This window comes from Lithobates pipiens, unplaced genomic scaffold, assembly GCF_037356315.1.
Source record: "Lithobates pipiens isolate NorthernLeopardFrog02 unplaced genomic scaffold, aLitPip1_a1.2 Scaffold_52, whole genome shotgun sequence".
NCBI lineage: Eukaryota > Metazoa > Chordata > Amphibia > Anura > Ranidae > Lithobates > Lithobates pipiens.
Window position 1 is genome coordinate 4,583,127 of NW_027507875.1, and position 65,252 is coordinate 4,648,378.

The window sequence follows — 65,252 nt, forward strand, 5'->3', positions numbered from 1 at the left end:
AAGCCTCATCCCAGGACCGAATGGCCAGGCTGCTCTTACCTCAGACACACAGGGGGACCCACCGCTGCCACCAGCACCGGCATTATTGGGGGACAAGGCCATCCTAGCTTTACTCCAAAACCTTCCCACTAAAGCAGACTTTAGCTGTATGGCAGCCAGGATTGAAACGACCCTGCGACATGAAATCGCAGGGGTCAAACGTGACGTGTCGGCTACGAACGAGCGGGTGACCACCCTGGCATCGGATGTGACCTCCCTGACCACTGATGTTTCTGGCCTGCAAGCCGCACATGATACCCTTGCTGAAAGAGTCACACAGTTGCAACTCCTAGTGGATGACCTTGAGAATCGCAACCGCAGACGCAACATCAGGATCAGAGACTTGCCCGAAGCCGCTGGCCAGGCAGACCTCAAAGCCACAGTTACAGCTATATTTAACGCCTGTCTGGACCGCGCTGCTGACACAGTAATAGCCATTGATAGAGTCCACAGGACCCTGGGCCCCAGGAGCCCCACAGAGAACCGGCCACGTGACGTTTTATGCGGTCTGCCAGATGTATCCCGCAAGACCCTCCAGATGAGACGCTGTCTGCGACCCCTTCTGGAACACCTAACTGAACGGAGGATTCCATACAAGTGGGGCCATCCGTTTCACCTTATAGTGCGCAAAAATGGGAGGCCCCTTGCGCTACGACACCCTTCGGAGGTCCCGTCCTTTCTGGAGGCTTTGGGCCTGCCCTCGGTTCAGGTCCCCGACTGGTTGGCTCCTGTTGTCCCCCAGGGAGCAGTGGCCCCGACGAACAACCCCTCAACCAGGCAACAGAGAGTGAGACGCCACCGTCGATCCCAACATCAGAGATCGCAGGCCCCTCAAGATCGTGAACCCTGAGAGAGTACAGTAATTTTCCGTTATTCCTGTGTTATACCCTTTTTTTTTTGTTTTCTTTTTCTCTACCAACATAGACGGCTGGAGTATCCAGCTTTGTGTTGTTTACCATGCCACGGGCCATTGTTCCCAGCGCCCCAGCTAGGGGAGAGGAAGGACATTGGAAGAACAGAGTTGGACACTGCGCTTCCTGGACGAAGCCCTGAGTTATTGGCGGTACTGTTCACCATTCTCGTTACTGTTTATCTACAGGTGCCCTAGTCTCGGCGCTCTTTGTGTTTTTGGACTGCCTGGTGGTGCCCCCGGGTGCCCCTGGGCAGCGTTCCTGCTCCCTCCCCCTCTCCTCCTCCCCCCCCCCTTTTTTTCCTTTTTTTTTTTTTCTGGGGGGGGGGGGAGGGGTGGGTGCCTGGGTGGTATAAAGTTATCTATACTCTGTGTTGAAAAGTTTAATATGTTGGTCTAATTATGCACTGTTCTACTGTTGTTAACTGCCCGATACCTGCTGCAGTGATGTTCTATAATGCGTTTGATGTCGTAGTTAAGATGCCAAAGAAGCTCCGTGCACGCCCGATTGCGACTGCATGGACCATGGGATGCTGGAGGGGTACTGCACCGACGAGTTCCTCCCTCTGCAGTGCCTTACCTCTTCCCCCACTAGGCCCCTCTGCCCTAACCGGCAGGTTCTCTCCGATAGGAGCTTTAGCAATTCCCCGATCTATCCCCACCCCTCCTACCCTCCTCCTCCCTACTAACTCCGGACCTTCTCCGCTTCGTTACTGCTTTTCCTTTTTCTCCTCCTCTTCCTCTGTGCTTGAACTCTATATCTACTACTGACTCTGGTGGGGACCGCCGGCCGGGTACCACTGCCGTCATGGCCCTGAAGCTGGTTTCCTGTAATGTGAAAGGGCTGAATGTACCTGAAAAAAGGTCCAGCTGCCTAACAGAATTGTGGCGGATGAAGCCCCAAATAGTTTTCCTCCAGGAGACCCATTTCAGGACAGACCAAATACCACGGCTTTATAGTAAGCACTTCCCCCTGGCCCACCACAGCACGTCCCCTACTTCCAAATCGAGAGGAGTGTGTGTTCTTCTTGCTAAAAACTTGCCGTGGCGCCTGTTAGCTGTCCAAGCCGATAGTGAAGGGAGATATCTCTTCATTAAGGGAACTCTCCACTCGCAAACTTTTACTCTTGCCAACCTATACATGCCGAATGTGGACCAGCTGCCGGCCTTAGAAGCATCCTTGGATGCCCTGGCTGCATTCTCGGAGGGTACTTTGATCATTGGGGGGGACTTTAACCTCACCTTGGACCCCCGCAGAGACTCATCATCGGGCACCTTTGCGATTTCTGCGAGAACGCGTTCACACATAAGAGACCTGCTACACTCCCACCGACTGATCGATGTGTGGCGTACGCTTCACCCACAGGATAGGGACTATACGTTCTTTTCCACCGCTCGTGGTTCTTACTCACGTATAGATATGTTTTTAGTCGCCCACAATGCTATCCCGGCGGTCACAGACGCTCAGATAGGCCACATAGCCCTGTCTGACCATGCCCCGATTTCTTTGATGCTGAAGCTACAACAGGAGTCGCGTGGTCAGTCCTGGTGGAGACTGAACGAGTCTCTCCTGAAGGACCCTGAGACCCACGCAGACCTGCTTAGGGAATTAGAAAGTTACTTTGATCATAACCGTGATTCTGTTTCCAACCCCCTCATGTTATGGGCGGCTCATAAATGCTACATTAGGGGCATTCTTATTAAACATGGTCATAGACTCAAAGTGGCCAAAACTGAGGCTCTCTCCAAACTTATTGCCAAGTTGCATGCGTGTGAACAACGACACAAATCCCAGCCGACTGCTGCGCTGGAGGTGGAGGTGAGAGATCTTAGAGAACAAATCAGAGATTTCTCTCTCTTTCAGGCTAGAACCAGACTCATGTGGGTCCGCAGGACGTATTATGAATATGGAGTCAAGTGTAGTAGGTCCCTAGCGAACTCCCTGCGTGCCCAACGCAACGCGTCCTTCATTCCAACCATAACCTCCCCTTCGGGTGCCAAGCTTCATGATTCACGGGAGATAGCGGAGTGTTTCCGATCTTTCTATGAAGCCCTTTATAACTTGCACCCCCGGGACCCAGGAGACGCCCTCCAGGCCGGCACAGCGGCCATTGACGAGTACCTAGCTTCGGCAAACCTCCCGTCGCTGGTTCCCCCGGACCCACATCTGATTTTCCAATTGAATTTCCAGCCGCTTCTAAAAAATTTTGCCGTAGATCTAGAGAGGTGGTCAAAGTTGGCGACCTCTTGGTTTGGGAGATGCAATGTGCTCAAAATGTATGTAATGCCCAGACTCTTGTATCTATTACAAGCCTTACCGATAAAAATCCCCCAATCATTTTTTAAAGCCATGCGCTCCATCTTTATTCGATACGTATGGCAGGGCAGGCCTCCAAGACTCAGCCGAACATTACTGCTCAGACCAAAAGACAAGGGAGGGATTGGCCTCCCAGATCCGGCATGGTAATATACGGCGGTGCACATGAACAGAGTAGTTGACTGGTGCAGACACCTGAAGGATAAGCTGTGGGTTCGTCTGGAGCGTGAATCCGTACCATTTCCACTTGAGGGTTTGCCCTGGAGTGGACCGGGCTGGTCGGGAGCGACGTGGGCACACCCACTCATTGAGCCAACGTTACAAGAGCTAGACAGATATTTTACCCTGACGGGCGTGCCCAGTTTCCCTTCGCCCATGACTCCTATTATTGGACACCCACGCTTTGAACCCGGCATGACGGAAAAGTCTTTCCGCCTCGACCCTGACCGGGACCTTGTGCGGGCCTCTTCTTTTCTTGGCCCTAGGACGTGGACAGCGGTCTCCACTATGTACGAGGCGTTAGCAACCACGGCCCTGGGACAGTGGAAGCTTGCCCAACTCTCCCACTTCTTGAAATCTTTGCCAAACAGTGGCGAATTCCGCAGACCCCTAACATCGTTTGAGGAGGTATGCTCAGGAGAGGAACCGACCCGAGGGTCTCTTTCCCTGTCATATCGCATCCTACTGGACCAACTCTCCCAGGGTAACCTGGTGTTCGTGGAAAAATGGGAGCGAGACCTGCATGTCCGGCTCTCGCCAGACCAGAAGAACCGCGTGCTTCTTTTTGCGCACAAGTCATCCCTATGTAGTAAATACCAGGAAATAGCTTATAAAATTTTGACCCGATGGTACAGGACCCCCACTGTCCTGGCGGCTATGTTTCCCGGTCACAGCCCTTTGTGCTGGAGATGCGGTGAACAAGCCGGCACGTTACTACATATCTTCTGGGAATGCCCTCAACTGGCCCATTTCTGGAGACAGGTTCTCAATATCATTTTTGACCTCACGGCTATTGATCTCCAGAACAACGCAGCTGCGATCTTCCTCAATCTGACCCCACTCTCGAGCAATAAGTACCATAAATCTCTCTTAAAACATCTTCTGAGTGGGGCCAGGGCATGTATACCTAGCATGTGGAAACAGCAGGCCGCTCCACTGGTGTCTCACTGGTTTGCAAGAGTTTGCGACATCTACCGTATGGAACAGCTCACATCAGCGTTAGGCGACAGGGAGGAAGAGCACACTGCTCGTTGGTTGCCTTGGAGCCTGTTCAGGTTTTCCGACGCATACAGATCCTATCTGTAGGCTCTGGCACGTGTATAGAGGGAAGGGTCCGGTCGTGGGAACCCATCGGAGTCCTCTTTCTTTCTCTCCCTTCTCGTATACCACCCTGGTTCACTCTCTCCCCTGTCTGCCTCGTAGCACTGTTAGCCCCCTATAACTTTCATTCTTTCTACCCCCATACCCTTCTCCTGCCCATTTGCTCCCCCCTCTTTCCCTACCCCCTAACTCCCAAGTATAATTAAAATACATGGTGATTGCAAGGATCTTTTCGTTTTGTTCCCTCGATTTCCCAGCCAGGGGTTGGCGGCCCTCGGGGTGGTCCCGGCTGAGCTCTTTGACCAGTAGAATGAAGGTGACCGATGTTAGAGGCCCCTCAGTTTGGGCCTTGAGGAGGATCGCCCCGGGGACTGCCCTGGTTTATAAGTAGACACTGGGGTGCCAGATGATTAGAGTGGGATAATGTGGTGGCCTAGCCACGGCTGGGGCTGCTGCTGACATAGGTTGTTAGGTTTCCCCCGGTCCCCCACAAAGTATTAACTATGTATTTTTGTTAACCTGGAAAACTGAGGGATCTATGTCTTTTACAGTTTGTCTCTGTATTACCTGCAATCCGTAAATAAAGAATTAAAAAAAAAAAAAGTCACTAACCAGACCAGATCCTTCTATGGCACCTGGTCTTCCCAGGGAGTCTCCCATCCAGGTACTAACCAGGCCTGACGCTGCTTAGCCTCTGAAATCAGACGACATCGGGTGCTTTCAGGTTGATGTGGCCGTAAGCGTTCTCTTCAAGACACGCCCAACCCTCTTGACAAACGCCAAGATGGTCGCCTTGAGAAACAAGCAAAAAAAACAGGTCAAAGCCAACAACATAAAAAGAAGCCTATGGGCTTACAGCGGACCTTAAAAGATGGGACCCACTAGCTCTGTCATGGTTCGGACGCTGTAATGTGTTGAAGATGAACACGATGCCACGACTTCTGTATCTACTACAAGCCTTACCTATCAAAATACCCCAGACTTTCTTTCATGCGGTTCGCTCAATCTTTATCAAGTTCCTCTGGCGCGGAAAACATATGCGTATTGGTAGGGCAATGCTATTGCGACCGAAATTGCGGGGAGGTATTGGCTTCCCGGACCCTGCTCTATATTACACAGCGACGCACATGACACCGGTGGTTGACTGGTGCCGGTGTTCTGCCATATACTGTCCGGCCATGATATAGTGTCCGCGCCGTACTGCGCATGCACAGTACGGAGCAGACGAAGCTTCGGAAAATCTCCAAAGCTGAACGGCGCCTGCGCGGTGAGTGGAGGTGGTAGCCCCACCATCCAAGCGGACATAGGGTTGTGAATATTAGAGGGTCCCTTGCAGGCGAGCTTCACTCGCCACTCTTCGGGCTTTGCCTCGCTGCGCTCGGCTCTTTTATATTCTTACTCTATGTCCACTTGGATAGTGGGGATAGAACCTGGACTCAGTGCGCAGGCGCCGTTCATGCTCGGCAATTTTCGGAATGCGCAGTACACAGCGGACACTATCCGATGGGGGACCATATGTGATAAGACACCGGCATGGGGAACTGAAGCTATGGGTCAAGCTAGAGCAGGAGATGGCGCGGGTTCCACTGGCTGGTCTGCCTTGGGCGGGGAGGCCATTGGAGCCCTGTGTGACTACTCACCCGTTAATTGGCCCCTCGCTCGCCGAGATGGATAGTTTTTTTCACCTTTCCCACCTGACTAACTTCCCTTCTCCTATGACCCCAATTATTGGACATCCTAGATTCCCTCTGGGCCTGTCTGACCAGGCCTTTACCAGGCAAGCCCCGAAAGGGCTTCTGAGAGCAGCCCTATTTCTTGGACCCACGGGCTTGATTCCCATGGGGACCATACTGCTAGAGCAAGTACCTGTTGCATTGGATAGCTGGAGAGCTAGACAGCTAATCCATTTCCTCGGATCACTACCTAACCATTCGTTCTTCTCTAGACAATTCCACCCCTTCGAGGAACTTTGCCTGGATGATGGCCCAGTTCGTGGTTCCCTCTCTAGGTCCTACCAAATCCTGACAGACGCACAATCCTCCACGGATCCACCCTTCCTAGCTAAATGGAAAAGGGACTTACAAACTACATTCTCCAAACCACAGAAGGACAGAATACTCTTTTTCGCCCATAAGTCGTCACTCTGCAGTAAATGTCAGGAGATCTCATATAAGCTGATCACACGCTGGTATCGTACACCGGTGGTGTTGGCCAAAATATTCCCCGGTCAATCTGACCGCTGCTGTCGCTGTGGACCAAATATGGCACCATTCTCCACATTTTCTGGGAAAGCCCTAAATTACAAACATTCTGGCAGCCTGTCCTGAGACTCATCCACAAGTTCACAGACATTTCCTTAGCCAATGATCCCGCAGCAGTTCTTCTCAATCTAACTCCTATGTCGAGAAAGCGTTATCATAAGTCCTTACTTAAACATCTCCTCAATGCAGCTAGGGCCTGCATCCCAAGTCAGTGGAAAGAGCAATCTGCTCCAATGGTGACCCAGTGGTTCACAAGGGTAAATGATATTGAACGAATGGAAGACCTGACTGCCACAATGAGGGATAAAACGGAGGAGCATGGGAACAGATGGTTCTACTGGACCCAGTTTCGCTTTTCGGAAGAATACCTCCGCGAGACATAGTAAGCTCATGGTGATCGTTGGAGATCGCTGTTCCAAACGTTGGACAGCTGATGAGCTGGTGAGCCGAGGGCGTCTCTTGCTCCCTGGGAGGGGACCCCACCCTATCCACTCTACCCACGACACCCCCTTACCCCTTCTTTTCCTTTTCTGCCATTTCTTTCCCCAATCTTCTCTTTCCCCTTCTCCCTCCTTTCAGTTCTACTATTTCCCTTCTTAACTCAAAAAAGGGAAAAGAAAATGGTATGTTCCGACCCCATTTGACTACTACACAATACTCTTCCCCTATCTATGGATATCTAAACTCTTCGAGGGTAGCAGGGCTAGTATCAATAATATTTTAAGTGGTAGAGGATCCCAACGAGATGGAGCTTTAATCTCATATTGATATGACCGCAAAGCTGTACACGTGCTATTCTCCTCAGACGTCTTACCATTGGCTCTGATATCCATGCAATATGATCATTTGTTTGTAACTATTTGTATCACACATTCTGTGAAGTTGCCTTTGCATTGTATGTCGCATACTACTAAATAAAAAAACAAAAAAAACAGAAGCCTATGGCACCTGGTATTCCCAGGCGGTCTCCCATCCAGGTACTAACCAGGCCCGACACTGTTTAGCATCCGAGATCAGACGAGATTGGGCTCTTTCAGGGTGATGCTGCTGTAAGCGATCTCTTTGGGCACTCTCAACCCTCTTGACAAATGCCAAGATGGTCACCTTGGGAAACAAGCAAAAAAAAGAAAACGAATCAACGCCAACAACATAAAAAGAAGCCTACAATAACTGGTAATCCCAGGTGGTCTCCCATCCAGGTACTAACCAGGCCCGACTCTTCTTAGCCTCCAAGATCAGATGAGATTGGGTGCTTTCAGAGTGATGTGGCCATAGGCAATCTCTTCAGGCACTCTCAACCCTCTTGACAAACACCAAGATGGTCACTTGGGGAAATAAGCGAAAAAAAAACAGGTCAACGCCAACAACATAAAAAGAAGTCTACGACACCTGGTATTCCCAGGCGGTCTCCCATCCAGGTACTAACAAGGCCCGACTCTATTAGCCTCCAACATCAAACGAGATCGGGTGCTTTCAGGGTGATGTGCCCGTAGGCAATCTCTTCAGGCACTTTCAACCCTCTTGACAAACGCCAAGATGGTCACCTTGGCACTTTATGCAGGCCACCCTGGAACATATAGGTCTTGGCCCCAACATGATGAGCTGGGTAATGTCGCTTTACTCCACGCCATCGGCAGCGGTACGGGTGACCGAGTGGTGCTCGGACTCTTTCCCCATCACTAATGGGACGAGGCAGGGGTGGTCTCTGTCTCCCCTAATTTTAATTCTGACACTGGAACCACTTATGTGTCACGTTTGGAATGACCCGAATATTACTGGCATATCCAAACCCTCGGCACACCACAAAATTGCGGCGTACGCTGACGATCTAATTTTTTCCGTCTCCAATCCACACATTTTGCTTCCCAAAATACTTGCGTCTCTACAGCGACACGGCAGCCTATCAAACTATAAAAACAATTGCGCCAAGTCGGCTGTATTGAATATATCGGTCCCGGATGGTGAGGCCAAGAGGCTCCGCACCTCTTTTCCATTCTACTGGGCTGAAAAATCTATACGTTAACATCGCAGCGGATTTAGCGCAATTGTACCTGCTTAATTTTGTCCCTCTCCTGGATAGACTGAAATCTGATTTGGGAAACTGGCATGCTTTAACACTGACCTGGTTCGGGCGCTGTAATGCATTCAAAATGATGGCCCTCCCTTGGATCTTATACATGTTCCAGACATTACCGATCCGGTTACCCCCAATTTTTTTCAGACAACTGCAGGTGCTGCTCCGGGACTTTATTTGGGCGCGCAAACTGCCCAAAGCCCGTTTGCAATTGCTTGCCAGACCAAAGGACAAGGGGGGTCTGGGTCTCCCAGATCTCAGACAATACTACAGAGTGACTCTGCTAGAGAGAGTCGTTGATTGGCATTGTAATGGCCCACACAAGCAGTGGGTGGAGATGGAGATTGAGGATGGATCCATTCCCCTATTGACCTCCCCGTGGCTCCTGTCCTCCCAAACAAAAGACCTCAGAGGTCACCCCGTAGTGGGAGCTAGGTTGGCTGTTGTGCGGAGGTTGTTCCGCTGCACACACATTGCTCCCCTGCCATCACCAATGACTCCGGTTATAGGTAATCCAGACTTCCCACCGGGATTTACCAACAAGAAACTGCGACAGTTGACAGTGGTGGGGAAACAGCATCTGGGAGAGGTGTGGCCCACGGGAGGGCTCCCGACCACGCAAACTGTCGCCGAGCTTTCTGACCCTCCGCTTGACTTGTTTAGTGCTTATAAACTTTGTCACTTTCTTCTGGCCATACAAAGGGCCCCCTACACTCCTAGAGACCTGACACCCTATGAATCCATCTGTCACAAAAGGGAACCTGTGCGACACACCCTCTCCCTCCTGTACAACCTATTGAGTAGTCAGGAGGAGGAGTCGACCCCCACCATTTATCCACAAATGGGAGAGGGACTTAGGCATCACATTTACCCCACAACAGATAGGGAAGATCCTGACCTTAGTACATAAAGCTTCCATCGCAAACCAATATCAAGATACAAGATAGTCTCACGCTGGTATAGAGTCCCATACCTTCTGAATAAAATGGATAGATCGATCCCGGATGTTTGTTGGAGGTGAAATTCAGATATGGGGACCATGGGACACCTTTTCTGGGCATGCCCGACCTTGAGGAACTTTTGGGTTCCCAGTAGCGTGCCTTCTACACTTGACCGAACAGCCTGTTCGAAAATACAAAAAAACCCTCACAATGCAACTCCTGAATGCCGCCCGGGCCTGCATTCCCGCACTTTGGAGGCAGCCTCAGCCCCCATCCAAGGTGCTGTGGTATTCCAAAGTCAATCATATTCTCCGGATGGAAGAATTGACCGCCACCCTTCACAACACTGAAGAGGCATTTAGTGTTACATGGAGGTATTTCACTGGTACTCGAGACTACATTCGGGAGGTGAGCAGTGCCTCCGTCCCAGAAAACGACTGAACATCTAACGTTTACCTACGTAGGCCATGTCTGCCCTGGGTGGCATTCCCCCCCCTCCCTTTTTGTCTTTATTTTTCTTTTTTTCCCCGTCGCCATCCCCCCACCTCCTCTCTCTCCGTCTTTGCACTCTCTTCTTCCCCCGTCCTCCCTTTTGACTATGCCTTGTCTCCTTACTAGCCTTCGGGACCCAGAAGAACCCCAGGGTTCTGGACATGACCGGCTCATATTTTACTCTAGTTCACGTAGGTCATGATAAGCTGGCTCGCTGTGGTCCCAGTTGTTCTCCATGATTACATTTGTCCGAACGGAGCTGCACTAGTTATACTGTACTACATGTCGGAGGTGGGGTTTCTCTATTTTCTGCATGAAACTGTAGGACTCCCCTCTGAGAACCCAGAAATATTTGGCTGCCTATTTTCTGTTAGCATGTAATTGTGACCCTGGGTCATGCTGTATGGTTGACTGTTATATTTATGTTGTTCTACTTAATAAAAGAATAATAAAAATAAAAAAATAAGTCAATGCCAACAACTTAAAACTAAAGCCTATGGCATCGAGAAATCCCAGGCGGTCTCCCATCCAGGTACTAACCATGTCCCAACCCTGCTTAGCCTCTGAGATCAAATGCACGCTCAACCCTCTTGACAAACGCCAAGATGGCCACTTTGGGAAACAAACAAAAAAAACAAGTCAACGCCAACAACATAAAAAGAAGCCTGCGGCATCTGGAAAACTCAGGAGGTCTCTCATCCAGGTACAAACCAGGCCCAACCCTGCTTAGCCTCTGAAACCAAACGAGATTGGGCGCTTTCAGGGTGTTGTGCCCGTAGGCAATTTCTTTGTGCACTCTCAACCCTCTTGACAAATGCCAAGATGGTCACCTTGGGAAACAAGGGAAAAAAAACAGGTCAAAGCCAACAACATAAAAAGAATCCTACGGCATCCGGAATTCCCAGGCGATCTCCCAATCAAGACACTAACCAGGCCAGATCCTTCTATGTCACCTGGTCTTCCCAGGCAGTCTCCCGTCCAGGTACTAACCAGGCCTGATGCTGCTAAGCCTCTGAAATCAGACAAGATCGGGTGCTTTTAGGGTGATGTGGCCGTAAGCATTCTCTTCAAGACACGCCCAACCCTCTTGACAAACGCCAAGATGGTCGCCTTGAGAAACAAGCGAAAAAAACAGTTCAAAGCCAACAACAAAAAAAGAAGCCTATGGCACCTGGTATTTCCAGGCAGTCTCCCATCCAGGTACTAACCAGGCCCGACACTGTTTAGCCTCTGAGATCAGAGGAGATTGGGCGCTTTCAGGGTGATGGGGCCGTAGATGATCTCTTTGGGCACTCTCAACCCTCTTGTTGGGCACCTGGTATTCACAGATGGTCTCCCATACAGGTATTAACCAGGCCGTACACTGCTAGGCCTCCGAGATCAGATGAGATTGTGCGCTTTCAGGGTGATGTGGCCATAGGTGTTCTATTTAGACACTCTCAACCCTCTTGACAAATACCAAGATGGTTATCTTGGGAAACAAGTGAAAAAAAAAAGGTCAACGCCAACAACATAGACCCTGGCGGTCTCCCATCTGACCCAGACCCTGCTTAGCCTCTGAGATCGGGCGCTTTCAGGGTGATGTGACCTCAGGCGAATGCTTTGGGACATACTCAAACCTCTTGACTGATGCTAAAATGGTCACCTTGGGAAACAAGCGAAAGAAAAACAGGTCAAAGCCAACAATATAAAAAGATTCCTACGGCACCTTTAATACTATCTAGGCCGGACCCTGCTTAGCCTCTGAGATCAGATGAGATCGGGCGCTTTCAGGGGGATGTGGCCGTAGGAGATTTCTTTGGGCTCTCTCAGCCCTCTTGACAAATGCCAAGATGATCACCTTGGGAAACAAGCGGAAAAAAAAACCCATGTCAACGCCAACAACATAAAAAGAATCCTACGGCACCTGGTATTCCCAGTTGGTCTCCCATCCAGTTACTAATCAGGCCCGACAATGCTTAGCCTCCGAGATCAGACAAGATCAGGCACTTTCAAGGTGATGGGGCCATAGGCGATCTCTTCGGGCACTCTCAACCATCTTGACAAACGCCAACATGGTCATCTTGGGAAACAAGCGAAAAAAAACAAGTCATTGCCAACATTGGAGGCTAAGCAGGGTTGGGCAATCAGTTTCCTTGCCTGAAATAGGCATCTCAGAACTGCCATCTGGCTACTTCCCGAGTTTCCAACTCCTTCAACTAATCCCAGGAGACAATACTTCGCCCCCATCCTGGTGGAGGTTCCAACCACCCGATCAATGGTTCCTGTCACCTCTGTCCAGTAGCGGATCAACTTCGGGCATCTCCAAAACATGTGCATCATGTCTCCCCCCATGTTCCCGCACCGGGGGCAACTTGCGTCCGGCCGTTCGGCCAAACTGAAAAAGTTTACGAGGAGCATAATAGGTTCTATATAATAAGAACAGATGTGACATCCTGTGTGAGGAGAGCCACAATTCACCACAGGCAGGATTCCTGTGGCCAATTATAGCTCAGGGGGGTTTAGTACACACCCCACACTATATAAGGCCGCCAGCACGGCGGCCTTGTATAGTGTGTTGCGGTGGTCAGGGAAAGAGGACGATAGGCAGGGACAGTGTCTTTACTGCTTGGGAACCTAGCACTGTTACAGTGGGTGTTATGTGCCTCCTGCACAGTACACACCTGAAGCTACCCTTTATTACTGGTGTTCAATTTCTGCAATACGTGCATCTGCAGTGCAGAAGTTAGAGTCGGTGTTGTGTGCCTCCTGCACAGTATACACCTTATTGCTGGTGTTCTGTTTCTGTAATACAGGAACCTAGCACTGTTACAGTGCTAGGGTGTACAGAGAAGCTGGTATATATAGAAGACTACAGCATACAGAAGAAAGGCTAGTGAATACAGAATACAGGTTTCGTGTATGTAGATAGGCTTGAGTATACAGAGATGCTAGAGTAAACAGTGAGGCTGGGGTACACAGAGAGGCTAGTTTAAAGACAAATACAAAGATGTTAGTGTATATAGAGAGGTTAGTGTATAGAGAGAGTCGAGTGTATACAGAAAGGACAGTGCATATAGAGAAGCTAGTGTATACAGAAAGGGTATACATGAAAGCTGACATTCTATACAGAAGACTGGGTAGTGTATACAGAGAGTCTAGTGGGTACAGAAGACAGGCTGGTGTATTCTAGCTAGTTTTTACAGTCTAGTGTATACAGAAGACAGGCTGTGGTATACAGAGAGTTTAGTGTATTCAGAGAGTCTAGTGTATACAGTCGGCGAGTGTATACATAAGACTGGCTAGTTTACACAGTGTTTACAGAGATGCAAGGGTGTACAGAGAAGCTGGTATATATAGAAGACTACAGCATACAGAAGAAAGGCTAGTTAATACACAATACAGAAGACTCATGTATGTAGATAGGCTTGAGTATACAGAGATGCTAGAGTAAACAGTGAGGCTGGGGTACACAGAGAGGCTAATTTAAAGAGAGGCTAGTATATACAAAGATGTTAGTGTATATAGAGAGGTTAATGTATAGAGAGGGTCGAGAGTATACAGAAAGGACAGTGCATATAGAGAAACTAGTGTATACAGAAGACAGGCTTGGGTATACATCAAAGCTGACAGTGTATACAGAAGACTGGGTAGTGCATACAGAGAGTCTATTGGGTAAAGAAGACAGGCTGGTGTATTCTAGCTAGTTTTTACAGTCTAATGTATACAGAAGACAGGCTGTGGTATACTGAGGGTTTAGTGTATTCAGAGAGTCTAGTGTACAGAAATGCAAGGGTGTACAGAGAAGCGAGAAGCTAGTATATATAAGGCTAGTGAATACAGGCTAGTGAATACAGAATACAGACTCGTGTATGCAGATAGGCTTGAGTATACAGAGATGCTAGAGTAAACAATGAGGCTGGGGTACACAGAGAGGCTAATTTACAGAGAGGCTAGTATATACAAAGATGTTAGTGTATATAGAGAGGTTAGTGTATAGAGAGAGTCGCGTGTATACAGATAGGACAGTGCATATAGAGAGACTAGTGTATACAGAAGACAGGCTTGGGTATACATCCAAGCTGACAGTGTATACAGAAGACTGGGTAGTGTATACAGAGATTCTAGTGGGTACAGAAGACAGGCTGGTGTATTCTAGCTAGTGTTTACAGTCTAGTGTATACAGAAGACAGGCTGTGAGGCTGTGGTATACAGAGGGTTTAGTGTATTACAGAGATGCAAGGGTGTACAGAGAAGCTAGTATATATAGAAGACTACAGCATACAGAAGAAAGGCTAGTGAATACAGAATAAAGGCTGGCTTCTACGGAGAGGCTACCACTACGGAGATGCAGAACACTATCTAGGGTATATAGAGAGGCTAGATTATACAGAGAGGCTAGTGCATAGAGTGAAGCTATTGTATATAGAAGCCTGGTTAGTGTATACAGAGAAGCTAGTGTGTACAGAAGAAAGGCTAGACAGGCTATAAAGAGAGACAAGTTTTTACAGAAGACAGTTTGGGGTATACAGAGATGCTAGTTTATACAGAGAGACTAATGTATACAGAAGACAGGCTAGGGCATACAGAAGACAGAAGACGGGCTAGTGTATTCAGAACATAGGCTAGTGTATATCGAAGACAGGCTATTGTATGCAGAAGACCGGCTAGTGTAAACATGCTGGTGTATATAGAGAGGCTAGTGAATTTAGAGGGTAGGCTAAGTGATAACAGAAGACAATCTGGGCTATACAGAGACATTTCATCATTTCATCTAGCTCACATCTCTAATGGATTTTGTCTCATTGCCATGTTATGCCTTTTCATTCTTATGCTAAATATAGATCACTACACGATTTTAATCATCCACATCAAGCATGCAATAAAACTATCATACATCAAAATAAACCATGTACTCTTTTGCTCTATTTTGCATATTTGTACCGGGACTGTGAGTATGTGACATAGAGTAAGAATATAAAAGAATATAAAAGAGCCGAGCGCAGCGAGGCCAAGCCCGAAGCTCGCCTGCGAGGGGCCCTCTAATATTCACAACCCTATGTCCACTTGGATGGTGGGGCTACCACCTCCACTCACCGCGCATGAAAATCTCCGAAGCTTCGTCTGCTCCGTACTGCGCATGCGCAGTACGGCGCAGACACTATATCATGGCCGGACAGTATATGGCAGAACACCGGCACCAGTCAACCACCGGTGTCATGTGCGTCGCTGTGTAATATAGAGCAGGGTCCGGGAAGCCAATACCTCCCCGCAATTTCGGTCGCAATAGCATTGCCCTACCAATACGCATATGTTTTCCGCGCCAGAGGAACTTGATAAAGATTGAGCGAACCGCATGAAAGAAAGTCTGGGGTATTTTGATAGGTAAGGCTTGTAGTAGATACAGAAGTCGTGGCATTGCGTTCATCTTCAACACATTACAGCGTCCGAACCATGACAGAGCTAGTGGGTCCCATCTTTTAGGGTCCGCTGTAAGCCCATAGGCTTCTTTTTATGTTGTTGGCTTTGACCTGTTTTTTTTGCTTGTTTCTCAAGGCGACCATCTTGGCGTTTGTCAAGAGGGTTGGGCGTGTCTTGAAGAGAAAGCTTACGGCCACATCAACCTGAAAGCACCCGATCTCGTCTGATTTCAGAGGCTAAGCAGCGTCAGGCCTGGTTAGTACCTGGATGGGAGACTGCCTGGGAAGACCAGGTGCCACAGAAGGATCTGGTCTGGTTAGTGTCTTAATTGGGAGATCGCCTGGGAATACTGGATGCCGTAGGCTTCTTTTATGTTGTTGGCTTTGACCTGTTTTTTTTAGCTTGTTTCCCAAGGTGACCATCTTGGCCTTTGTCAAGAGGCTTCAGAGTGCCCAAAGAGAGTGCCTACGGCCAAATCACCCTGAAAGATCCCAATCTCATCTGATCTCGAAGGCTAAGCAGCGATGGGCCTGGTTAGTTCCTGGATGGGAGACAGCTTGGGAATACCAGGTGCCGTAGGCTTCTCATTATGTTGTCGGCGTTGACCTGTTTTATTTTCCCTTGTTTCCCAAGGTGACCATCTTGGCATGTGTCAAGAGGGTTGAGAGTGCACAAAGAAATTGCCTATGAGCACAACACCCTGAAAGCGCCCAATCTCGCTTGGTCTCAGAGGCTAAGCAGGGTTGGGCCTGGTTTGTACCTGGATGGGAGACCGCCTGGGTTTTCCAGATGCCGCAGGCTTCTTTTTATGTTGTTGGTGTTGACCTGTTTTTTTCGCTTGTTTCCCAAAGTGATCATCTTGGCATTTCTCAAGAGGGTTGAGAGTGCCTAAAGAGATCGCTTACAGCCACATCACCCTGAAAGCACCATATCTCTTCTGATCTCAGAGGCTAAGAAGGGTTGGGCCTAGTTAGTACTTGAATGGGAGACGGCCTTGGAATACCAGGTGCCGTATTCTTCTTTTTATGTTGTTGGCGTTGACCTGTTTTTTTTCGCTTGTTTCCCAGGGTGACTATATTGGCATTTTTCAAGAGGGATGAGAGTGCCCAAAGAGATTGCCTATGGGCACATCACCCTGAAAGCGCCCAATCTCCGCTGATCTCAGAGGCTAGAAAGGGCCGCGTCTTGTTAATACCTGGATGGGAGACCGCCTGGAAATACTAGGTGCGGTAGGCTTCTTTTTATGTTGTTGGTGTTGACTTGTTTTTTTTGTTTGTTTCCTAAGGTGACCATCTTGGCATTTGTCAAGAGGGTTGAGCGTGCCTGAAAAAATCTACTATGGCTGCATCACCCTGAAAGAGCCAAATCTCATTTGATCTCAGAGGCTAAGCAGGGTTGGGACCTGGTTAGTACCGGGATGGGAGACCGCCTGGGATTTCTCGATGCCATGGCTTTTTTTTTAAGTTGTTGGCATTGACTTATTTTTTTTTTTTGTTTTATTCTTTTATTAAGTATAAGTAGAACAACATAAATATAACAGTCAACCATACAGCATAACCCAGGGTCACAATTACATGGTAACAAAAAATAGGCAGCCAAATAACTCTGGGTTCTCAGAGGGGAGTCCTAGAGTTTCATGCAGAAAAGAGAGAAACCCCACCTCCGACATGTAGTACAGTATAACTAATGCAGCTCCGTTCGGACAAATGTAATCATGGAGAACAACTGGGACCACAGCGAGCCAGCTTATCATGACCTATGTGAACCAGAGTAAAATATGAGCCGGTCGTGTCCAGAACCCTGGGGTTCTTCTGGGTCCCAAAGGCTAGTAAGGAGACAAGGCATAGTGAAAAGGGAGGACGGGGGAAGAAGAGAGTGCAAAGACGGAGAGAGAAGAGGGGGGCGGGATGGCGGCGGGGAAAAAAAGAAAAATAAAGACAAAAAGGGAGGGGGGGAATGCCACCCAGGGCAGACTTGGCCTACGTAGGTAAACGTTAGATGTTCAGTCGTTTTCTGGGACAGGGGCGCTGCTCACCTCCCAAATGTAGTCTCAGGTACCAGTAAAATACCTCCAGGGCCTCCATGTAACACTAAATGCCTCTTCAGTGTTGTGAAGGGTGGCGGTCAATTCTTCCATCCGGAGAATATGATTGACTTTGGAATACCACAGCACCTTGGATGGGGGCTGAGGCTGCCTCCACAGTGTGGGAATGCAGGCCCGGGCGGCGTTCAGGAATTGCATCGTGAGGGTTTTTTTGTATTTTTGAACAGGCTGTTCGGTCAAGTGTAGAAGGCACGCTGCTGGGTTGTCTGCGATATCTACATTTCTGAGAGTTTTTATCGTCCCGGTCACCTCCACCCAAAAGTTCCTCAAGGCCGGGCATGCCCAGAAAATGTGTCCCATGGTCCCCGTATCTGAATTACACCTCCAACAAACATCCGGAATCGATCTATTCATTTTATTCAGAAGGTATGGGACTCTATACCAGCGTGAGACTATCTTGCATCCTGATTCTTGATATTGGTTTGCGATGGAAGCTTTATGTACTAATGTCAGGATCTTCCCTATCTGTTGTGGGGTAAATGTGATGCCAAATGCAATCTCCCATTTGTGGATAAATGGTGGGGTCGACTCCTCCTCCTGACTACTTAATAGGTTGTACAGGAGGGAGAGGGTGTGTTGCACAGGTTCCTTTTTGTGACAGATGGATTCATAGGGCGTCAGGTCTCTAGGAGTGTAGGGGGCCCTTTGTATGGCCAGAAGAAAGTGACGAAGTTGATAAGCATTAAACAAGTCAAGCGGAGGGTCAGAAAGCTCGGCGACGGTTTGCGTGGTCGGGAGCCCTCCCGAGGACCACACCTCTCCCAGACGCTGTTTCCCTACCACTGTCAACTGTCGCAGTTTCTTGTTGGTAAATCCCGGTGGGAAGTCTGGATTACCTATAACCGGAGTCATTGGTGACGGCAGGGGAGCAATGTGTGTGCAGCGGAACAACCTCCGCACAACAGCCAACGTAGCTCCCACTACGGGGTGATCTCTGAGGTCTTTTGGTAGGGAGGACAGGAGCCACGGGGAGGTCAATAGGGGAATGGATCCATCCTCAATCTCCATCTCCACCCACTGCTTGTGTGGGCCATTACAATGCCAATCAACGACTCTCGCTAGCAGAGTCGCTCTGTTGTATTGTCTCAGATCTGGGAGACCCAGACCCCCCTTGTCCTTTGGTCTGGCAAGCAATTGCAAACAGGCTCTGGGCAGTTTGCGCGCCCAAATAAAGTCCCGGAGCAGCACCTGCAGATGTCTGAAAAAGATTGGGGGTAACCGGATCGGTAATGTCTGGAACAAGTATAAGATCCGCGGGAGGGCCGTCATTTTGAATGCATTACAGCGCCTGAACCAGGTCAGTGTTAAAGCATGCCAGTTTCCCAAATCAGATTTCAGTCTATTCAGGAGAGGGACAAAATTAAGCGGATACAATTGCGCCAAATCCGCTGCGATGTCAACGCCCAGGTAACGTATAGATTTTTCAGCTCAGTAGAATGGAAAAGCGGAGCGTAGCCTCTTGGCCTCACCATCCGGGACCGATATATTCAATACAGCCAAAGGTGCAATTGATTTTATAGTTTGATAGGCTGCCGTATCGCCGGAGAGTCGCGAGTATATTGGGAAGCGAAATGTGTGGATTGGAGACGAAAGAAATTAGATCGTCAGCGTACGCCGCAATTTTGTGGTGTGCCGAGGGTTTGGATATGCCAGTAATATTCGGGTCATTCCGAACGTGACAAATAAGTGGTTCCAGTGTCAGAATAAAAATTAGGGGAGACAGAGGGCACCCCTGCCTCGTCCCATTAGTGATGGGGAAAGAGTCCGAGCACTCTGAAAGCACCCAATCTCATCTGATCTTGGAGGCTAAGAAGAGTCAGGCCTGGTTAGTACCTGGATGGGAGACCACCTGGGAATACCAGTTATTGTAGGCTTCTTTTTATGTTGTTGGCCTTGATTCGTTTTTTTTTTTTTCACTTGTTTCCCAAGGTGACCATCTTGGCATTTGTCAAGAGGGTTGAGAGTGCCCAAAGAGTTCGCTTACAGCCACATCACCCTGAAAGAGCCCTATCTCTTCTCATCTCTGAGGCTAAGAAGGGTTGGGCCTAGTTAGTCCCTGGATGGGAGATGGCTTTGGAATACCAGGTGCCGTAGTCTTCTTTTTATGTTGTTGACATTGACCTGTTTTTTTTTCGCTTGTTTCCCAAGGTGACTATCTTGGCATTTGTCAAGAGGGTTGAGAGTGCCCAAAGAGATTGCCTATGGGCACATAAGCCTGAAAGCGCCCGATCTCCTCTGATCTCAGAGGCTAAACAGGGTCGGGCCTTGCTAGTACCTGGATTGGAGACCACCTGGGAATACTAGGTGCTGAAGGCTTATTTTTATGTTCTTGGCGTTGACTTGTTTTTTTTTTTTGTTTGTTTACCAAGGTGACCATCTTGGTGTTTGTCAAGAGGGTTGAGAGTGCTTGAAGAGCTCGCCTATGGCCACATAACCCTGAAAGCACCAGATCTCGTCTGATCTCAGAGACTAAACAGTGTCGGGCCTTGTTAATACCTGGATGGGAGACCACCTGGGAATACTAGGTGCTGCAGACTTCTTCTCATGTTGTTGGCGTTGACTTGATTTTTTTGTTTGTTTCCCAAGGTGACCATATTGGCGTTAGTCAAGGTTGAGAGTGCCTGAAGAAATCTCCTACGGCCACACCACCCTGAAAGAGCCCAATCTCATCTGATCTCAGAGGCTAAGCAGGGTTGGGACCAGTTTAGTACCTGGATGGGAGACCGCCTGGGATTTCCAGATGCCGTAGGCTTCTTTTTATGTTGTTGCCGTTGACCTATTTTTTTCCGCTTGTTTCCAAGGTGACCATCTTGGTGTTTGTCAAGAGAGTTGAGAGTGCCTGAAGATATTGGCTACGGCCACATCACCCTGAATCTGTTCCATCTTGTCTGATCTTGGAGGCTAAGCAGGGTCGGGCCTGGTTAATGCCTGGATGGGAGACCGCCTGGGAATACCAGGTGTCGTAGGCTTCTTTTTTTTTTCAAATATAATTTTTTCTCCAAATAGGGGAAGACGGTCCCCCGAGTACATAATGCAACAGAGAAATACAGAGCAAAAAGCAGCTGAACAATACTTGATACAGGTATATTCGCAACTGTGAGTCTGCCTTCCATCAATCACAATGATTCGAGGCACGGATAAAGTACTGTACCAAGATCCAGGGTCACACAAACCCCAGGTCCCTCCGGCATAATCCATCCAGAGGGGGGTGTGGGGTCGTCATTCCCAATTTTCCACTCTTTCCAAAAGAGAGAGGGGGTGGAGGGGGTGAGAGATAGGGGAGGAAGGCAGAAAAGAGAAGGGTTGAAAGATCAGAAAAGGAGAAGGGGGGACGAGACACGATGGCAGCCACTGTCCAAGGGGCCAGTCAAGGAAAGCTCAGAGCACTAAGGCGATAGCAGGCGACATCCTTCCAGCGAGAATATAAAGGTATTCCAGATGTCTCAGGTTTGTTTAAAAAATTCTTGTTTACCTTGTGATGTGAGGATCAAGTCCTCCATTTTCTTAAGCCAGTGAGTAATGAAAGGGGGGGAACATTTTTTCCAATAGAGAGGGATGCAGGATTTCGCCGCATTTATCACATGCCGTAAAATTGATTTTTTTGTACTTCTTAATGGGAATCTGTGAATGGTGCAAGAGAAAGAATGCAGCCTCTTCCTGGATGGAGAAGTCTGTGAATTTTTGTGTTATGCATCGGAGCTCTGTCCAGAAGTCCACCAAGCTGAGGCAGGACCAAAATTTGTGCAGCAACGTGCCCTCTTCTTCTCCACACCTCCAGCATATGTTCGAGGAAGAGGGGAAACATTTCTGCAGCTTTGATGGTGTCAAATACCACCTGGTGAGAAGTTTAAAATTCGTCTCCTGTATCTTCGTGCACAGCGACATTTTGAGAGCCAAAGTGATAATGTGTTGTCTCTGTGCTGGGGAAAATTAGCAATTAAGGTCCTTTTCCCAGTTGGACAGACAGGTTAAGTGTGGGTAATCTGTTTGAGAGAGAATGTGGGCCAAAGGGCCTTCGCTCCTGCATAGAGTCTCAAACTCCGTCTGAGGGGGGGCGAACGTTTGAGGATTGGGGATGGAATGGAGAAAATGATGTCGTTGCGCAGCTCCCCAAAAAGGCAGTTGGAAAAGCCCTGTCGGATCTGTTAGGGTTGAGAAAGAAGGCCATTTTCCATCAATGATGAATTTAGACGCATTGTCTAGGTTGGAATTTCTAAGTGGGTCCCCAGTTCAAAGGTTGGATGGCCACGTATAGGGAATAGGGGGGAAGTCAAAGACGTGAGTGTGTTTTGGGTAGCGATCAGGTGACTGACTTTCAACTAAGCCCCTATAGTGGGATGTGACATAAATTCTGTGGGTAAATACTTATAGCACCACATGGTGCTTCTTATCGGAATTTGGGAGTGAGCTTAGAAAGTTTGTTTCGATTCCAGTCCAATACACGCCCCAGATGGGAGGCCAGGTAGTAGCGTTGCAAGTTAGGGAGAACCAACACTCCCTGTTGTTTAGACAATGTCAGCTGTGACCGCTTAAGTCTGGGATTTTTGTGAGCCCAGTTAAATTGAGTGAGCAAGGATGGAACTTGCTTAAAAAACAGGACTGGAATCTGGATCAGGAGAGCTTGGAAAAGATAAGTAAATTTAGGGAGTATGTTCATTTTAATGAGATTGCATCTGCTGAACCAGGAATGGAGGCCAGAATGCCACCGTGAAGCAAACTGCGGATCTTAGTGACAAGGGGTGGGGGGAAGTTCAACATAAACGTACGCGCGATGTCCGGTGGAATGTAAGTACGTGAGTATATTTTACTTATCCATGCCAGCATCCGTTCACTCAGACCTATATGGCGAAGGACCGAGAACATTAATGTCCATTTGACCCGATCAAAAGCCTTCTCGGCATCAGTACTCATGAAAAGACAAGGGGTCCCAGATGACTTTGCTTTACGGATCAGGGTAAGCACCTTAGTGGTGTTGTCCCTATTTTCCCTGGTGGGAATAAAACCTAACTGGTCAATATGTATAAGGGACTACAAGTGATGTGCCAATCACGTGGCGAGGAGTTAGAGAATAGTTTTAGGACCGAATTTTGGAGGGAAATGGGTCTGTAGCTCCCACATAGGCCCGGGTCTTTGCCCTCCTTAGGTATCAACGAGATGTGGGCTCTAAGAGTATCCTCAGGAAAATCCCCATTCGAGCTCAGAGTATTAAATAAATTCACCAAGCGCGGGCCGAGAATAGGGAGGAAGGTCTTAAAGTATTGTGCGGTATATCCGTCAGGGCCCGGAGCCTTACCCACCTTCGGAGGTCCCACAGCCGTCTGGACTTCTTCCAGTGTGATCGGGTCCTCCAAGTACTCCCGTGATTCCGATGAGAGGGTTGGTAGACCAGAACCGGTTACATATATGTCTATATTGTCCTGTCCAGACCCTGAATCGGGCAGGTTGTAGAAAACAGAGTAACATTTTTCAAAGACTTCGACTATTTGGGTTGGGGTAGAGCCCTCTGGCCATTCTCATCTATCAACTGTGGTATGTAAGAGCCAGATTTCAACTCCTTTACCGACCTGGCTAAGATTTTTCTGCATTTGTCCTCTGACTCCTACGCCAGTTTACGACAAAACTGGAGTGCCGCTTTCGCTTTATAATGGAGTAGGACAGGAATATGGGTATGGAGTGTCCCCAATTCAATCTCTAAGGTCCGTAAGGGGGTATGTTTATGTTTCGCTTCCACAGAGGCAAGTTCACGAAACAGATTAGCAAGCTGTTCCTTCCGTGTTCGTTTGATGCGCGCCCCGTGCCTGATAAGTACCCTGCGGAGTACTGACTTGTGAGCCTCCCAAATTATCCCCGGGTCACAGTCCTGCTTTAGTTTTCTTGGAAATAAAGGTCCAATTCCCTGGTCACATCTGCTAAAACTTCCGGTATCTGGAGGAGGCTCTCATTAAGGTGCCAGAATAGAGACCTAGGTGAGGGGTAGGGAGCGAGGAGCAAGAGGCAGAAGTATCAACCGATGGCGAAAGGGGACATTAAAGTCCCCACCTAATATCAATTGGCCCTCCCGAAAGTCACATAATCTGTGCAGGGTAGTTCTGAGGAACGTGTCTTGGTGATCATTGGGAGCGTACACAGTGGCAAATGTAAAAAGGCGCTCTCCAATGTGGCCCCTAAGAAAAAGATATTGGCCCCCAGGGTCCACCAGAGAATCCTGGAGAACCCAGGGGAGCCTGCTAGAGATCAGAATGGAGAGGAGGGGTTAGTAGAGTGGTAGACCTTAGGGAAGGATCTCGACCATAGAAAGGGGAGGCTAGTATTTTTAAAATGTGTTTCTTGTATAAAGGCCACATCAGTACAGGATGTGTTCAGTTCTCACAGGAGGATCCACCATTTTTCAGGGGAGTTCAGTCCCTTAACGTTTAGAGAGGTGACCTTGACTGAGTCTCCCATCGCTCCTCGGGGAAGGGGAGGGGGACGTCAGAGAAAAGCAAAGAAAGTTGAACCAAGGTAGGTTTTGGGTAGGTAATGCATGGCGGGAACTAAGGGGGAGAAAGGAAGGGCAAATGGAAGGAAAGGTAAAGGGAAAAAGAGGCCGGGCACCTCAACCCCAGGGGGAGAGGGAAATTAAGGGTTGTCCGCACTCAACAGTACAGGAAGGGTATACTAAAACAGCACAATTATGCTATAGCGCTTACCGGATGTACACTGGGTTTAAAGCGCTGTCCTACTTGGGTTATTGGGTAGACAGGTCGGAGAGGGAGCCCCCGAATCCTAGTCCCCCCAGTCCCGGCAGTGGTAAATGTCACGTCTGATACCGGTATGCAAATAAAAGACAATCAGTAACATCAAAGAAACAAAAAACAGTAGTATAACCAAAACAGAGGTAGAGCATATAACTGTCAGCACTGAGGGGTCTCCTCGGCTCACCCTAAACATAGGCATGCACGAGGGAGCCCCGTCACAACAGAAAAGGCATCACAGAATGGGATCCACCACCCCCGTCCCATACCCCTAAAGTACATGCAGTCCCCGAACAAATGCATTTCTCCCTTTGGCAGATTGTCCTCTCCTTACCCCCTCTCCCCCGTCCACGCCCCGGGGGGAAAAGGGGCAGGGAAGGGGGGAAAGGGGGAGTGGAAGGGGGAAAGGGGGAGTGTAAGGGGGAAAGGGGGAGGGAAGGGAAGGGTGGTAAGGGAGGGAAGGGAGGGGGAAACAGAGGAGAGGGGACAAACATGCAGAAATGTCAAGTCCTTTAGCGCACTCCCACCAGCAAACACCCGGACCCCATAAATTTCAACTCCTCCCCTCCATGGTCACCACATCAAGATGAAAGAGGAGCAGCCCTGGTCGGTGCATGGAAAATCCGGCAGGCAAGGGGCTAGGGCCACCATCCCTCCATCCAATGGGAGACTTCACCCGAGCAGCAGTCCTGGGGCCCGCCAATTAGTGTCTCTCCTGCATCGCCATCGGGGGCTGTGTAGAGCATCCAGAGGGAGGCTGGGACCGCCCAAACAGTAAGGGGTAAATCCTCCAGGGGGGTCCAGAGTCACCCTGGAGGGAAGCAGTGTCTCGTACCAATAGGCTCAATAAATAAGTCATCCAGGGTCCCCGAAAGCTGCAGAAGGCAATGTCGGCAAAGAGTAGGTGGGAGCCAGAGGGGGGGACAAGGGGCGCATCCAGGGGGAGGGGACACATATGCGGGAATGTCAAGCCCTTCCAGTACAGCGCATTAGGTATCACTCAGACCCCCCAAAGTGCAACTCCCCCATCTAAGGTGAAGACTCCAGAAGGGAAGATGAGCCGCCCTGGTCTGTACATGAAAGAACCTGCTGCCAAGGGGTTGGGGCCATCATCCCTTCCTCCAATGGGAGATGCCACCGGAATGACAGCCCCGTGTCCTGTCAAGTGGTGCCCCTCTGACAATGTCGTTGTGGTATATGTGGAGCATCCAGGGAGAGGCAGGGACCACCCACACAGTGAGGGGTAAAGCCTCCAAGGAGGACCGGTGTCAGACAGGAGGATAGCGGTGTCTTGTACAAGTTGGTTAATTAGACAAGTCATCCAGTGTGTTCCTGTGAGCAGCGGAAAGAAAGGTCAGTAAGGATTATGAAAGGGTGGGGGCCAGGGAGTGCATAAAACTGCCACCAGATGACCGGGGCAGAGAGGGCAAGGGGATGAAACTCAGATCTGGTAGGTGGGGGCGGGGGTGAGGAGTGTCCCTCATATTACTCACGTTGGCCATACCTTGAAGCTGAGCGCTCTGCATACCCAGGACGTTCTTCTGTATAATCTAGCCTATCTGTATACATTAGCCTGTCTTTTGTACACATTAGTCGGTACTCTGTATACACTAGTCTGTCTGTATACACTAGTGTATACAGATAAGCTAGATTATACAGAAGAACGTCCTGGGTATGCAGAGATGGAGGCTAGGGTATACAGAGAGAGAGGCTAGAGTATGCATACTTGCTAGTGTATACAGACGGACTAGTGTATACAGTAGACCGGCTAGTTTATATAGGGAGGCTAATGTGTGCAAAAGACAGGCTAGTGTATACAAATAGGCTAGATTTTAGAGAAGAACATCTTGGGTATGCAGAGAGAGAGGCTGGGTTACACAGAGAGGCTGGTGTATGCAGACTTGCTAGTGTATACAGACGGACTAGTGTATAGAGAGGCTTGGGTATACAGAGAGCTAATGTATAAAGAGCAGCTAGTGTATACAAAAGACATCCAAGGGTATACAGAGAGACTCGTGTATGCAGAAGACCGGCTAGTTTATACAGAGAGGCTAAAGTGTACAAAACACAGGCTAGATTATACAGAAGAACGTCCTGGGTATGCAGAGATGGAGGCTAGGGTATACAGAGAGAGAGACTGCGTTACACAGAGAGGCAGGAGTATGCAGACTTGCTAGTGTATACATATGGACTAGTGTATACAGTAGACCGGCTAGTTTATACAGAGAGGCTAATGTGTACAAAAGACAGGCTAGTGTATACAGATAGGCTAGATTATACATAAGAAGGTCCTGGTTATGCAAGAGATGGAGGCTAGGGTATGCAGAGAGAGAGGCTTGGTTACACAGACTTGCTAATGTATACAGACGGACTAGTGTATACAGAGGACCGGCTAGTTTATATAGAGAGGCTAATGTGTACAAAAGACAGGCTAGTTTATACAGATAGGCTAGATTATACAAAAGAACGTCCTGGGTATGCAGAGATGGAGGCTAGGGTATACAGAGAGAGAGTGAGGCTGGGTTACACAGAGCGGCAGTAGTATGCAGACTTGCTAGGGTATACAGAGAGAGAGGCTAGAGTATGCATACTTGCTAGTGTATACAGGCGGACTAGTGTATACAGAAGACCGGTTAGTTTATACAGAGAGGCAAATGTGTACAAAAGACAGGCTAGTGTATACAAATAGGCTAGATTATAGAGAAGAACGTCCTGGGTATGCAGAGATGGATGGCTAGTGTATACAGATAGGATAGATTATACAGATAGGCTAGATTATACAGAAGAACGTCCTGGGTATGCAGAGATGGAGGCTAAGGTATACAGAGAGAGAGGCTAGAGTACGCATACTTGCTAGTGTATACAGATGGACTAGTGTATACAGAGGACCGGCTAGTTTATACAGAGAGGCTAATGTGTACAAAAGACAGGCTAGTGTATAAAAATAGGCTAGATTATAGAGAAGAACGTCCTGGGTATGCAGAGAGAGAAGTTGGGTTACAAAGAGAGGCTAGTGTATGCAGACTTGCTAGTGTATACCGGTGGACTAGTGTATACAGAGAGGCTTGGGTATACAGAGAGCTAATGTATAAAGAGATGCTAGTGTATACCGACGGACTAGTGTATACAGAGGACCGGCTAATTTATACAGAAAGGTTAATGTGTACAAAAGACAGGCTACTTTATACAGATAGGCTAGATTATACAGAAGAACGTCCTGGGTATGCAGAGATGGAGGCTAGGGTATACAGAGAGAGAGAGCGAGGCTGGGTTACACAGAGAGGCAGGAGTATGCAGACTTGCTAGTGTATACAGATGGACTAGTGTATACAGTAGACCGGCTAGTTTACACAGAGAGGCTAATGTGTACAAAAGACAGGCTAGTGTATACAGATAGGCTAGATTATACAGAAGAACGTCCTGGGTATGCAGAGATGGAGGCTAGGGTATACAGACAAATAGGCTAGATTATAGAGAAGAACGTCCTGGGTATGCAGAGATGGAGGCTGGGTTACACAGAGAGGCTAGTGTATGCAAGCTTGCTAGTGTATACAGACGGACTAGTGTATACAGTAGACCAGCTAGTTTATACAGGGAGGCTAATGTCTACAGAAGACCGGCTAGTGTATACACATAGGCTAGATTATAGAGAAGAACGTCCTGGGTATGCAGAGATGGAGGCTAAGGTATACAGAGAGAGAAGTTGAGTTGCAAAGAGAGGCTAGTGTATGCAGACTTGCTAGTGTATACCGGTGGACTAGTGTATACAGAGAGGCTTGGGTATACAGAGAGCTAATGTATAAAGAGATGCTAGTGTATACAAAAGACAACCAAGAGTAGACAGTGAGGCTCGTGTATACAGAAGACCGGCTACAGAGAAGCTAATTTGTACAAAAGACAGGCTAGTGTATACAGATAGGCTAGATTATACAGATAGGCTAGATTATACAGAAGAACGTCCTGGGTATGCAGAGATGGAGGCTAAGGTATACAGAGAGAGAGGCTAGAGTACGCATACTTGCTAGTGTATACAGATGGACTAGTGTATACAGAGGACCGGCTAGTTTATACAGAGAGGCTAATGTGTACAAAAGACAGGCTAGTGTATACAAATAGGCTAGATTATAGAGAAGAACGTCCTGGGTATGCAGAGATGGAGGCTGGGTTACACAGAGAGGCTAGTGTATGCAAGCTTGCTAGTGTATACAGACGGACTAGTGTATACAGTAGACCAGCTAGTTTATACAGGGAGGCTAATGTCTACAGAAGACCGGCTAGTGTATACACATAGGCTAGATTATAGAGAAGAACGTCCTGGGTATGCAGAGATGGAGGCTAAGGTATACAGAGAGAGAAGTTGAGTTGCAAAGAGAGGCTAGTGTATGCAGACTTGCTAGTGTATACCGGTGGACTAGTGTATACAGAGAGGCTTGGGTATACAGAGAGCTAATGTATAAAGAGATGCTAGTGTATACAAAAGACAACCAAGAGTAGACAGTGAGGCTCGTGTATACAGAAGACCGGCTACAGAGAAGCTAATTTGTACAAAAGACAGGCTAGTGTATACAGATAGGCTAGATTATACAGAGGAAGGTCCTGGGTATGCAGAGATGTAGGCTAGGGAATCCAGAGACTGTGTTACACAGAGAGGCTAGAGTATGCAGAAGACCGGCTATTTTTTTTTACAAATAGGCTTGTGTATACAGAAGACAGTCTGGGGAATTCAGTGAGGCTAGTGTATGCAGAGAGGCTGGGACACCGAGACTATTGTAAAAAGAAGGCAGGCTAGTGTATATAGATTACGGGCACCTGTATACAGAAGACAGAGAGGCTAGTCTATATTGAGTGGCTGGTGTACACAGAGAGATTAATGTATACAGAAAAGCTAGCGTGTAAAGAAGACAGGACTTTATTTTTTGCTAATGCAACTACTTTTGAAACATATAAAGTGCTTTTTTCATATTTTGGTGCTGTTAAAAAGTGGTGTGTTGTCAGTGGTGATATCAATGTGACAGTTAATGTGGAGAACTACAACTATTCAAAATAGAGCAAAAGAGTGCTAAGTTTATTTTGTTAAGTCATTGACTGATAGACGTTAAGTAATTGGCCGTTATTGGTTTGGCAGTACATGGTTTATTTTGATGTAAGATAGTTTTATTCTCTACTTATAGCCGTGTTTTAGACGACTTTATTATTAGCATTATTCGCATTATTCATATATATTATGCAGAGTGTAAGTATTGCAGTGAGACGATATTGCTTTTAAAAGATTTGTATTATTATACATAGCATTGTTAGCAGACCAATAGGACAATTTACATGGCTTAATATTGCAGAGCGTAATTTATCAGGAAAGAGATCCAAAGCGTTAGTTGCAGTAGCTTCATAAAACTGAGAAATCGTTGCATTACTCTAAATTTAAAATATGTTCCGGTTGCACTGAAAAGACGATATTAGATGAGTGATCTACACATTTCGTTTACTATTTCACTATACCGGCTAAATGTTAATATGTTAATATGTGCTGCGTGTAAGGTAGAAATTAGATGGTTTAGTGTGAGCTGGTTTACCAGGATTTAGAGATAGTAATCTGTTTATACTAGTATATAAATATAGCAAAATAACTATAACGGGTTTAAGTGGAAATACACGAAATAACAGCAACAACGTGTGTAGGTTTTTATCAATCAAGTTCATTACGTGTCTTTAATCATGTAGTGATATTGGAGCACAAGGATGAGCAAGCATAATAACTAACAGATGACATGGCAAAAAGACAAACTGCATTAGAAATGTGAATATGAATTAGAGTTGAAATGCCAATCTCCAGGGCTTCGTACAGCAAAGTGTGAGCTAAGCAGCTAAATATTCTGCAATAGCAGAGATTAAGTATTGCAGTCGAAATGAGATCGGAAGCGTTAGTTGCAGTAGCTCCAAAATGACTGAGAAATCATTTCATTACTCTAAATGTAAAAGTTATCCCGGTAGCACTGAGTGGACTGATATTAGATGAGTGATCGTTCTAGTACAAATTCAGTTTCCTATAGCAGAGAGATACCAGCTAAATGTGAGACGAGCAATTAAACTGTTCACGGTAGCTTTGCATTACTCTTAATATGTGCAGCGTGTAAAGAAGCAATAAGATGGTTTTGTATTATCCTAAAATTAGCAGTATACGTAATAAAGGTGAGTAGGTAACCTGGATTTAGACATAGCAAACTCTATAATCTAATTTAGCAAAATTAGAAAGGATAATATTGAGACAGTATATAGGTCGAGTTTAACTGGAAATACACAAAATATCTAGCTTACCTTTACATTGTTCAATAGAGCGTTGCAAAAGTAATACCAAGGCAGAATGTCGGAATAGCAATTAGATGAGATGATTGCTGTAATCATGAAATATCAGCAACGACTAGGTTTCTATCGGATGAGAAAGTATAATAACTGGCAAAGTATGACATGGCAAAGAGACAAATTGCATTAGAGATGTGAGATGGACATGAAATGTCAATCCCCATTGGTTACTTACATGTAAACGCGGCTACATACAGCAAAGTGTGAGCTAAGCAGCTAAAGGGTATTTAAGAGTAAATTGACGTAGCTTGAAAATTCCAACGTGTAAATCGTTCCATTAAATATGTTACGCACGAAGACGGCTTACACTGACTGTTTTCCGTTTCCATTGGTCATCGGCATAATGTATCAGTAACCATGAACATTAATAGTGATAGACAGCTTACATTAGGATGTATGCATGATGTGAATGTAAAATGAATGTAAAATAGTTGCATTATGTGTTATTAATGTAATCAAACTGTATTGCTATGCTTTGCTACTGCAACCACTTCTCAATCAAGTCCCACTGCTTTTCTCACTTTTTGCCGCTGTTACAAAATGTGTTGCAAGTGTTATGTGTTACAAATGGTTATCAGTGCGACAGTTAATGTGGAGAAAAAGTAATACACAAAATAGAGTCAGAAAGAGAATCCTATTGCATAGAGGTAGCGAGAGATGGTTGCATTAATCTTAATGTGCAGTGTGTAAAAGGTTTTAAAAAGATGGTTTTGTGTGACTTTTGCTTTAACGTAAAATTAGTTGTAGACATTATAATTTGTTACAATGATTTAGAGATAGTAATCTCTATAAAATAATAATAATAAGTATAGCAAAACAAATTAGGAAAATTTTGAGGCAGTATGTATAGTCGAGATATAGTGAATACACAAAAGGGATCAAGGGATAGTAGCAAAGTCAAGGGATAAATGCAAAGGTACTCTATTTAACAGTAAATTGACGTAGCTTGCAAATTCCAACGTGTAAATCGTTCCATTAATTTTGATGCTCAAGAAGACGGCTTACACTGACTGTTTTCCGTTTCCACTGGAAAGAGAATCCTATTGCATAGAGGTAGCGAGAGATGGTTGCATATGGCAGAAAGACGGCTTACACTGCTTTTCTCACATTTTGCTGCGGTAAAAAGAAATGTTTTGTCACTGTGTTTTAACTGTGACAGATAAGGTGGAGAAAAAGAAGTAATACAGAAAATAGAGTCAAACAGTGGAAACTTTATTTGTCAAGACAGCTGATACTTGGTTGAGCAATAAAACTGTTTTATTAAGATGTAAGACTAGTTTTATTCTCTACATATAGGGTTTTCAGAGAGTTGTATAATATAGGCGACCAATAGGACATTTAAATGGCTTAATATTGTAGGGAGGAAGTATCGCTGTTCAATGGTAAGAGATTGAAAGCTTAGCTTGAAAATGGCCGAGAAATAGTTGCGTTAGTCTAAATTTAAAGGATATGCCGGTACCAATGAGAAAGCTTATATTAGACTAGTTGATCTTTGCATTACACAATCCTATTATTATTATTATTATTATTATTATTATTAATAAGATCATAGTGCAGAGAGATACTCAGTTAATGTCAGAGATACTCGGTCAATATCAGAAAAGCAATAAAACTTTTTACATCGTTAGAGAGCGATGGTTACATTACTCTTAGTATGTGCAGCATGTCTGGTAGCAAATGGATGGTTTTGTGAACATTTTGCATTAAGGTACAATTAGCGGTAGAACTCATGGAAGTGAATAGATTTAAGCGGATTTTGAGATAGTACTCTCCATTTCTAATAAGAAATAAAGAAAAATAAGTCAGGATGGTGTGTCAGGACTGTCACATACTCACAGTCCCGGTACAAATATGCAAAATAGAGCAAAAGCGTACATGGTTTATTTTGATGTATGATAGTTTTATTGCATGCTTGATGTGGATGATTAAAATCGTGTAGTGATCTATATTTAGCATAAGAATGAAAAGGCATAACATGGCAATGAGACAAACTCCATTAGAGATGTGAGCTAGATGAAATGATGAGATGTCTCTGTATAGCCCAGATTGTCTTCTGTTATCACTTAGCCTACCCTCTAAATTCACTAGCCTCTCTATATACACCAGTATGTTTACACTAGCCGGTCTTCTGCATACAAAAGCCTGTCTTCGATATATACTAGCCTATGTTCTGAATACACTAGCCCGTCTTCTGTCTTCTGTATCCTCTGTATAAACTAGCATCTCTGTATACCCCAAACTGTCTTCTGTAAAAACTTGTCTCTCTTTATAGCCTGTCTAGCCTTTCTTCTGTACACACTAGCTTCTCTGTATACACTAACCAGGCTATATACAATAGCTTCACTCTATGCACTAGCCTCTCTGTATAATCTAGCCTCTCTATATACCCTAGATAGTGTTCTGCATCTCCGTAGTGGTAGCCTCTCCGTAGAAGCCAGCCTTTATTCTGTATTCACTAGCCTTTCTTCTGTATGCTGTAGTCTTCTATATATACTAGCTTCTCTGTACACCCTTGCATCTCTGTAATACACTAAACGTGTATGGGAGACTATCTGTGAATACCAGGTGCCGTACATCTTTGTATATACTAGCCTCTCTTTAAATTAGCCTCTCTGTGTACCCCAGCCTCATTGTTTACTCTAGCATCTCTGTATACTCAAGCCTATCTGCATACACGAGTCTGTATTCTGTATTCACTAGCCTGTATTCACTAGCCTTATATATACTAGCTTCTCGCTTCTCTGTACACCCTTGCATCTCTGTACACTAGACTCTCTGAATACACTAAACCCTCAAGTATACCACAGCCTGTCTTCTGTATACATTAGACTGTAAAAACTAGCTAGAATACACCAGCCTGTCTTCTTTACCCAATAGACTCTCTGTATGCACTACCCAGTCTTCTGTATACACTGTCAGCTTTGATGTATACCCAAGCCTGTCTTCTGTATACACTAGTTTCTCTATATGCACTGTCCTTTCTGTATACTCTCGACCATCTCTATACATTAACCTCTCTATATACACTAACATCTTTGTATATACTAGCCTCTCTTTAAATTAGCCTCTCTGTGTACCCCAGCCTCACTGTTTACTCTAGCATCTCTGTATACTCAAGCCTATCTACATACACGAGTCTTCTGTATTGTGTATTAACTAGCCTTTCTTCTGTATGCTGTAGTCTTCTATATATACCAGCTTCTCTGTACACCCTTGCATCTCTGTAAACACTGTGTAAACTAGCCAGTCTTATGTATACACTCGCCGACTGTATACACTAGACTCTCTGAATACACTAAACTCTCTGTATACCACAGCCTGTCTTCTGTATACACTAGACTGTAAAAACTAGCTAGAATACACCAGCCTGTCTTCTGTACCCACTAGGCTCTCTGTATACACTACCCAGTCTTCTGTATAGAATGTCAGCTTTCATGTATACCCTTTCTGTATACACTAGCTTCTCTATATGCACTGTCCTTTCTGTATACACTCGACTCTCTCTATACACTAACCTCTCTATATACACTAACATCTTTGTATTTGTCTTTAAACTAGCCTCTCTGTGTACCCCAGCCTCACTGTTTACTCTAGCATCTCTGTATACTCAAGCCTATCTACATACACGAAACCTGTATTCTGTATTCACTAGCCTTTCTTCTGTATGCTGTAGTCTTCTATATATACCAGCTTCTCTGTACACCCTAGCACTGTAATAGTGCTAGGTTCCTGTATTACAGAAACAGAACACCAGCAATAAGGTGTATACTGTGCAGGAGGCACACAACACCGACTCTAACTTCTGCACTGCAGATGCATGTATTGCAGAAATTGAACACCAGTAATAAAGGGTAGCTTCAGGTGTGTACTGTGCAGGAGGCACATAACACCCACTGTAACAGTGCTAGGTTCCCAAGCAGTAAAGACACTGTCCCTGCCTATCGTCCTCTTTCCCTGACCACCGCAACACACTATACAAGGCCGCCGTGCTGGCGGCCTTATATAGTGTGGGGTGTGTACTAAACCCCCCTGAGCTATAATTGGCCACAGGAATCCTGCCTGTGGTGAATTGTGGCTCTCCTCACAGAGGATGTCACATCTGTTCTTATTATATAGAACCTATTATGCTCCTCGTAAACTTTTTCAGTTTGGCCGAACGGCCGGACGCAAGTTGCCCCCGGTGCGGGAACATGGGGGGAGACATGATGCACATGTTTTGGAGATGCCCGAAGTTGATCCGCTACTGGACAGAGGTGACAGGAACCATTGATCGGGTGGTTGGAACCTCCACCAGGATGGAGGCGAAGTATTGTCTCCTGGGATTAGTTGAAGGAGTTGGAAACCCGGGAAGTAGCCAGATGGCAGTTCTGAGATGCCTATTTCAGGCAAGGAAACTGATTGCTCAACCCTGCTTAGCCTCCAATGTTGGCAATGACTTGGTTTTTTTCGCTTGTTTCCCAAGATGACCATGTTGGCGTTTGTCAAGATGGTTGAGAGTGCCCGAAGAGATCGCCTATGGCCCCATCATCTTGAAAGTGCCTGATCTTGTCTGATCTCGGAGGCTAAGCATTGTCGGGCCTGATTAGTAACTGGATGGGAGACCAACTGGGAATACCAGGTGCCGTAGGATTCTTTTTATGTTGTTGGCGTTGACATGGTTTTTTTTTTCCGCTTGTTTCCCAAGGTGATCATCTTGGCATTTGTCAAGAGGGCTGAGAGAGCCCAAAGAAATCTCCTACGGCCACATCCCCCTGAAAGCGCCCAATCTCATCTGATCTCAGAGGCTAAGCAGGGTCCGGCCTGGATAGTACCTAATTAAAGGTGCCGTAGGAATCTTTTTATATTGTTGGCTTTGACCTGTTTTTCTTTCGCTTGTTTCCCAAGGTGACCATTTTAGCATCAGTCAAGAGTTTTGAGTATGTCCCAAAGCGTTCGTCTGAGGTCACATCACCCTGAAAGCGCCAAATCTCAGAGGCTAAGCAGGGTCTGGGTCAGATGGGAGACCGCCAGGGTCTATGTTGTTGGCGTTGACCTTTTTTTTTCACTTGTTTCCCAAGATAACCATCTTGGTATTTGTCAAGAGGGTTGAGAGTGTCTAAATAGAACACCTATGGCCACATCACCCTGAAAGCGCACAATCTCATTGATCTCGGAGACCTAGCAGTGTACGGCCTGGTTAATACCTGTATGGGAGACTATCTGTGAATACCAGGTGCCGTAGGCTTCTTTTTATGTTGTTGGCGTTTACCTGTTTATTTTCGCTTGTTTCCCAAGGTGACCATCTTGGTGTTTAACAAGAGGGTTGAGAGTGCCCAAAGAGATCACCTACGGCCCCATCACCCTGAAAGTGCCCAATCTCATCTGATCTCAGAGGCTAAACAGTGTCGGGCCTGGTTAGTACCTGGATGGGAGACCGCCTGGAAATACCAGGTGCCATAGGTTTCTTTTTTTGTTGTTGGCTTTGAACTTGTTTCTCAAGGCGACCATCTTGGCATTTGTCAAGAGGGTTGGGCGTGTCTTGAAGAGAACACTTACGGCCACATCACCCTGAAAGCACCCGATCTCATCTGATTTCAGAGGCTTAGCAGCATCAGGCCTGGTTAGTACCTGGATGGGAGACTGCCTGGGAAGACCAGGTGACATAGAAGGATCTGGTCTGGTTAGTGTCTTGATTGGGAGATCGCCTGGGAATACCGGATACCGTAGGATTCTTTTTAAGTTGTTGGCTTTGACCTGTTTTTTTTCCCTTGTTTCCCAAGGTGACCATCTTGGCATTTGTCAAGAGGGTTGAGAGTGCACAAAGAAATTGCTTACGGGCACAACACCCTGAAAGCGCCCAATCTCGTTTGGTCTCAGAGGCTAAGCAGGGTTGGGCCTGGTTTGTACCTGGATGGGAGACCGCCTGGGTTTTCCAGATGCCGCAGGCTTCTTTTTATGTTGTTGGCGTTGACTTGTTTTTTTTGTTTGTTTCCCAAGGTGACCATCTTGGCGTTTGTCAAGAGGGTTGAGCGTGCATTTGATCTCAGAGGCTAAGCAGGGTTGGGACATGGTTAGTACCTGGATGGGAGACCGCCTGGGATTTCTCGATGCCATAGGCTTTAGGTTTAAGCTGTTGGCATTGACTTATTTTTTTTATTTTTTTTATTCTTTTATTAAGTAGAACAACATAAATATAACAGTCAACCATACAGCATGACCCAGGGTCACAATTACATGCTAACAAAAAATAGGCAGCCAAATAACTCTGGGTTCTCAGAGGGGAGTCCTACAGTTTCATGCAGAAAATAGAGAAACCCCACCTCGGACATGTAGTACAGTATAACTAATGCAGCCCTGTTCGGACAAATGTAATCATGGAGAGCAACTGGGACCACAGCGAGCCAGCTTATCATGACCTATGTGAACCAGAGTAAAATATGAGCCGGTCGTGTCCAGAACCCTGGGGCTCTTCTGGGTCCCAAAGGCTAGTAAGGAGACAAGGCATAGTCAAAAGGGAGGATGGGGGAAGAAGAGAGTGCAAAGACGGAGAGAGAGGAGGTGGGGGGATATCGGCGGGGAAAAAAAGAAAAATAAAGACAAAAAGGGAGGGGGGGAATGCCACCCAGGGCAGACATGGCCTACGTAGGTAAACGTTAGATGTTCAGTCGTTTTCTGGGACGGGGGCACTGCTCACCTCCCGAATGTAGTCTCGAGTACCAGTAAAATACCTCCAGGGCCTCCATGTAACACTAAATGCCTCTTCAGTGTTGTGAAGGGTGGCGGTCAATTCTTCCATCCGGAGAATATGATTGACTTTGGAATACCACAGCACCTTGGATGGGGGCTGAGGCTGCCTCCACAGTGCGGAAATGCAGGCCCGGGCGGCATTCAGGAGTTGCATTGTGAGGGTTTTTTTGTATTTTCGAACAGGCTGCTCGGTCAAGTGTAGAAGGCACGCTACTGGGAACCCAAAAGTTCCTCAAGGTCGGGCATGCCCAGAAAAGGTGTCCCATGGTCCCCATATCTGAATTTTACCTCCAACAAACATCCGGGATCGATCTATCCATTTTATTCAGAAGGTATGGGACTCTATACCAGCGTGAGACTATCTTGTATCTTGATATTGGTTTGCGATGGAAGCTTTATGTACTAAGGTCAGGATCTTCCCTATCTGTTGTGGGGTAAATGTGATGCCTAAGTCCCTCTCCCATTTGTGGATAAATGGTGGGGTCGACTCCTCCTCCTGACTACTCAATAGGTTGTACAGGAGGGAGAGGGTGTGTCGCACAGGTTCCCTTTTGTGACAGATGGATTTATAGGGTGTCAGGTCTCTAGGAGTTTAGGGGGCCCTTTGTATGGCCAGAAGAAAGGGACGAAGTTGATAAGCACTAAACAAGTCAAGCGGAGGGTCAGAAAGCTCGGCGTCAGTTTGCGTGGTCGGGAGCCCTCCCGTGGGCCACACCTCTCCCAGACGCTGTTTCCCCACCACTGTCAACTGTCACAGTTTCTTGTTGGTAAATCCCGGTGGGAAGTCTGGATTACCTATAACCGGAGTCATTGGTGATGGCAGGGGAGCAATGTGTGTGCAGCGGAACAACCTCCGCACAACAGCCAACGTAGCTCCCACTACGGGGTGACCTCTGAGGTCTTTTGGTAGGGAGGACAGGAGCCACGGGGAGGTCAATAGGGGAATGGATCCATCCTCAATCTCCATCTCCACCCACTGCTTGTGTGGGCCATTACAATGCCAATCAACGACTCTCGCTAGCAGAGTCACTCTGTAGTATTGTCTGAGATCTGGGAGACCCAGACCCCCCTTGTCCTTTGGTCTGGCAAGCAATTGCAAACGGGCTCTGGGCGGTTTGCGCGCTCAAATAAAGTCCCGGAGCAGCACCTGCAGTTGTCTGAAAAAAATTGGGGGTAACCAGATCGGTAATGTCTGGAACATGTATAAGATCCGAGGGAGGGCCATCATTTTGAATGCATTACAGCGCCCGAACCAGGTCAGTGTTAAAGCATGCCAGTTTCCCAAATCAGATTTCAGTCTATCCAGGAGAGGGACAAAATTAAGCAGGTACAATTGCGCTAAATCCGCTGCGATGTCAACGCCCAGTTAACGTATAGATTTTTCAGCCCAGTAGAATGGAAAAGTGGACCGGAGCCTCTTGGCCTCACCATCCGGGACCGATATATTCAATACAGCCGACTTGGCGCAATTGTTTTTATAGTTTGATAGGCTGCCGTGTCGCTGTAGAGACGCAAGTATTTTGGGAAGCAAAATGTGTGGATTGGAGACGGAAAAAATTAGATCGTCAGCGTACGCCGCAATTTTGTGGTGTGCCAAGGGTTTGGATATGCCAGTAATATTCGGGTCATTCCGAACGTGACACATAAGTGGTTCCAGTGTCAGAATTAAAATTAGGGGAGACAGAGGGCACCCCTGCCTCGTCCCATTAGTGATGGGGAAAGAGTCCGAGCACCCCTCGGTCACCCGTACCGCTGCCGACGGCGTGGAGTAAAGCGACATTACCCTACCCAGCGACAACATAAGCAAGGGCCTTCCCTGTTAATGCGCCGCATGGATTAAATTGAGGACTCGGGCCGTATTGTCTCTAGCTTCCGACTTATTTATATTTTTTTGCTTGTTTCCCAAGGTGACCATCTTGGCGTTTGTCAAGAGGGTTGAAAGTGCCTGAAGAGATTGCCTACGGGCACATCACCCTGAAAGCACCCGATCTCGTTTGATGTTGGAGGCTAATAGAGTCGGGCCTTGTTAGTACCTGGATGGGAGACCGCCTGGGAATACCAGGTGTTGTAGACTTCTTTTTATGTTGTTGGCGTTGACCTGTTTTTTTTTCCGCTTATTTCCCAAAGTGACCATCTTGGTGTTTGTCAAGAGGGTTGAGAGTGCCTGAAGAGATTGCCTATGGCCACATCACTCTGAAAGCACCCAATCTCGTCTGATCTTGGAGGCTAAGAAGAGTCTGGCCTGGTTAGTACCTGGATGGGAGACCACCTGGGATTACCAGTTATTGTAGGCTTCTTTTTATGTTGTTGGCGTTGATTCGTTTTTTTTTTTTTCTTGTTTCCCAAGGTGACCATCTTGGCATTTGTCAATAGGGTTGAGAGTGCCCAAAGAGATCGCTTACAGCAGCATCACCCTGAAAGAGCCCTATCTCTTCTCTTCTCTGAGGCTAAGAAGGGTTGGGCCTAGTTAGTACCTGGATGGGAGATGGCGTTGGAATACCAGGTGCCGTATTCTTCTTTTTATGTTGTTGACATTGACCTGTTTTTTTTTTTCACTTGTTTCCCAAGGTGACCATCTTGGCATTTGTCAAGAGGGTTGAGAGTGCCCGAAGAGATCACCTATGGCCCCATCACCCTGAAAGCGCCCAATCTCGTCTGATCTCGGATGCTAAACAGTGTCGGGCCTGGTTAGTACCTGGATGGGAGACCGCCTGGGAATACCAGGTGCCATAGGCTTCTGTTTTTTTTATTTTTTATTTAGTAGTATGCGACATACATTGTAAAGGCAACTTCACAGAATGTGTGATACAAATAGTTACAATCAAATGATCATATTGCATGGATATCAGAGCCAATGGTAAGAAGTCTGAGGAGAATAGCACGTGTACAGCTTTGCGGTCATATCAAGATGAGATTAAAGCTCCATCTCGTTGGGATCCTCTACCACTTAAAATATTATTGATACTAGCCCTGCTACCCTCGAAGAGTTTAGATATCCATAGATAGGGGAAGAGTATTGTGTAGTAGTCAAATGGGGTCGGAACATACCATTTTCTTTTCCCTTTTTTGAGTTAAGAAGGGAAATAGTAGAACTGAAAGGAGGGAGAAGGGGAAAGAGAAGATTGGGGAAGGAAATGGCAGAAAAGGAAAAGAAGGGGTAAGGGGGTGTCGTGGGTAGAGTGGATAGTGTGGGGTCCCCTCCCAGGGAGCAAGAGACGCCCTCGGCTCACCAGCTCATCAGCTGTCCAACGTTTGGAACAGCGATCTCCAACGATCACCATGAGCTTACTATGTCTCGCGGAGGTATTCTTCCGAAAAGCGAAACTGGGTCCAGTAGAACCATCTGTTCCCATGCTCCTCCGTTTTATCCCTCATTGTGGCAGTCAGGTCTTCCATTCGTTCAATATCATTTACCCTTGCGAACCACTGGGTCACCATTGGAGCAGATTGCTCTTTCCACTGACTTGGGATGCAGGCCCTAGCTGCATTGAGGAGATGTTTAAGTAAGGACTTATGATAACGCTTTCTCGACATAGGAGTTAGATTGAGAAGAACTGCTGCGGGATCATTGGCTAAGGAAATGTCTGCGAACTTGTGGATGAGTCTCAGGACAGGCTGCCAGAATGTTTGTAATTTAGGGCATTCCCAGAAAATGTGGAGAATGGTGCCAGTCTGTTGCCCACAGTGACAGCAGCGGTCAGATTGACCGGGGAATATTTTGGCCAACACCACCGGTGTACGATACCAGCGTGTGATCAGCTTATATGAGATCTCCTGATATTTACTGCAGAGTGACGACTTATGGGCGAAAAAGAGTATTCTGTCCTTCTGTGGTTTGGAGAATGTAGTTTGTAAGTCCCTTTTCCATTTAGCTAGGAAGGGTGGATCCGTGGAGGATTGTGCGTCTGTCAGGATTTGGTAGGACCTAGAGAGGGAACCACGAATTGGGCCATCATCCAGGCAAAGTTCCTCGAAGGGGTGGAATTGTCTAGAGAAGAACGAATGGTTAGGTAGTGGTCCGAGGAAATGGATTAGCTGTCTAGCTCTCCAGCTATCCAATGCAACAGGTACTTGCTCTAGCAGTATGGTCCCCGTGGGAATCAAGCCCGTGGGTCCAAGAAATAGGGCTGCTCTCAGAAGCCCTTTCGGGGCTTGCCTGGTAAAGGCCTGGTCAGACAGGCCCGGAGGGAATCTAGGATGTCCAATAATTGGGGTCATAGGAGAAGGGAAGTTAGTCAGGTGGGAAAGGTGAAAAAAACTATCCATCTCGGCGAGCGAGGGGCCAATTAACGGGTGAGTAGTCACACAGGGCTCCAATGGCCTCCCCGCCCAAGGCAGACCAGCCAGTGGAACCCGCGCCATCTCCTGCTCTAGCTTGACCCATAGCTTCAGTTCCCCATGCCGGTGTCTTATCACATATGGTCCCCCATCGGATAGTGTCCGCTGTGTACTGCGCATGCGCAGTACACAGCAACACAGATTCCGAAAATTGCCGAGCATGAACGGCGCCTGCGCACTGAGTCCAGGTTCTATCCCCACTATCCAAGTGGACATAGAGTAAGAATATAAAAGAGCCGAGCGCAGCGAGGCCGAGCCCGAAGCGTGGCGAGCAAAGCTCGCCTGCGAGGGACCCTCTAATATTCACAACCCTATGTCCGCTTGGATGGTGGGGCTACCACCTCCACTCACCGCGCAGGCGCCGTTCAGCTTCGGAGATTTTCCGAAGCTTCGTCTGCTCCGTACTGCGCATGCGCAGTACGGCGCGGACACTATATCATGGCCGGACAGTATATGGCAGAACACCGGCACCAGTCAACCACCGGTGTCATGTGCGTCGCTGTGTAATATAGAGCAGGGTCCGGGAAGCCAATACCTCCCCGCAATTTCGGTCGCAATAGCATTGCCCTACCAATACGCATATGTTTTCCGCACCAGAGGAACTTGATAAAGATTGAGCGAACCGCATGAAAGAAAGTCTGGGGTATTTTGATAGGTAAGGCTTGTAGTAGATACAGAAGTCGTGGCATCGCGTTCATCTTCAACACATTACAGCGTCCGAACCATGACAGAGCTAGTGGGTCCCATCTTTTAAGGTCCGCTGTAAGCCCATAGGCTTCTTTTTATGTTGTTGGCTTTGACCTGTTTTTTTTGCTTGTTTCTCAAGGCGACCATCTTGGCGTTTGTCAAGAGGGTTGGGCGTGTCTTGAAGAGAACGCTTACGGCCACATCAACCTGAAAGCACCCGATGTCGTCTGATTTCAGAGGCTAAGCAGCGTCAGGCCTGGTTAGTACCTGGATGGGAGACTCCCTGGGAAGACCAGGTGCCATAGAAGGATCTGGTCTGGTTAGTGTCTTTTTTTTTTTTTATTCTTTATTTATGGATTGCAGGTAATACAGAGACAAACTGTAAAAGACATAGATCCCTCAGTTTTCCAGGTTAACAAAAATACATAGTTAATACTTCGTGGGGGACCGGGGGAAACCTAACAACTTATGTCAGCAGCAGCCCCAGCCGTGGCTAGGCCACCACATTATCCCACTCTAATGATCTGGCACCCCAGTGTCTACTTATAAACCAGGGCAGTCCCCGGGGCGATCCCCCTCAAGGCCCAGACTGAGGGGCCTCTAACATCGGTCACCTTCATTCTATTGGTCAAAGAGCTCAGCCGGGACCACCCCGAGGGCCGCCAACCCCTGGCTGGGAAATCAAGGGAACAAAACGAAAAGATCCTTGCAATCACCATGTATTTTAATTATACTTGGGAGTTAGGGGGTAGGGAAAGAGGGGGGAGCAAATGGGCAGGAGAAGGGGATGGGGGTAGAAAGAATGAAAGTTATAGGGGGCTAACAGTGCTACGAGGCAGACGGGGGAGAGAGTGAACCAGGGTGGTATACGAGAAGGGAGAGAAAGAAAGAGGACTCCGATGGGTTCCCACGGCCGGACCCTTCCCTCTATACACGTGCCAGAGCCTACAGATAGGATCTGTATGCGTTGGAAAACCTGAACAGGCTCCAAGACAACCAACGAGCAGTGTGCTCTTCCTCCCTGTCGCCTAACGCTGATGTGAGCTGTTCCATACGGTAGATGTCGAGTCCAGGGTCTATCCCCACTATCCAAGTGGACACAGAGTAAGAATATAAAAGAGCCGAGCGCAGCGAGGCCGAGCCCGAAGCGTGGCGAGCGAAGCGTGGCAAGCGAAGCTCGCCTGCGAGGGGCCCTCTAATATTCACAACCCTATGTCCGCTTGGATGGTGGGGCTACCACCTCCACTCACCGCGCAGGCGCCGTTCAGCTTCGGAGATTTTCCGAAGCTTCGTCTGCTCCGTACTGCGCATGCGCAGTACGGCGCGGACACTATATCATGGCCGGACGGTATATGGCAGAACACCGGCACCAGTCAACCACCGGTGTCATGTGCGTCGCTGTGTAATATAGAGCAGGGTCCGGGAAGCCAATACCTCCCCGCAATTTCGGTCGCAATAGCATTGCCCTACCAATACGCATATGTTTTCCGCGCCAGAGGAACTTGATAAAGATTGAGTGAACCACATGAAAGAAAGTCTGGGGTATTTTGATAGGTAAGGCTTGTAGTAGATACAGAAGTCGTGGCATCGCGTTCATCTTCAACACATTACAGCGTCCGAACCATGACAGAGCTAGTGGGTCCCATCTTTTAAGGTCCGCTGTAAGCCCATAGGCTTCTTTTTATGTTGTTGGCTTTGACTTGTTTTTTTTTGCTTGTTTCTCAAGGTGAGCATCTTGGCGTTTGTCAAGAGGGTTGGGCGTGTCTTGAAGAGAACGCTTACGGCCACATCAACCTGAAAGAACCCGATCTCGTCTGATTTCAGAGGCTAAGCAGCGTCAGGCCTGGTTAGTACCTGGATGGGAGACTCCTTGGGAAGACCAGGTGCCATAGAAGGATCTGGTCTGGTTAGTGTCTTGATTGGGAGATCGCCTGGGAATACTGGATGCGTAGGCTTCTTTTTATGTTGTTGGCTTTGACCTGTTTTTTTTAGCTTGTTCCCAAGGTGACCATCTTGGCCTTTGTCAAGAGGCTTCAGAGTGCCCAAAGAGAGTGCCTACGGCCAAATCACTATACTATATATCTATATCTATAATAATAAATAATATTTTTAGTTATTATATATAAGATACTATATAGGGGATTTGGCCGTAGGCACTCTCTTTGGGCACTCTGAAGCCTCTTGACAAAGGCCAAGATGGTCACCTTGGGAAACTAGCTAAAAAAAACAGGTCAAAGCCAACAACATAAAAAGAAGCCTACGGCATCCAGTATTCCCAGGCGATCTCCCAATCAAGACACTAACCAGGGGGGGCGTGGCCTAGGCATGAAGGAGTGAGGGCGCTCTTTTCCGGAGCTCCCGGTCCGTGACCCCTCCGCACCCCTTTACCACAGTTTGGTCGCATATTTCGGCATCGCCGACATCTCCGCGCTTCGGCGGAACACAGCCAGCCGAGCGGGGTCCGCCGCTGCTGCCATGGACAGGTACTTGGTCCCGCTGCAGCCTCCGGCCTCCACGCCGGATCCAGCCAAGATGGCGCCCGCGGCCTCCGGCGCTCCAGGACACGCGGCACAGAGGGAAGGTGAGCAGACTGCTATGCAGGGACACGACATGCCCCCGTTCTCCCCGCCTAGTGACTTGTCCCCGTGTCTCCCCCGCTCACTGTCCATGGCCTCGCTTGACAGCCCGGACCATAGCGGCCTGCCACCCTGGTTCCCTCACAACTCCCAACTGTCCCAGAGACCCTCCCGCAGTGGAAGCCTCATCCCAGGACCGAATGGCCAGGCTGCTCTCGCCTCAGACACACAGGGGGACCCACCGCTGCCACCAGCACCAGCATTATTGGGGGACAAGGCCATCCTAGCTTTACTCCAAAACCTTCCCACTAAAGCAGACTTTAGCTGTATGGCAGCCAGGATTGAAACGACCTTGCGACATGAAATCGCAGGGGTCAAACGTGACGTGTCGGCTACGAACGAGCGGGTGACCACCCTGGCATCGGATGTGACCTCCCTGACCACTGATGTTTCTGGCCTGCAAGCCGCACATGATACCCTTGCTGACAGAGTGGCACAGTTGCAACTCCTAGTGGATGACCTTGAGAATCGCAACCGCAGATGCAACATCAGGATCAGAGACTTGCCCGAAGCCACTGGCCAGGCAGACCTCAAAGCCACAGTTACAGCTATATTTAACGCCTGTCTGGACTGCGCTGCTGACACAGTAATAGCCATTGATAGAGTCCACAGGACCCTGGGCCCCAGGAGCCCCACAGAGAACCGGCCACGTGACGTTTTATGCTGTCTCCACAATTACTCAGTTAGGGAGGCTGTCCTGCAAGCGTCGTGGCGCAAAGGCAGCATTGATTTTGACGGGGCCCAAGTCACCCTTCTGCCAGATGTATCCCGCAAGACCTTCCAGATGAGACGCTGTCTGCGACCCCTTCTGGAACACCTAACTGAACGGAGGATTCCATACAAGTGGGGCCATCCGTTTCACCTTATAGTGCGCAAAAATGGGAGGCCCCTTGCGCTACGACACCCTTCGGAGGTCCCGTCCTTTCTGGAGGCTTTGGGCCTGCCCTCGGTTCAGGTCCCCGACTGGTTGGCTCCTGTTGTCCCCCAGGGAGCAGTGGCCCCGACGAACAACCCCTCAACCAGGCCACAGAGAGTGAGACGCCACCGTCGATCCCAACGTCAGAGATCGCAGGCCCCCCAAGATCATGAACCCTGAGAGAGTACAGTAATTTTCCGTTATTCCTGTGTTATACCCTTTTTTTTTTGTTTTCTTTTTCTCTACCAACATAGACGGCTGGAGTATCCAGCTTTGTGTTGTTTACCATGCCACGGGCCATTGTTCCCAGTGCCCCCGCTAGGGGAGAGGAAGGACATTGGAAGAACAGAGTTGGACACTGCGCTTCCTGGACGAAGCCCTGAGTCATTGGCGGTACTGTTCACCATTCTCGTTACTGTTTATCTACAGGTGCCCTAGTCTCGGCGCTCTTTGTGTTTTTGGACTGCCTGGTGGTGCCCCCCGGGTGCCCCTGGGCGGCGTTCCCGCTCCCTCCCCCTCTCCCCCCCCCCCCTTTTTTCCATTTTTTTTTTGGGGGGGGAGGGGCGGGTGCCTGGGTGGTATAAATTTATCTATACTCTGTGTTGAAAAGTTTAATATGTTGGTCTAATTATGCACTGTTCTACTGTTGTTAACTGCCCGATACCTGCTGCAGTGATGTTCTATAATGCGTTTGATGTCGTAGTTAAGATGCCAAAGAAGCTCCGTGCACGCCCGATTGCGACTGCATGGACCATGGGATGCTGGAGGGGTACTGCACCGACGAGTTCCTCCCTCTGCAGTGCCTTACCTCTTCCCCCACTAGGCCCCTCTGCCCTAACCAGCAGGTTCTCTCCGATAGGAGCTTTAGCAATTCCCCGATCTATCCCCACCCCTCCTACCCTCCTCCTCCCTACTAACTCCGGACCTTCTCCGCTTCGTTACTGCTTTTCCTTTTTCTCCTCCTCTTCCTCTGTGCTTGAACTCTATATCTACTACTGACTCTGGTGGGGACCGCCGGCCGGGTACCACTGCCGTCATGGCCCTGAAGCTGGTTTCCTGGAATGTGAAAGGGCTGAATGTACCTGAAAAAAGGTCCAGCTGCCTAACAGAATTGTGGCGGATGAAGCCCCAAATAGTTTTCCTCCAGGAGACCCATTTCAGGACAGACCAAATACCACGGCTTTATAGTAAGCACTTCCCCCTGGCCCACCACAGCACGTCCCCTACTTCCAAATCGAGAGGAGTGTGTGTTCTTCTTGCTAAAAACTTGCCGTGGCGCCTGTTAGCTGTCCAAGCCGATAGTGAAGGGAGATATCTCTTCATTAAGGGAACTCTCCACTCGCAAACTTTTACTCTTGCCAACCTATACATGCCGAATGTGGACCAGCTGCCGGCCTTAGAAGCATGCTTGGATGCCCTGGCTGCATTCTCGGAGGGTACTTTGATCGTTGGGGGGGACTTTAACCTCACCTTGGACCCCCGCAGAGACTCATCATCGGGCACCTCTGCGATTTCTGCGAGAACGCGTTCACACATAAGAGACCTGCTACACTCCCACCGACTGATCGATGTGTGGCGTACGCTTCACCCACAGGATAGGGACTATACGTTCTTTTCCACCGCTCATGGTTCTTACTCACGTATAGATATGTTTTTAGTCGACCCACAATGCTATCCCGGCGGTCACAGACACTCAGATAGGCCACATAGCCCTGTCTGACCATGCCCCGATTTCTTTGATGCTGAAGCTACAACAGGAGTCGCGTGGTCAGTCCTGGTGGAGACTGAACGAGTCTCTCCTGAAGGACCCTGAGACCCACGCAGACCTGCTTAGGGAATTAGAAAGTTACTTTGATCATAACCGTGATTCTGTTTCCAACCCCCTCATGTTATGGGCGGCTCATAAATGCTACATTAGGGGCATTCTTATTAAACATGGTCATAGACTCAAAGTGGCCAAAACTGAGGCTCTCTCCAAACGTATTGCCAAGTTGCATGCGTGTGAACAACGACACAAATCCCAGCCGACTGCTGCGCTGGAGGTGAGAGATCTTAGAGAACAAATCAGAGATTTCTCTCTCTTTCAGGCTAGAACCAGACTCATGTGGGTCCGCAGGACGTATTATGAATATGGAGACAAGTGTAGTAGGTCCCTAGCGAACTCCCTGCGTGCCCAACGCAACGCGTCCTTCATTCCAACCATAACCTCCCCTTCGGGTGCCAAGCTTCATGATTCACGGGAGATAGCGGAGTGTTTCCGATCTTTCTATGAAGCCCTTTATAACTTGCACCCCCGGGACTCAGGAGATGCCCTCCAGGCCGGCACAGCAGCCATTGATGAGTACCTAGCTTCGGCAAACCTCCCGTCGCTTACACAGGAAGAGATAGAGCTTCTCTCGCAACCTATCTCCCCGGAGGAATTGTCGACAGCGTTAAGAGACTCACCCAAGGGCAAGGCACCAGGCCCAGATGGGTTTACGGTCCCTTATTATAAGGCCTTCCTCTCCCTGTTGTCCACGCCGTTTGTGTCAGCTTTTAACGCCCTATTGGAGGGCCAGACCTTTCCACCGGAGCTGTTGCAGGCAAGCATCTCGGTCATACCCAAGCCGGAGAAGGATCCGCTTCTCTGTGCGAACTACAGGCCCATCTCCTTATTAAACAGCGACCTTAAGCTCTTCACTAAGATACTGGCGGAGCGGTTGGTGCCCATTCTCCAACGCCTGATACCTCTGGATCAGGTGGGGTTTATTCGTAACAGGGAAGCCCGAGACAACACTACCAGGACAATCAATGTTATAGAACGCGCCAGACGCCTTAAACTACCGATTATGTTGCTCTCTGTGGACACAGAAAAAGCGTTTGACAGGGTGAGCTGGCCTTTTTTGCTAGCCACCCTGCGAAGCCTGGGTGTACCCCCCCCCCATGCTTTCATGGGTTACAGCTCTTTACTCGTCACCGACGTTTATGGTTAGGGTCAATGGGTTTGCCTAGTCGCGTTTCACTATTGGCAATGGAACGAGGCAGGGATGCCCGTTGTCCCCCCTTTTGTTTGTCCTATCGCTTGAACCCTTGCTGCACCACATCAGGCAGAACATAGACATCAAGGGACTGGACACCCCCTCACACCACCATAAGGTCGCAGCCTTTGCAGATGACCTCTTGTTCTATGTCTCAGAGCCTCACATTACATTGCCGAATCTCTTAGCGGAAATAAGACGATATGGCACCCTGTCAAATTTTAAAATTAACTTACAGAAATCGGAAGCACTCAACGTCTCCCTGTCTACCAATGCCCAGACGAGTCTAAGCACTAATTTTCCCTTTCGTTGGGCAACTGGGGCTATACAATATCTGGGTACCAAGGTTCCCCTGGACCCACATCTGATTTTCCAATTGAATTTCCAGCCGCTTCTAAAAAAAATTGCCGTAGATCTAGAGAGGTGGTCAAAGTTGGCGACCTCTTGGTTTGGGAGATGCAATGTGCTCAAAATGAATGTAATGCCCAGACTCTTGTACCTATTACAAGCCTTACCGATAAAAATCCCCCAATCATTTTTTAAAGCCATGCGCTCCATCTTTATTCGATACGTATGGCAGGGCAGGCCTCCAAGACTCAGCCGAACATTACTGCTCAGACCAAAAGACAAGGGAGGGATTGGCCTCCCAGATCCGGCATGGTACTATACGGCGGTGCACATGAACAGAGTAGTTGACTGGTGCAGACACCTGAAGGATAAGCTGTGGGTTCGTCTGGAGCATGAATCCGTACCATTTCCACTTGAGGGTTTGCCCTGGAGTGGACCGGGCTGGTCGGGAGCGACGCGGGCACACCCACACATTGAGCCAACGTTACAAGAGCTAGACAGATATTTTACCCTGACGGGCGTGCCCAGTTTCCCTTCGCCCATGACTCCTATTATTGGACACCCACGCTTTGAACCCGGCATGACGGAAAAGTCTTTCCGCCTCGACCCTGACTGGGACCTTGTGCGGGCCTCTTCTTTTCTTGGCCCTAGGACGTGGACAGCGGTCTCCACTATGTACGAGGCGTTAGCAACCACGGCCCTGGGACAGTGGAAGCTTTCCCAACTCTCCCACTTCTTGAAATCTTTGCCAAACAGTGGCGAATTCCGCAGACCCCTAACATCGTTTGAGGAGGTATTCTCAGGAGAGGGACCGACCCGAAGGTCTCTTTCCCTGTCATATCGCATCCTACTGGACCAACTCTCCCAGGGTAACCTGGTGTTCGTGGAAAAATGGGAGCGAGACCTGCATGTCCGGCTCTCGCCAGACCAGAAGAACCGCGCGCTTCTTTTTGCGCACAAGTCATCCCTATGTAGTAAATACCAGGAAATAGCTTATAAAATTTTGACCCGATGGTACAGGACCCCCACTGTCCTGGCGGCTATGTTTCCCGGTCACAGCCCTTTGTGCTGGAGATGCGGTGAACAAGCCGGCACGTTACTACATATCTTCTGGGAATGCCCTCAACTGGCCCATTTCTGGAGACAGGTTCTCAATATCATTTATGACCTCACGGCTATTGATCTCCAGAACAACCCAGCTGCGATCTTCCTCAATCTGACCCCACTCTCGAGCAAGAAGTACCATAAATCTCTCTTAAAACATCTTCTGAGTGGGGCCAGGGCATGTATACCTAGCATGTGGAAACAGCAGGCCGCTCCACTGGTGTCTCACTGGTTTGCAAGAGTTTGCGACATCTACCGTATGGAACAGCTCACATCAGCGTTAGGCAACAGGGAGGAAGAGCACACTGCTTGTTGGTTGACTTGGAGCCTGTTCAGGTTTTCCGACGCATACAGATCCTATCTGTAGGCTCTGGCACATGTATAGAGGGAAGGGTCCGGCCGTGGGAACCCATCGGAGTCCTCTTTCTTTCTCTCCCTTCTCGTATACCACCCTGGTTCACTCTCTCCCCCGTCTGCCTCGTAGCACTGTTAGCCCGCTATAACTTTCATTCTTTCTACCCCATCCCCTTCTCCTGCCCATTTGCTCCCCCCTCTTTCCCTACCCCCTAACTCCCAAGTATAATTAAAATACATGGTGATTGCAAGGATCTTTTCGTTTTGTTCCCTCGATTTCCCAGCCAGGGGTTGGCGGCCCTCGGGGTGGTCCCGGCTGAGCTCTTTGACCAATAGAATGAAGGTGACCGATGTTAGAGGCCCCTCAGTCTGGGCCTTGAGGGGGATCGCCCCGCGGACTGCCCTGGTTTATAAGTAGACACTAGGGTGCCAGATCATTAGAGTGGGATAATGTGGTGGCCTAGCCACGGCTGGGGCTGCTGCTGACATAAGTTGTTAGGTTTCCCCCGGTCCCCCACGAAGTATTAACTATGTATTTTTGTTAACCTGGAAAACTGAGGGATCTATGTCTTTTACAGTTTGTCTCTGTATTACCTGCAATCCGTAAATAAAGAATAAAAAAAAAAAAAAAGACACTAACCAGACCAGATCCTTCTATGGCACCTGGTCTTCCCAGGGAGTCTCCCATCCAGGTACTAACCAGGCTTGACGCTGCTTAGCCTCTGAAATCAGACGACATTGGGTGCTTTCAGGTTGATGTGGCCGTAAGCGTTCTCTTCAAGACACGCCCAACCCTCTTGACAAACGCCAAGATGGTCGCCTTGAGAAACAAGCAAAAAAAACAGGTCAAAGCCAACAACATAAAAAGAAGCCTATGGGCTTACAGCGGACCTTAAAAGATGGGACCCACTAGCTCTGTCATGGTTCGGACGCTGTAATGTGTTGAAGATGAACGCGATGCCACGACTTCTCTATCTACTACAAGCCTTACCTATCAAAATACCCCAGACTTTCTTTCATGCGGTTCGCTCAATCTTTATCAAGTTCCTCTGGCGCGGGAAACATATGCGTATTGGTAGGGCAATGCTATTGCGACCGAAATTGCGGGGAGGTATTGGCTGCCCGGACCCTGCTCTATATTACACAGCAACGCACATGACACCGGTGGTTGACTGGTGCCGGTGTTCTGCCATATACTGTCCGGCCATGATATAGTGTCCGCACCGTACTGCGCATGCGCAGTACGGAGCAGACGAAGCTTCGGAAAATCTCCGAAGCTGAACGGCGCCTGCGCGGTGAGTGGAGGTGGTAGCCCCACCATCCAAGCGGACATAGGGTTGTGAATATTAGAGGGCCCCTCGCAGGCGAGCTTCGCTCGCCACCCTTCGGGCTCGGCCTCGCTGCGCTCGGCTCTTTTATATTCTTACTCTATGTCCACTTGGATAGTGGGGATAGAACCTGGACTCAGTGCGCAGGCGCCGTTCATGCTCGGCAATTTTCGGAATCTGTGTTGCTGTGTACTGCGCATGCGCAGTACACAGCGGACACTATCCGATGGGGGACCATATGTGATAAGACACCGGCATGGGGAACTGAAGCTATGGGTCAAGCTAGAGCAGGAGAAGGCGCGGGTTCCACTGGCTGGTCTGCCTTGGGCGGGGAGGCCATTGGAGCCCTGTGTGACTACTCACCCGTTAATTGGCCCCTCGCTCGCCGAGATGGATAGTTTTTTTCATCTTTCCCACCTGACTAACTTCCCTTCTCCTATGACCCCAATTATTGGACATCCTAGATTCCCTCCGGGCCTGTCTGACCAGGCCTTTACCAGGCAAGCCCCGAAAGGGCTTCTGAGAGCAGCCCTATTTCTTGGACCCACGGGCTTGATTCCCATGGGGACCATACTGCTAGAGCAAGTACCTGTTGCATTGGATAGCTGGAGAGCTAGACAGCTAATCCATTTCCTCAGATCACTACCTAACCATTCGTTCTTCTCTAGCCAATTCCACCCCTTCGAGGAACTTTGCCTGGATGATGGCCCAATTCGTGGTTCCCTCTCTAGGTCCTACCAAATCCTGACAGACGCACAATCCTCCACGGATCCACCTTTCCTAGCTAAATGGAAAAGGGACTAACAAACTACATTCTCCAAACCACAGAAGGACAGAATACTCTTTTTCGCCCATAAGTCGTCACTCTGCAGTAAATATCAGGAGATCTCATATAAGCTGATCACACGCTGGTATCGTACACCGGTGGTGTTGGCCAAAATATTCCCCGGTCAATCTGACCGCTGCTGTCGCTGTGGGCAACAGATTGGCACCATTCTCCACATTTTCAGGGAATGCCCTAAATTACAAACATTCGGGCAGCCTGTCCTGAGACTCATCCACAAGTTCACAGACATTTCCTTAGCCAATGATCCCGCAGCAGTTCTTCTCAATCTAACTCCTATGTCGAGAAAGCGTTATCATAAGTCCTTACTTAAACATCTCCTCAATGCAGCTAGGGCCTGCATCCCAAGTCAGTGGAAAGAGCAATCTGCTCCAATGGTGACCCAGTGGTTCGCAAGGGTAAATGATATTGAACGAATGGCAGACCTGACTGCCACAATGAGGGATAAAACGGAGGAGCATGGGAATAGATGGTTCTACTGGACCCAGTTTTGCTTTTCGGAAGAATACCTCCGCGAGACATAGTAAGCTCATGGTGATCGTTGGAGATCGCTGTTCCAAACGTTGGACAGCTGATGAGCTGGTGAGCCGAGGGTGTCTCTTGCTCCCTGGGAGGGGACCCCACCCGACCCCACCCTATCCACTCTACCCACGACACCCCCTTACCCCTTCTTTTCCTTTTCTGCCATTTCCTTCCCCAATCTTCTCTTTCCCCTTCTCCCTCCTTTCAGTTCTACTATTTCCCTTCTTAACTCAAAAAAGGGAAAAGAAAATGGTATGTTCCGACCCCATTTGACTACTACACAATACTCTTCCCCTATCTATGGATATCTAAACTCTTCGAGGGTAGCAGGGCTAGTATCAATAATATTTTAAGTGGTAGAGGATCCCAACGAGATGGAGCTTTAATCTCATCTTGATATGACCGCAAAGCTGTACACGTGCTATTCTCCTCAGACTTCTTACCATTGGCTCTGATATCCATGCAATATGATCGTTTGTTTGTAACTATTTGTATCACACATTCTGTGAAGTTGCCTTTGCATTGTATGTCGCATACTACTAAATAAAAAAACAAAAAAAACAGAAGCCTATGGCACCTGGTATTCCCAGGCGGTCTCCCATCCAGGTACTAACCAGGCCCGACACTGTTTAGCATCCGAGATCAGACGAGATTGGGCGCTTTCAGGGTGATGGGGCCGTAGGTGATCTCTTCGGGCACTCTCAACCCTCTTGACAAATGCCAAGATGGTCACCTTGGGAAACAAGTGAAAAAAAAAACAGGTCAATGTCAACAACATAAAAAGAAGAATACGGCACCTGGTATTCCAACGCCATCTCCCATCCAGGTACTAACTAGGCCCAACCCTTCTTAGCCTCAGAAAAGAGAAGAGATAGGGCTCTTTCAGGGTGATGCTGCTGTAAGCGATCTCTTTGGGCACTCTCAACCCTCTTGACAAATGCCAAGATGGTCACCTTGGGAAACAAGCAAAAAAAAGAAAACGAATTAACGCCAACAACATAAAAAGAAGCCTACAATAACTGGTAATCCCAGGTGGTCTCCCATCCAGGTACTAACCAGGCCCGACTCTTCTTAGCCTCCAAGATCAGATGAGATTGGGTGCTTTCAGAGTGATGTGGCCATAGACAATCTCTTCAGGCACTCTCAACCCTCTTGACAAACACCAAGATGGTCACTTTGGGAAATAAGCGAAAAAAAAAAACAGGTCAACGCCAACAACATAAAAAGAAGTCTACGACACCTGGTATTCCCAGGCGGTCTCCCATCCAGGTACTAACAAGGCCCGACTCTATTAGCCTCCAACATCAAACGAGATCGGGTGCTTTCAGGGTGATGTGCCCGTAGGCAATCTCTTCAGGCACTTTCAACCCTCTTGACAAATGCCAAGATGGTCACCTTAGGAAACAAGCAAAAAAATAAAAATAAGTCGGAAGCTAGAGACAATACGGCCCGAGTCCTCAATTTAATCCATGCGGCGCATGTACAGGGAAGGCCCTTGCTTATGTTGTCAACGGACGCGGAGAAGGCCTTTGACAGGGTGGCCTGGCACTTTATGCAGGCCACCCTGGAACATATAGGTCTTGGCCCCAACATGATGAGCTGGGTAATGTCGCTTTACTCCACGCCATCGGCAGCGGTACGGGTGACCGAGTGGTGCTCGGACTCTTTCCCCATCACTAATGGGACGAGGCAGGGGTGCCCTCTGTCTCCCCTAATTTTAATTCTGACACTGGAACCACTTATGTGTCACGTTCGGAATGACCCGAATATTACTGGCATATCCAAACCCTCGGCACACCACAAAATTGCGGCGTACGCTGATGATCTAATTTTTTCCGTCTCCAATCCACACATTTTGCTTCCCAAAATACTTGCGTCTCTACAGCGACACGGCAGCCTATCAAACTATAAAAACAATTGCGCCAAGTCGGCTGTATTGAATATATCGGTCCCGGATGGTGAGGCCAAGAGGCTCCGCTCCTCTTTTCCATTGTACTGGGCTGAAAAATCTATACGTTAACTGGGCGTTGACATCGCAGCCGATTTAGCGCAATTGTACCTGCTTGATTTTGTCCCTCTCCTGGATAGACTGAAATCTGATTTGGGAAACTGGCATGCTTTAACACTGACCTGGTTTGGGCGCTGTAATGCATTCAAAATGATGGCCCTCCCTCGGATCTTATACATGTTCCAGACATTACCGATCCGGTTACCCCCACTTTTTTTCAGACAACTGTAGGTGCTGCTCCGGGACTTTATTTGGGCGCGCAAACCGCCCAGAGCCCGTTTGCAATTGCTTGCCAGACCAAAGGACAAGGGGGGTCTGGGTCTCCCAGATCTCAGACAATACTACAGAGTGACTCTGCTAGCGAGAGTCGTTGATTGGCATTGTAATGGCCCACACAAGCAGTGGGTGGAGATGGAGATTGAGGATGGATCCATTCCCCTATTGACCTCCCCGTGGCTCCTGTCCTCCCTACCAAAAGACCTCAGAGGTCACCCCGTAGTGGGAGCTACGTTGGCTGTTGTGCGGAGGTTGTTCCGCTGCACACACATTGCTCCCCTGCCATCACCAATGACTCCGGTTATAGCTAATCCAGACTTCCCATCGGGATTTACCAACAAGAAACTGCGACAGTTGACAGTGGTGGGGAAACAGCGTCTGGGAGAGGTGTGGCCCACGGGAGGGCTCCCGACCACGTAAACGGTCGCCGAGCTTTCTGACCCTCCGCTTGACTTGTTTAGTGCTTATCAACTTCGTCACTTTCTTCTGGCCATACAAAGGGCCCCCTACACTCCTAGAGACCTGACACCCTATAAATCCATCTGTCACAAAAGGGAACCTGTGCGACACACCCTCTCCCTCCTGTACAACCTATTGAGTAGTCAGGAGAAGGAGTCGACCCCCACCATTTATCCACAAATGGGAGAGGGACTTAGGCATCACATTTACCCCACAACAGATAGGGAAGATCCTGACCTTAGTACATAAAGCTTCCATCGCAAACCAATATCAAGATACAAGATAGTCTCACGCTGGTATAGAGTCCCATACCTTCTGAATAAAATGGATAGATCGATCCCGGATGTTTGTTGGAGGTGAAATTCAGATATGGGGACCATGGGACACCTTTTCTGGGCATGCCCGACCTTGAGGAACTTTTGGGTTCCCAGTAGTGTGCCTTCTACACTTGACCGAACAGCCTGTTCGAAAATACAAAAAAACCCTCACGATGCAACTCCTGAATGCCGCCCGGGCCTGCATTCCCGCACTGTGGAGGCAGCCTCAGCCCCCATCCAAGGTGCTGTGGTATTCCAAAGTCAATCATATTCTCCGGATGGAAGAATTGACTGCCACCCTTCACAACACTGAAGAGGCATTTAGTGTTACATGGAGGCCCTGGAGGTATTTTACTGGTACTCGAGACTACATTCGGGAGGTGAGCAGTGCCTCCGTCCCAGAAAACGACTGAACATCTAACGTTTACCTACGTAGGCCATGTCTGCCCTGGGTGGCATTCCCCCCCTCCTTTTTGTCTTTATTTTTCTTTTTTTCCCCGTCGCCATCCCCCCACCTCCTCTCTCTCCGTCTTTGCACTCTCTTCTTCCCCCGTCCTCCCTTTTGACTATGCCTTGTCTCCTTACTAGCCTTCGGGACCCAGAAGAACCCCAGGGTTCTGGACATGACCGGCTCATATTTTGCTCTGGTTCACGTAGGTCATGATAAGCTGGCTCGCTGTGGTCCCAGTTGTTCTCCATGATTACATTTGTCCGAACGGAGCTGCACTAGTTATACTGTACTACATGTCGGAGGTGGGGTTTCTCTATTTTCTGCATGAAACTGTAGGACTCCCCTCTGAGAACCCAGAGTTATTTGGCTGCCTATTTTTTGTTAGCATGTAATTGTGACCCTGGGTCATGCTGTATGGTTGACTGTTATATTTATATTGTTCTACTTATGCTTAATAAAAGAATAAAACAAAAAAAATAAAATAAGTCAATGCCAACAACTTAAAAAAAAAGCCTATGGCATCGAGAAATCCCAGGCGGTTTCCCATCCCGGTACTAACCAGGTCCCAACCCTGCTTAGCCTCTGAGATCAAATGCACGCTCAACCCTCTTGACAAACGCCAAGATGGTCACCTTGGGAAACAAACAAAAAAAACAAGTCAACGCCAACAACATAAAAAGAAGCCTGCAGCATTTGGAAAACCCAGGCGGTCTCCGATCCAGGTACAAACCAGGCCCAATCCTGCTTAGCCTCTGAGACCAAACGAGATTGGGCGTTTTCAGGGTGTTGTGCCCGTAGGCAATTTCTTTGTGCACTCTTAACCCTCTTGACAAATGCCAAGATGGTCACCTTGGGAAACAAGGGAAAAAAAACAGGTCAAAGCCAACAACATAAAAAGAATCCTACGGCATCCGGTATTCCCAGGCGATCTCCCAATCAAGACACTAACCAGACCAGATTCTTCTATGTCACCTGGTCTTCCCAGGCAGTCTCCCATCCAGGTACTAACCAGGCCTGATGCTGCTAAGCCTCTGAAATCAGACGAGATCGGGTGCTTTCAGTGTGATGTGGCCGTAAGCGTTCTCTTCAAGACACGGCCAACCCTCTTGACAAACGCCAAGATGGTCGCCTTGAGAAACAAGCGAAAAAAACAGTTCAAAGCCAACAACATAAAAAGAAGCCTACGGCACCTGGTATTCACAGATGGTCTCCCATACAGGTATTAACCAGGCCGTACACTGCTAGGCCACCGAGATCAGATGAGATTCTGCACTTTCAGGGTGATGTGGCCATAGGTGTTCTATTTAGACACTCTCAACCCTCTTGACAAATACCAAGATGGTTATCTTGGGAAACAAGTGAAAAAAAAAAGGTCAACGCCAACAACATAGACCCTGGCGGTCTCCCATCTGACCCAGACCCTGCTTAGCCTCTGAGATCGGGCGCTTTCAGGGTGATGTGACCTCAGGCGAACGCTTTGGGACATACTCAAAACTCTTGACTGATGCTAAAATGGTCACCTTGGGAAACAAGCGAAAGAAAAACAGGTCAAAGCCAACAATATAAAAAGATTCCTACGGCACCTTTAATTAGGTACTATCCAGGCCGGACCCTGCTTAGCCTCTGAGATCAGATGAGATCGGGAGCTTTCAGGGGGATGTGGCCGTAGGAGATTTCTTTGGGCTCTCTCAGCCCTCTTGACAAATGCCAAGATGATCACCTTGGGAAACAAGCGGAAAAAAAAAAACATGTCAACGCCAACAACATAAAAAGAATGCTACGGCACCTGGTATTCCCAGTTGGTCTCCCATCCAGTTATTAATCAGGCCCGACAATGCTTAGCCTCCGAGATCAGACAAGATCAGGCACTTTCAAGGTGATGGGGCCATAGGCGATCTCTTCGGGCACTCTCAACCATCTTGACAAACGCCAACATGGTCATCTTCGGAAACAAGCGAAAAAAACCAAGTCATTGCCAACATTGGAGGCTAAGCAGGGTTGGGCAATCAGTTTCCTTGCCTGAAATAGGCATCTCAGAACTGCCATCTGGCTACTTCCCGGGTTTCCAACTCCTTCAACTAATCCCAGGAGACAATACTTCGCCTCCATCCTGGTGGAGGTTCCAACCACCCGATCAATGGTTCCTGTCACCTCTGTCCAGTAGCGGATCAACTTCGGGCATCTCCAAAACATGTGCATCATGTCTCCCCCCATGTTCCCGCACCGGGGGCAACTTGCGTCCGGCCGTTCGGCCAAACTGAAAAAGTTTACGAGGAGCATAATAGGTTCTATATAATAAGAACAGATGTGACATCCTGTGTGAGGAGAGCCACAATTCACCACAGGCAGGATTCCTGTGGCCAATTATAGCTCAGGGGGGTTTAGTACACACCCCACACTATATAAGGCCGCCAGCATGGCGGCCTTGTATAGTGTGTTGCGGTGGTCAGGGAAAGAGGACGATAGGCAGGGACAGTGTCTTTACTGCTTGGGAACCTAGCACTGTTACAGTGGGTGTTATGTGCCTCCTGCACAGTACACATCTGAAGCTACCCTTTATTACTGGTGTTCAATTTCTGCAATACATGCATCTGCAGTGCAGAAGTTAGAGTCGGTGTTGTGTGCCTCCTGCACAGTATACACCTTATTGCTGGTGTTCTGTTTCTGTAATACAGGAACCTAGTACTGTTACAGTGCTAGGGTGTACAGAGAAGCTGGTATATATAGAAGACTACAGCATACAGAAGAAAGGCTAGTGAATACAGAATACAGGTTTCGTGTATGTAGATAGGCTTGAGTATACAGAGATGCTAGAGTAAACAGTGAGGCTGGGGTACACAGAGAGGCTAGTTTAAAGACAAATACAAAGATGTTAGTGTATATAGAGAGGATAGTGTATAGAGAGAGTCGAGTGTATACAGAAAGGACAGTGCATATAGAGAAGCTAGTGTATACAGAAAGGGTATACATGAAAGCTGACATTCTATACAGAAGACTAGGTAGTGTATACAGAGAGTCTAGTGGGTACAGAAGACAGGCTGGTGTATTCTAGCTAGTTTTTACAGTCTAGTGTATACAGAAGACAGGCTGTGGTATACAGAGAGTTTAGTGTATTCAGAGAGTCTAGTGTATACAGCTGGCGAGTGTATACATAAGACTGGCTAGTTTACACAGTGTTTACAGAGATGCAAGGGTGTACAGAGATGCTGGTATATATAGAAGACTACAGCATACAGAAGAAAGGCTAGTTAATACACAATACAGAAGACTCGTGTATGTAGATAGGCTTGAGTATACAGAGATGCTAGAGTAAACAGTGAGGCTGGGGTACACAGAGAGGCTAATTTAAAGAGAGGCTAGTATATACAAAGATGTTAGTGTATATAGAGAGGTTAATGTATAGAGAAGGTCGAGAGTATACAGAAAGGACAGTGCATATAGAGAAACTAGTGTATACAGAAGACAGGCTTGGGTATACATCAAAGCTGACAGTGTATACAGAAGACTGGGTAGTGCATACAGAGAGTCTATTGGGTAAAGAAGACAGGCTGGTGTATTCTAGCTAGTTTTTACAGTCTAATGTATACAGAAGACAGGCTGTGGTATACTGAGGGTTTAGTGTATTCAGAGAGTCTAGTGTACAGAGATGCAAGGGTGTACAGAGAAGCAGGAAGCTAGTATATATAAGGCTAGTGAATACAGGCTAGTGAATGCAGATAGGCTTGAGTATACAGAGATGCTAGAGTAAACAATGAGGCTGGGGTACACAGAGAGGCTAATTTAAAGAGAGGCTAGTATATACAAAGATGTTAGTGTATATAGAGAGGTTAGTGTATAGAGAGAGTCGAGTGTATACAGATAGGACAGTGGATATAGAGAGACTAGTGTATACAGAAGACAGGCTTGGGTATACATCCAAGCTGACAGTGTATACAGAAGACTGGGTAGTGTATACAGAGAATCTAGTGGGTACAGAAGACAGGCTGGTGTATTCTAGCTAGTGTTTACAGTCTAGTGTATACAGAAGACAGGCTGTGGTATACAGAGGATTTAGTGTATTACAGAGATGCAAGGGTGTACAGAGAAGCTAGTATATATAAAAGACTACAGCATACAGAAGAAAGGCTAGTGAATACAGAATAAAGGCTGGCTTCTACGGAGAGGCTACCACTACGGAGATGCAGAACACTATATATAGAGAGAGGGTATATAGAGAGGCTAGATTATACAGAGAGGCTAGTGCATAGAGTGAAGCTATTGTATATAGAAGCCTGGTTAGTGTATACAGAGAACATAGTGTGTACAGAAGAAAGACTAGACAGGCTATAAAGAGAGACAAGTTTTTACAGAAGACAGTTTGGGGTATACAGAGATGCTAGTTTATACAGAGAGACTAATGTATACAGAAGACAGGCTAGGGCATACAGAAGACAGAAGACGGGCTAGTGTATTCAGAACATAGGCTAGTGTATATCGAAGACAGGCTATTGTATGCAGAAGACCGGCTAGTGTAAACATGCTGGTGTATATAGAGAGGCTAGTGAATTTAGAGGGTAGGCTAAGTGATAACAGAAGGCAATCTGGGCTATACAGAGACATTTCATCATTTCATCTAGCTCACATCTCTAATGGAGTTTGTCTCATTGCCATGTTATGCCTTTTCATTCTTGTGCTAAATATAGATCACTACACGATTTTAATCATCCACATCAAGCATGCAATAAAACTATCATAAATCAAAATAAACCATGTACTCTTTTGCTCTATTTTGCATATTTGTACCGGGACTGTGAGTATGTGACAGTCCTGACACACCATCCTGACTTATTTTTCTTTATTTCTTATTAGAAATGGAGAGTACTATCTCAAAATCCGCTTAAATCTATTCACTTCTACCGCTAATTGTACCTTAATGCAAAATGTTCTCAAAACCATCCATTTGCTACCAGACATGCTGCACATACTAAGAGTAATGTAACCATCGCTCTCTAACGATGTAAACAGTTTTATTGCTTTTCTGACATTGACCGAGTATCTCTGACATTAACTGAGTATCTCTCTGCACTATGATCTTAATAATAATAATAATAATAATAATAATAGAATTGTGTAATGCAAAGATCAACTAGTCAATCAATAAGCTTTCTCATTGGTACCGGCATATCCTTTAAATTTAGACTAACGCAACTATTTCTCGGCCATTTTCAAGCTAAGCTTTCAATCTCTTACCTTTGAACAGCGATACTTCCTCCCTACAATATTAAGCCATTTAAATGTCCTATTGGTCGCCTATATTATACAACAATATGTAGAGAATAAAACTAGTCTTACATCTTAATAAAACAGTTTTATTGCTCAACCAGTATCAGCTGGTAAACGTTTCCACTGTTTTTTTTTTTTTAAACTCCGTTTTTTATTAACAATAGTTGGCACAGACATATATAATTAGTCAGACTGTATACATCTTTGTGTGATATAAACAAGACATGATAAACATTGGCAAGTCATACTACAGTAATTGCCCTGTACCTCAGTTATACCAAAATCGTATACCAATTGTATTTTTTAACGTTTCCACTGTTTGACTCTATTTTCTGTATTACTTCTTTTTCTCCACACCTTATCTGTCACAGTTAAAACACAGTGACAAAACATTTCTTTTTACCGCAGCAAAATGTGAGAAAAGCAGTGTAAGCCGTCTTTCTGCCATATGCAACCATCTCTCGCTACCTCTATACAATAGGTTTCTCTTTCCAGTGGAAACGGAAAACAGTCAGTGTAAGCCGTCTTCGTGCGTAACAAAATTAATGGAACGATTTACACGTTGGAATTTGCAAGCTACGTCAATTTACTCTTAAATAATGTACCTTTGCATTTATCCCTTGACTTTGCAACTTTGACAATACTATCCCTTGATCCCTTTTGTGTATTCACGTTATCTCGACCTATATATACTGCCTCAATATTTTCCTAATTTGTTTTGCTATACTTATTATTATTATATTATAGAGATTACTAACTCTAAATCATTGTAAACCTAACCATAGTTATAATGTCCACAGCTAATTTTACGTTAAAGAAAAATTCACACAAAACCATCTTTTTAAAACCTTTACACATTAAGAGTAATGCAACCATCTCTCGCTACCTCTATGCAATAGGATTCTCTTGCCAGTGGAAACGGAAAACAGTCAGTGTAAGCCGTCTTCTTGATTTACACGTTGGAATTTGCAAGCTACGTCAATTTACTGTTAAATAGAGTACCTTTGCATTTATCCCTTGACTTTGCTACTATCCCTTGATCCCTTTTGTGTATTCACTATATCTCGACCTATACATACTGCCTCAAAATATTCCTAATTTGTTTTGCTATACTTATTATTAATATTTTATAGAGATTACTATCTCTAAATCATTGTAACAAGTTATAATGTCTACAGCTAATTTTACGTTAAAGCAAAAGTCACACAAAACCATCTTTTTAAAACCTTTTACACACTGCACATTAAGATTAATGCAACCATCTCTCGCTACCTCTATGCAATTGGATTCTCTTTCTGACTCTATTTTGTGTATTACTTCTTCTCCACATTAACTGTCACACTGATAACCAAATGGTAACACATAACACTTGCAACACATTTTTTAACAGCGGCAAAATGTGAGAAAATCAGTGGGACGGTTTACTTGATTGAGAAGTGGTTGCAGTAGCAAAGCATAACAATACAGTTTGATTACATTAATAACACATAATGCAACTATTTTACATTCATTTTACATTCACATCATGCATACATCCTAATGTAAGCTGCCTATCACTATTAATGTTCATGGTTACTGATACATTATGCCGATGACCAGTGGAAACGGAAAACAATCAGTGTAAGCCGTCTTCGTGCGTAACATAATTAATGGAACGATTTACACGTTGGAATTTTCAAGCTACGTCAATTTACTCTATTGAACAATGTAAAGGTAAGCTAGATATTTTGTGTATTTCCACTTAAACTCGACCTGTATATACTGTCTCAATATTATCTTTTCTAATTTTGCTAAATTAGATTATAGAGTTTGCTATGTCTAAATCCAGGTTACCTACTCACCTTTATTACGTATACTGCTAATTTTAGGATAATACAAAACCATCTTATTGCTTCTTTACACGCTGCACATATTAAGAGTAATGCAATGCTACCGTGAACAGTTTAATTGCTCGTCTCACATTTAGCTGGTATCTCTCTGCTATAGGAAACTGAATTTGTACTAGAACGATCACTCATCTAATATCAGTCCACTCAGTGCTACCGGGATAACTTTTACATTTAGAGTAATGAAATGATTTCTCAGTCATTTTGGAGCTACTGCAACTAACGCTTCCGATCTCATTTCGACTGCAATACTTAATCTCTGCTATTGCAGAATATTTAGCTGCTTAGCTCACACTTTGCTGTACGTAGCCGTGGCGATTGGCATTTCAACTCTAATTCATATTCACATTTCTAATGCAGTTTGTCTTTTTGCCATGTCATCCTCTGTTAGTTATTATGCTTTCTCATCCTTGTGCTCCAATATTGGGGTATATTCACTACATGATTAAAGACACGTAATGAACTTGATTGATAAAAACCTACACACGTTGTTGCTGTTATTTCGTGTATTTTCACTTAAACCCGTTATAGTTATTTTGCTATATTTATTACTAGTATAAACAGATTACTATCTCTAAATCCTGGTAAACCAGCTCACACTAAACCATCTAATTTCTACCTTACACGCAGCACATATTAACATATTAACATTTAGCCGGTATAGTGAAATAGTAAACGAAATGTGTAGATCACTCATCTAATATCGTCTTTTCAGTGCTGCCGGAACATATTTTAAATTTAGAGTAATGCAACGATTTCTCAGTTTTATGAAGCTACTGCAACTAACGCTTTGAATCTCTTTCCTGATAAATTACGCTCTGCAA

At 47.2% G+C, this 65,252-nt stretch overlaps 11 pseudogenes; 6 read left to right on the top strand and 5 right to left on the bottom strand.

The window, feature by feature from the left end:
• Window positions 1–7,783: 7,783 nt before the first annotated feature.
• Window positions 7,784–7,902, bottom strand: LOC143957495 (5S ribosomal RNA; annotated as a pseudogene).
• A 103-nt stretch (window positions 7,903–8,005) lies between these two features.
• On the bottom strand, window positions 8,006–8,124 carry LOC143957267 (5S ribosomal RNA; annotated as a pseudogene).
• A 4,124-nt stretch (window positions 8,125–12,248) lies between these two features.
• On the bottom strand, window positions 12,249–12,367 carry LOC143957531 (5S ribosomal RNA; annotated as a pseudogene).
• Window positions 12,368–16,217: 3,850 nt separating this feature from the next.
• On the top strand, window positions 16,218–16,336 carry LOC143957433 (5S ribosomal RNA; annotated as a pseudogene).
• A 4,154-nt stretch (window positions 16,337–20,490) lies between these two features.
• LOC143957460 (5S ribosomal RNA) lies at window positions 20,491–20,610 on the top strand (annotated as a pseudogene).
• A 14,850-nt stretch (window positions 20,611–35,460) lies between these two features.
• Window positions 35,461–35,579, top strand: LOC143957619 (5S ribosomal RNA; annotated as a pseudogene).
• Window positions 35,580–36,272: 693 nt separating this feature from the next.
• LOC143957391 (5S ribosomal RNA) lies at window positions 36,273–36,391 on the top strand (annotated as a pseudogene).
• Window positions 36,392–39,850: 3,459 nt separating this feature from the next.
• LOC143957444 (5S ribosomal RNA) lies at window positions 39,851–39,969 on the top strand (annotated as a pseudogene).
• Window positions 39,970–40,292: 323 nt separating this feature from the next.
• Window positions 40,293–40,411, top strand: LOC143957559 (5S ribosomal RNA; annotated as a pseudogene).
• Window positions 40,412–54,334: 13,923 nt separating this feature from the next.
• Window positions 54,335–54,453, bottom strand: LOC143957246 (5S ribosomal RNA; annotated as a pseudogene).
• Window positions 54,454–54,776: 323 nt separating this feature from the next.
• LOC143957295 (5S ribosomal RNA) lies at window positions 54,777–54,895 on the bottom strand (annotated as a pseudogene).
• Window positions 54,896–65,252: the final 10,357 nt, after the last annotated feature.